The following is a 55,095-nucleotide window of genomic DNA, read 5'->3' on the forward strand; positions in this document are numbered from 1 at the left end:
AACATACCTAACCAGCATATGCTGTTTTTTTTCAACAGGGTATTACCTTTGACCTACACTTTCTTAGAAAACGAAATTCCATCCTTAAACATTTGAAAACATCTGAAGAAAGAGTGAAACAGATAAATCATATGAACACTTTAAAATTGTGTACAAACGATTTATGTAAGTATTTTTTCAGCTTTGAAATTAGCCCATGGAAGACAAAGGAGCCAGTTTATTTATTCCACCAATGCTTATAATGTCAGTTCCACCACAGAATAAATGGTGATTTCAGATGTGAAGCCTAGTAGAAATATTCAAGTCGGTTCTGAAAAAAATTACAGAATTTAAAAAAAAATTCTAAATAGTCTTCTGTAAAATAAGCACCAGACCTGTTGAGAAACACAATTTTGCTTCTTCATATAGGCCTACACACATGGTTAAATAACAAAAAAAAGCTTAAACTCAGTCCAAAAAAAGTCCACAGGGCTAAAATGCTCAAAGTTGAAGAAGCAACTATGAAGAATCTTTTTATATTATTTCAATAATCTCACTAGTTTAACAACCCTGCGAAAAAGGCATCAACAAGCCTAAGTACTAGACAGACATGCATGTAATGTTAAACAAATGACAGCAGTCATGTGTCTTACACATTACTCACAATAAGGTTAAAGCTGCAGTGTTATCTTGTTGTGTTAAATTGTATTTTTTCCCCCTGCTGACAGAATTTGAACAGTCCATACCATGGTTTTCTGTCTAATTTGCCAGAAGGATCATCAGAAGGATTGTTTTTGGAGTTATGTGAATGTGCCATATATTGGGTGGGTGATGGTCTGGTGATATAATTTTCATGATTCTCATTATCAACTTGTGCACTTAAAAGACTAAGACAATTATTGTTCTTTCTTTATAGGACCATCATGTGGAAATCAAGGAAACATCCACTTACAGGAAGTGCAAAGGCCAATAAGTACAATCTAGGCCACACAGATTGTAATTAATAACAGATAATTGTTTTTCAAATCATCAGCAACAGATTCTTTTTATTTCCTTTTATTTGACAACAATAAATACATTACATAAATTAAATCTCTCATATATATAAATAAATTCCTTCATATAAAAACTATAAATATATCCGTGTAAGAATAACTCTATACAGTATCACCTACCCAGTCTGAGCACATGATTTCACATTGGCATAAGCTGATATAATCACATGACACTTACATATTCATTCACACCATGCACTTAAAGCAGAATTAATCATCAAGCTATTCCTAAAGTCGTTGTATGAATATGATCATACATTTAAAACAACCAAAGCAGCCCTTCCTTTTAATTCACAGTGTAAAAGCAAGCAGTCAGACATAGAGTGCATTCATCAGATTCATGTTTTGATGTCCTTCATATTTCCACCACACAGTGACACACTGACGTCAGGCAGCATTAGAGTTCCAGCTCTGGCTGGAGGAGCTCATCTGAAGTAAAGCTGCTGTCTGGATAATAGAGGACATTAGTCTGACCATCGGCCTCTGGGTTTAAAGCATTGCATAATTTGCAGCAGAAATTGTGATTGGATTTAGATCTAGCTTTTTAACAGACCCTTTAGTTTACATAATCAGAAATTGAATCATCGTATTGTCATATCATATTTAAAGGTTATTTTGATAACAAACAGTGTTGGGGAAAGTTACTTTTAAAAGTAATGCATTACAATATTGCGTAACTTTGTAAAAAACTAACTAATTACGTTACTTAGTTACTTTTTATTGAAAGTAATGCGTTACGTTACTTTTTAAATCTGGGCAGGGCTTGCCTGCTTGCTTTTAATATAAAAAGTTCTATTTTTGGCAAACGTAAAAGCAAGCCCTTTCACACCAAAAGCCTCAGGCTGAAGGAAATATAAATTCACGTCTGTACAGTATACACAGAAGAAGAAAGTTCAACACCCTTCAGCAATAAAAAGAGAAGAAGACATGTTAGTTTATCTTGTGCAATTTTTGCTTATTAGTATGGTTGAATTGGATCACTGAAGGTTAGCAGCAAATTAGTTAATAAAATGGGATTAAATACATAAGGATATTTGTATTATTTAACATATTTAATTATTGCAGCTTTGAGTCATATTCTGAGTTGCTTTTAACTGTTTTAATTAATTTTGAGGAAAACTAAATCTGAATTTTTTTTTTGTGAGTGAGTGAGTGAGATGAATTAATGCATGTTCACATTGAACTACAGTAACATCTTCTGATTTCTCTCAACAAGGGGCCAGGAGAGCTTTCAATCAATAAATGGGAAAAAAAGTAACTGGCGTTACTGATTTGAAAAAGTAACTCAGATATTTTCTTGTAAATTAAAAAGTAATGCGTTACTTTACTAGTTACTTGAAAAAAGTAATCTGATTACGTAACTCGCGTTACTTGTACAACACTGATAACAAATAATGTTCAAATAGCTGAAATTGGTGCTAGATGATTCTAATGAATAAAACTGCAAAATAATGCTTACCATGCAACCAAGTTCAACACATTTCTTTGATGTCAGGACTAAGAGATTGGTCTGGTCCCTCCACTAAAGGCATGTGGTCCTTTGTAGATGTCTTTATTCTGATCTGACACACCATCAACAGGATGCCTTGTTGTTTTAAATCACACACACACACAAGATTATTAGATTCACAACTTCAGGCACATACGCTATCGTTCAAAAGTTTGAGGTCAGTAAGATGTCTCTTAATCTCACCAAGGATGCATTGATTTGATCAAATACATTACAGTAATACTAATACAGTTAAAACAGTAATGTTGTGAAATATTATTATTTAAAAGAACCGTTTTCCATGTGAATATAGTTTAAAATGTGATGTAATGCTGAATTTTCAGCATCATTACTCCAGTCTTCAGTGTCACATGATCCTTCAGAAATCATTCTAATATACTGATTTGATAATCAAAAAACATTTCTGATTTCTGTTGAAAACAGTTGTGCTGATTAATATTTTTGTTAAATACGTGTTGTTTTTTTCCAGGATATTTTAATGAACAAACAAACAGCATTTATTTGAAATATAAATCTTTTGTAACAAAATATGTTTGATTAATCCTTGCTGAATAAAAGTATTGATTTCTTAAAAATAATAATAATAATAATAATCGTACTGACCCAAACTTTTGGATAGTAGTGTGAACTGATTCATATACAATTTGCAGTTTATTTAATGTTCCTGATGTTAAAATCTCAGTTTAATATAATGCAGAATTTGAATATTTGGATGAACCAAACAAACATTTCTGCCGACTCCTCAAAGTGAATGTGAAACCCAGGATTGTGCTTGAGCTGAAGTCATTCTCTTACCCAGCAGCACCAGGATGCTGATAATTATGACAGCGATGGCAGTGACGTTCAGCTTTATTGCTGGGTTTCTGAGCACAGTGCAGTCTGCAGAAACATCACAGTCACACACATGAAGCGAGAGGGTCTGGGCTGAATGCTGGCCCCGGCTGTCAGAGATCTTAAGGGCGACTTCATGATCTCCTGCAGGTACAGCGCTCTCTTTGATCAGTCTCACAGATGTACCTGCGAGGAAAACGCAAATTACAGAGGAAACAGGTACATTTGGTTGCTATTACAATGTAAAACAAGATGATATTTTCTATTACCATAGTTAGACTGAAGCCTCCATTTCCCTTGGACGTCTCCAGTCAGTTCAAAGTGTAAAGGCGGGCTGTACAGGTCTGGATTGAAAGCTGTAACGTCAGCCGTCTCCTCGGACAGACACATGGCCAGTTTGTTGGTGTCCAGCATCGGTCCAGTCTCCTTTCTCTCCATTACACCCACTTGCTTCATCATCTTCTTGAATACTGAGGAGTTACCAGCATCTTTCTGAATAAACGGTGATTGGAAAGAACATTAATGTGGATCTGGACTTTCCTCAGTGGTAGTCTATTGTATATATAACCATCATCAAAAACAATTCAACCAGCATAACTCGACTGAAATAGCAACATCGGAAAGCTCTGAAGAGAGAAACAGGTTTACACTTTGTTTACTCACTGTTCTCTCAGTGAGATCTGGTGGATGGTTGTGTTTGCCGATGAGATTCAGTATCACTGTGCTTGTGCTGGAGAGCTGCATCTTCTCCCCATGATCCTTTGCTTCAACCAGAATAGTGTATTTTTGGGTCTCCTGCGTTGAAAAAGACGCAGCGAAGTTGAATACTATATCTGTGTCAGATGATCTTTGACCTTTTGATCTAAACAGCTAGCATGAATGCAAACTCCTAATACAATCGAATACAAAACGAGATAGGGATTTATTGTAAAATGTGGTAAATAGTTTTAACAGAATGAGATGAGTGCAAACGTTTGACTGGATAGTGTACCTGATTTACCAAAAATGTTTAAAAACAGTAAAAGACAAAATGTCAAATGGGGGGGGGGGGGTGTTTTGGAACGGCATTTATTATTTTCTGCATTCATTTTCAAGAAACATTTAAATTTAATAACTCTAATAATGTCATGTGGTATAACAATTACATTAAAAAAAGTTATAATATATTTACCTTGAATAAGTGTACACATCATCATTTTTAAAAGGGGCTTTTAATATATTTTAAGGTAAAATATTCATAAATATTACTTTTATTGACCTTAACACGCAATCACAATGGTCTGTAGAGGCCTTTTATTTTATTGTAGATCTTTTCTACAATAAAAATACATTTTTGATGATGTTTTTCAAATATCAATTACCAGTAAAGCAGTTTTGTTAAAAAAAAGAACAAACTACCTAATTTGTTTTTTTCCCCTTTTCAATAGTTTTATTTTTGTAATAGTTTAGTTTTTAGCCTTCTGCCCTAATTCATAGTTTCTAGTCTAGTCTAGTTTTGTCTTGCGATTACCTGCTACCTGATTATCTGCCTGTCTTAGAATTCTCTCGTCTTGTCGTTTGGACTATGTTTGCACCTTGCCTGGATTATTGCATATTTTGGATTACCCGTTTGCCTCGCCCTCTGGTTTACGTTTGCCGATCGAAGACCCACGCTTGCCCTAGGAATACTCTTTTGTCTTGCCTGTGTTGTACCAGTGTTGTTGTCTGACCCTTGCCTGTTTCATGACCATGCCTCTAAATAAAAGCCTTGCATATGGATCCGCAAACCTCACATCTCATTCGCCCCGTTACAATGCCCAAGATGTATTCTAATTATTGTGTGAATGTGTTTTTAATCCATTAATAGACCCACCCAGACAACACAAATGAACATCATGTCATTGCTCCATATTCAATACTGATAACACTATTCATTTGTCAATGGATGCATGAATGGATGTTGAAAATTGGCAGGAATTATAATGTTAAATAATACATTATATCTGCAGCATAACATTGACAAAATGACTTCAGGATGGAAAAACTGTGTATATGTTACCTCATAATCAAGGGATCCCTTTAAAGATATGGTTCCTGTCAGCTCTCCTTTTTTTTGCTGAATGAAGAACTGAGCTCTGGAGGTGGAGGGAGACACTGAGGCGACTCTCAAAGTAAACTGTGAGTTTGCTGTGCCAGGCTGGTCTCTGTCGGTTGCCAGCACTGTGACCAGAGGCTTACCTTTGGGTAAAACAATACAAAGAGGATCAGGTCAAATGTTGCTCATCACCTGGAAACCAACAGGTTTTGTATATTAGAGTCGGGACGGTACCTTGTGGTGTTAATTCATCTACTGTGATTTCATACAGGTCCGGATTAAAAACAGGAGCATGATCGTTAACATCCAGAATATCAATATCCACAGCAACTATTGTGTTTTCTTTAGAAAGTGTGATCTGCAAGTCAATAAAATAACAGTCAGTATTAACTAATAAAAATACTAATTTAACTTAGTCGCTGCTTATTGTAGGACTTACTCTCAGTCTCTTGTACTCCTCATAGTCAACTTTTCCATGAGCGTAAACTGATCCGTTGCTGTCAACAGAGAGAACCCCTTTGGGGTCCTTGTCGATGCCCTGTCCATGAATGGAGAATTCTTCGATAACTTTCTTTTCAATATTTAACTAAGAAAGGATGGAAACATTCAAAATGATTCATTTGATTCTGTGCTCATATAAAAAAATGATATTGCTTTCTTGTTTTCACGAACCTAAACTATCCATATTTTAAAAACTTCGGTTTTAGTTTAATCAGTTGATATTCTGCTATAAAGTGTCCGATTACTATAGAAAGGTTTCAGTATAACCTACATCTCCCAGTTTATATGGGAAAGGACCAGTGTGCTCCTCTTCCATGGACAGAGAATCCACAACCCAGGCTCGCTTTTTGCGTGTGTGTAATTTTGATGGGGTTGTACACTGAATACAGACACTCTGGAAAAGACAATATTAGACAAAGCATTGATCAGTTAAAAACTCAATAATAAATTTAGTTCATTTCAAGTTCTTACCTGTTAGCAATCATGTTCTGGAGGATACAATGCAACGGTAACACTTTATTTTAAGAACCCATTCTAACTATTAACTACTTGTTTATTAGCATGCATATGGTTGTTTATTAGTACTTATGAAGCACAAAAAATAATGCCTTATTCTGCATAACCATATTTTAGATCCCTTAATCCTACACTTAACAACTACCTTACTAACTATTAATAAGCAGGAAATTAGGAATTTATTGAGGCAAAAGTTGTGAGAATTGGTCCCCAAACTAAAAAGTGCAACCTATGCAGCTTGTTAGCAATAACAAGATTGTTTTTACAGTATTTTAATATGAATTATTTGCAAACATTTACTTTCCGAGAGGTACATTTTGCATTCCATTGTGCTTAATATAAATTCAACATTCATTGGATATCTGTCACTATTTGTCATTTCCAGTTTATAAAAATGATCTGCACACTTAATCTTGCCTGAATGTCATTACGTTTAATGAAAAAAATACTGTAAATATCCAATAATTCATGTGGAATATAGCACAAAAAACTCTGAACATTATAAAACTAGCCAGAATTAGTTATTTTAATAAACAATATTTGTTTTTACAAAATGAGTGAAATGTTTTTGTAACACTTTATTTGACAGTGTCCCCGTTACACGTTACTAGTACTTATTGCAGTATAAAAACAGTAAATTCTGCATTAATTACTTACAAGCAACTAACCCTAAACTGAACACTAACACTAAGAAAGTGCATGGTGTTGATTACTATCGCTCAGTTCTTGTAATTGTATAATTACACTGTAAAAAGGACACCTTAAAATAATGTGCAACACAAATTATGAAACTGATCAAAATAAATAAAATAATTTCTGCTACTTACTGCAACAAGGAAAACAATCACAACAGTCTTCATTTTAAGCAGCGAGAGGATCTTGGTTTTGTCTTGCTTTAGGTTTGCTTTGAAGCTCACGTGAAGCAAGCTGGCTCTTGCTTCTTTAAATAGCCAAAGGAGGATGATTTGACAACATTTCTCTGGAAACCCAATGAATCCGATTAATTTTTAACAGCTATTAGCACCCTATTGTCTGATGAGCTTTCTAAGGAAGGATGCATGAATGATTCTGGCAAGAGTCCAGACATTCTTAAACAGAACAGAAAACAAGTGGTATGACAGGCTTCTAAAACAGGTTCTGGTTTCAATTAAACTGAAAATAAAAAAAAATATGAATTATATGAATTACAACATATGCATGAACTTACATTGCACGTAGATTTAAAAAGACAGGCCTTCTGCTTGGTGTAGATAACAGTGTTTAATCGGTCGGGAGTGTGTTTTATGGAATGAGTTCAGCTTGTGTTTCCCTACAGCGTAACTTTTACAGGTCAGATATTTTATGAATCCATTTATATCCTTCCAAGCAAACAAACCCTACATATGCATGAACTTACATTGCACGTAGATTTAAAAAGACAGGCCTTCTGCTTGGTGTAGATAACAGTGTTTAATCGGTCGGGAGTGTGTTTTTTGTTGTATTCTATGGAATGAGTTCAACTTGTGTTTCCCTACAGCGTAACTTTTACAGGTCAGATATTTTATGAATCCATTTATATCCTTCCAAGCAAACAAACCCCACTTCCCATTACTGACTAAACACAACACACTACATCAAAGCTATACTCTCAGTAAAGGTTTGTAAAACAGACATACTGTAAATAAGCCATGAAAACATATGCATTAGGCCTCTCCATATTATGTAATGTGTTTAATGCAGCTCTATTGACTGCTGATTTTCATGTTTTAAGGTAAGCAGGTATCAGTATTTCCAAAGTTAGTTTTAAAATCATATTATCCTGTGATCTGCATCGAGGATTTCATTCGAATTGTGGCCAGCGGAAAACAAATTCAAATGTCTTTTTTTTCTCTGTTAAGTCGAACAACAGCATGCAACTAAGATAACACCAGCATTTGGCCATTTGTGATCAGCTATAGCTTTCTAAATATAGTGTAAGATCAGAGGCCTTTGGTGAAAGGAAAAGGGCATTTACAATAGTCAAAGGAGATGATCAGAAGATGTCTTTGACTTTGACTTTTCACCTATAGAGTACACTTTCAATGTTACAGAAGGGTTGGGTCTTAATTGTGCAAAATAAATATGCATAGGTCAATACCAAAAACATTTTGCTAGACCAAACCAACTTTGCTTTTTGGTTAACTAGATTATTTAAATAGGGAAGATGGGATTTATGGGATTTAATACCAGGTGTCGCAGTGTAATTCTATAACATTTTGCTCTCTAGTGAAAATCTGATTAGCTCAAGGCACTCAAAAAAAAAAAAAAATTTATCAATCAATCAACAAAGAAAGAAAGAAGAAATATGTCTCATGTGCAGGCAAGTAGCTTACATTCCGCTGTTGTTTTGACTTATTGAAAACAGTTGCTTTAAATAACATTACATACTGTAAGTTTGGCAATGACGATTGCTATTCATATCGTGTAAGATAAACTATTATAACTTGGCTGGGCTATTTATAGACAAACATACAAAGTAGTAATTAGTAAACATATACACTGGTAACATAAACAAAAAATGTTTTGTGAATCTAGTCAATGCACAAAAAATATATGAAAGCTTGTTTTTGCCACGGGATGAAAAACTGAAGTCACGCTTTATTTTAAGGACCAATTCTCACTATTAACTAGCATGCCTATTACTAGAATATGGGCTGTTTATTAGTAATTATGAAGCACATATTAATGCATTATTCTGCATGACCACATTTGAGATCCCTTAATCACTACCCCATACCTAAACTTAACAACTACCTTACTAACTATTAATAAGCAGCAAATTAGGAGTTTATTGAGGCAAAAATCATAGTTAATAGTTAGTTAATAGTGAGAATTGATGTGACCAAGAGTCAGAATTCTTATCTGTCTCTCAAAGAGATGGACTAGAATACTTTTGAGACCCTTCTGTTCCACAAAGTAACATTCACACAGCCCCCATTTCTAATCATTTTTTTTAAGAGGCCGGTGAAGCTACATAAGAAAATGACTGTTAGCAAAGTTATGCAGGGAATGACAGGCCAGAAACAGTCTATGACTCCAGTTGAGCAGAGGGACTTAAGTTTTACTGCGAAGTACTTTTTCTCTCACAATTCTGAGTTAATATCTCACAATTTCTGAATATTTTTTTTAAATCACAAATTAGAAAAACGTCAGAATTGCAAGATATAATCTTAGAATTGTGAGATATAAACTCTGAATTGTGAAATAAAATGTTTTTATTTTTTATTGTCTAGTGGAAACCAAAAAAAAAAAAAAAAGAAGGAAACTCAGAATTCTGAGAAAAAAGTCAGAATTATTATTATCATTTTATTCTGTAGCAGACACAAAAACAGAATGGCAAAATATAAACTCAGAATTGCGAGAAAAAAACAAAACAGAAAAGTGAGATATACACAATGGCAAGAAACAAGCTTCCATACGAATGTGATACTATGCAAACTAAAAGTTGTAGCCTGACCTGCTTTCCTGCATTTATGAAAATAACATAATCATGCACCGACTGATGACAGAAGTATGCAGTTTCCGGGGAAATGTATCTTCACATCACATGTCTAAAAGATAAATCATTAATATAGGCATAGTGACTCAGGGTGGGATAAAACAGGATAAGACACTTTTCAGAAGATGGATTTGTGATTTACTCGCTCATTATTTAAAGTTAGTTAATTTCTAACAATAAATAAATAAATAAATAATACTGTCTAGTAGTTACCATACATTTGATGAAGAACCTACATCACTTACTTAAAAAAATAAATAAAATAAAAATAAAATAAAGTATATATGGTCACACTTTAGTTTGGGGACCAATTCTCACGCGAGATTCAAACGCGAGTTTTGAGCAGTGTAGAGTAGCACTTGTTGTTTGTCATTTCTCCGATCACAAATGCAGACATGGTTTTATGTTTACGCGGCGCGATGCAACGCAATGCGTAAAAAGACAGTATAAGTCATTATAATCCGTAATTATGTCCCCACTGGATGCAACAAATGCCTCGTTTATAATGGGTTTTCATGTTTTTGAATCATCGCTCCGGCCGGGACACATCATCACAGTATGGTGAGGGGCGTAACATTTCCGTCTCACGCTTGAGGTATTCGGCCAATCACAACGCACTGGATAGCTGGCCAATCACAGCACACCTTGCTTTTCAGACCGATGAGCTTTGTAAAAATCTACGCGTTTCAGAAAGGCGGGGCATAGAGGAGAAACAATAATGTACAGTATGTGGAAAATAATGTGTTTTTTGAACCTTAAACCGCATAAACACATTTCATTACACCAAATACACCAAATAATGTTCTTTTTAGCAACATCATATGACCCCTTTAACGATTCGTTATCAATGCTATTTCAGAGCAATACTTGAAAATGACCACTAGGTGTCACCGTCTCGAATTGTTTCGAAGCCTCGGCACATTTGCTTCGACTGTTTTAGTGTTTCACGAAGCCTCGCTCTGCCCACCACTAATGTGAACCCAAGTGCAGTTTATTAAATCAAAAAGTGAGCAGAAAAACAATAAACAAAGGCTTGTCTTGGCTTGGCTTAACATAAACGTGAACATTAACATGAAATATGAAACTCACCATGGCAAACATGTGGGTTTAAATACTTAGACAAGGGGAACACATGACTATCACAACCAATGAACAACCATAACACATAACCACATGACAATGAACCAATGAGAACATGGCATAAGGCAACAAAGATGGCAAGGAACAAAATAACAAGATCACATGACAGCAGGGGTAACACATAACAGGAACCATGACTATGTTAAAAAAACAAACAAACAAACAAAATAAAAGACATGAAGACAATGAACATGAGACAAAACCCAATAAAAAAAAACCTTGATAATAAAAGGACTACTGCACTCCATTTCTATTGATATTTCCTATATGTACATATATTACATTTGCATATATGACATCGAGAACCCCTTCTCTGCCCCACTGATGTGGTCCAAAGGAATGCAGTGCACTACATTTGGCATCAGTTTAACTGTAATAGTTGCCGGCACCATCCCGCCTTTCAGGACTCCACTCTGGATTTTCATTCTGGGTTTACTATCATAAATGAAACTGGCCTCTGTGGACCAAGCATATCCGAGATCCACTGTTGCTTAGCATGGGGCAGCAAGGTGCCGTGTCTTTGTGGCACCTCCATGTAGAGGCACAACAGCAGTCTTGGTGCTGGAAAGGCTTTGTACTGTCAGGGGGAGGTTTACATACTTTGCTCCCCTTTTCGCCAAGGCTAGGCAGAAGCAGAAGCTGAATGCGAGAAGGTACTAAACAGGCTACACTACTGTAGACGCGTCATACCTCCCTGTGCAAAACACATAACCACACACATTTTTGCATTCCGCTATGTAAATATGAGCAAGACAGACTTGTTCGACCTTTTGCAGCATCTCACGCATGACATAAAAATGTGGCACTCAAATTCCATTCCACTGCTGGTGTCTTTTTTCAATGCAAAAATGCATTCTGTGCTCTGTGTCGTCAGACCATGTGAGAGACAGTTAAGAGTTCAACATGCTAAAGTCAAATTGTTTAAATCAGAATAATAAATATGATTAAGCAATAAACTACACTACAATCTTATTATTCCATACCTGGCATGGTTCAACTTACAGTAAATATGAATGTCAGACATTTACAAGTATATTGTCAATCAGTAATCAGTTGTTTTGTTGAGTCTTGGCAGTAAACAACTGATTTCCATTTCTTGTTAGACAGGCGGTGTCGTTCTTTAACACGAGCCACTCAGATTTCTGATCTATAAATGGTGAACGTCCTGATTTCGTCACATTCACAGGTGTCATGTCACCTGTTCAGCACAAGAGAGCAGAGTAGCCTGCTTTTTGACCACCTCATATCATGTATACCTATTTGTAATGTGTAATACAGTTGTTTTTGACCAAGTGTGTATTTTAAATAGCATGCATGTTTTAAATGTAACTTGAATATCATGAAAAGCACATCTTGATAGCAATCATGGAACATTCAACATTCAACAGCCAACAATACAACAATATAGCGGAGAAAATTGAGATGTAATACACACACACACACACACACACACACACACACACACATAAGTGCAAATATATTATATGGGCTACTGTTTTATATACAGCTATAAATACTATAACTTAACCCTAACCCTAACCCACATTATCCCTTGTGGAATATTGTATTTTTTTCAGTATTCTCCATTTCATTTTTTGTACATAATTTAATCAGAAACATGAATAGTAGATATTCCTCAGTTGCTCAACATCTCAAGTAATATTCCATGTTTTAGGATGCAAATGATTTATTCTTATCGCAGCTAATAGGCAACATACATAATTTAAATATAACTGACAATAGATGTTTGTCTCAATCTCTTCTTCTGGCCTAAAGTTCAACTTAAGTGCAAGTGACAAAACCCTGTAACACTTCCACACACAGTCATGTTGTTCTTCTGTTTACTCATTAAAGCTGTTCTTATTGAAACAGTACAACATAGGCTGAGTTTTTCCTTCTTTCATACTGTTACTATTTTCCCAAAATATTGCATCATACCCTGTGGTATTAAGGTAGAATGTAGCAATGGAACATTTCTCAACATCAATTCTTTAAATCAGTTTTGACTCATATTGTAGGAGACAGACCATCTGTAACCTTCTGTGAAAATGTGAGGGATCTGAAACAAAACACTCCCACTGATGGATTAGCGATTACAATTATCAGGTCTGAAACTGAAAGAGACTGAAACATGTTATGAGCAATTGGTGTGTCTAGACTTCATGTCATGGAAGTCTAAACTTCTGTGTTAGTCCACAAATGTATCTAAATAGATGGTTTAACTTTAATTCAGTAACAACTCAAAACATTTTTCGGTTGCACTTTAGAATACTGTTTCTTACTTACTGCGTAACAGTAAGCAATTACTGAAGAACTAATAGGTAATTCTTCATTAACACGTAAGTCACTACTGTTAACTACTAAGGAAGATGTGTTAACTAATCAGTATGTAATAGGATTTTATGATTGTGTTAAGTAACAGTTTGCTAATCAATAACTAATGAATTCTGTCATACCTCCTGAAGAACTAATATTAATTATCTACTAGTTAAGGTTCAAGAAAACTAACTAAGTAACTACTAATGAACAGTCATACACAATTACATTGAGTTGTGGTTCTGTCTTATAAACGTTATTAACAGTAGTAGTAGTATGAAAATGCAATATTAATAAATACAATACATTTTATAGAAATTTTTACCTGTGTGGTGAATAATTGTTTTGTGAGTGTGTTCTGTAAGAAATCAGCTTCAGAAAGGAACCCCACCCCCACTCTAGTGCCTTGCGATAGCCAACTTATTAGTTTTTATTTTTAGTTTATATTTCATATATGTATGTGTGCCTCCTCAACATATATCACATTACCATTAAGTAAATTCCTGTATGTAAGGCAACGACTGTGGGAAAGTGAAAATATGGTAACACTTCATTTTAGGGTCTCTTAACTAGTTGCTTATTAGCATGCATATTACTAGAATATTAGACATTTATTAGTACTAATTAAACACATATTAATGCCTTATTCTACATGACCTTATTCTACATCCCTAATGCTACCCAATACCTAAACTTAACAACTACCTTATTAACTATTAATAAGCAGCAAATTAGGAAGTTATTGAAGGAAAAGTCGTAGTTAATAGTGAATAAGTGTTCCCTATTTTAAAGTGCTGCCGAAAATACAGGGAACCCATTAGTAATTAATGTAGCGTCTGGACCAATCAGACACACCATTTTTCATTTGATTTAACAAATCAATTGTTCATTTAATAAAGAATTATTAGATACTTCTGCAAGAATTACTTAAAACCTGAAACAGTATTCTAAAGTGAAAATATAGGGAACCCATTAGCAATTAATAAGGAATTATTAGATAATTTAGCTGGAATTACTTAGAACCTGAACAGTATTCTAAAGTGAAGATTTAAGGAACCTATTAGTAATTAATACAGGATTAACACATAATTTTGACTCAAATCTTAAAAAGCTATTAAAGGAATCATCAACTTTGTAAAATACACAACACAAGGACTAGTTTACATGACATCTTCCTTTATTTCAGATGAGAGCATTTCTATATACAGCACTTTTTAAATTTGTTTTATTGGGGAAATATACAGTACAGATAAGCTTAACAGATTCAAATCAGAAGTTCCTCCAGATTTTCCTTATGCAAACAGAATTCTAACCAAGTTATACTTCTTTCTGCAATTATTAACTATATATACATATTTATACATACACCTGCATACACAAACATAACAATCCTATACTTGCGCATGCAGTCTAAGTATACACTGTACATGCAGATATATGCACATATTTTCTAACATAATATACAGAAAGTCCTAAAACAAAACAAGGCAATTCTCCACCTGCCCACCCGACCATTCACCTACCCACCCACCCAACTACCCTCACTCTGTCTGCCTGATACGCACCACATAGGGAGGAATACTGAAAAAAATAAATAAAACAAAACACCAGGGGTGGAATGGATCTTAGATCCAACTCAAATTAAGTCAACATCCGTCTCTTCCTAGTCTCCTCTGCCTTCATCCCCTAAATACCTTATAAAGGGATCCCAAGTTTTAGAAAACTATGTTCTCTTATTCTTTAGACAGAGCCGTATACACTCCAAATGTAGTGTATTTGTGAGTTCGTCAAGCCACAGCTGGAAAGGAGGTGGCAGTTTATTTTTCCAGAATGTTAAAATAAGCTTTCTGGCTGTTAAAAGTCCATAGGAAAGAAATCGTTGTTGAGAATTGGACAGGCAGAGCTCATGTCTTGAAACACCAAACACAATTAAAAACTCATCAGGTTCAATATGTTGTCTAGTAATTTCAGAAATTACATCGAAAATATTGCACCAAAAGCTTTGAAGACTGGGACATAATGCATAACTGTGAAGCAGGGTCGCCTCAGCCGTCCTGCATTTGTCACATTTTGGAGAGACACCTGAAAATATTCTAGATAATTTTGTCTTAGAGTAGTGTAGTCTATGCAAGATTTTGAACTGGATGAGGCAGCGTCTGGAGTTTATTGAACATCTATTAATCTCTTCCAGTCTATCCGCCCATTACTCATTGGAAATTTCTGGCCCTAATTCTTCCTCCCATAAACTTTTGATTGAAGATGTAGTAGGTAATTGGGAGGCCTGGAGAGTATTATAGATGCAGGAAATAATTTTCCCTTTACCAAAATATTCCTTAAGGCAGGTGTCAAGACATGAAGGGCTAATTGTTGCAAATCTGTTTAAGTAGGATTGTACATAGTTCCTGACTTGTTTAAATTTTTTAAATTAGCTGGAAAGGAGGTGGCAGTTTATTTTTCCAGAATGTTAAAATAAGCTTTCTGGCTGTTAAAAGTCCATAGGAAAGAAATCGTTGTTGAGAATTGGACAGGCAGAGCTCATGTCTTGAAACACCAAACACAATTAAAAACTCATCAGGTTCAATATGTTGTCTAGTAATTTCAGAAATTACATCGAAAATATTGCACCAAAAGCTTTGAAGACTGGGACATAATGCATAACTGTGAAGCAGGGTCGCCTCAGCCGTCCTGCATTTGTCACATTTTGGAGAGACACCTGAAAATATTCTAGATAATTTTGTCTTAGAGTAGTGTAGTCTATGCAAGATTTTGAACTGGATGAGGCAGCGTCTGGAGTTTATTGAACATCTATTAATCTCTTCCAGTCTATCCGCCCATTACTCATTGGAAATTTCTGGCCCTAATTCTTCCTCCCATAAACTTTTGATTGAAGATGTAGTAGGTAATTGGGAGGCCTGGAGAGTATTATAGATGCAGGAAATAATTTTCCCTTTACCAAAATATTCCTTAAGGCAGGTGTCAAGACATGAAGGGCTAATTGTTGCAAATCTGTTTAAGTAGGATTGTACATAGTTCCTGACTTGCAAGAACCTACAAAAATTACTTCTATGAAGTTTGTAGTTTTCCTGAATTTTTTCAAAGGAAATAAAGGTACCATCTTGAAACAGATCGCTTGCTGTGTGAATTCCTGCATCTCTCCATTGCTGAAAACCTTTATCTAGTATGGAAGGTATAAAAGAGGGGTTGTCAGCTATGGGAATTAGTAAAGGTTACGTCTTCACCCCAAAATGAGTTCTAATTTGTTTCCAAATACGAATAAAACTGTTAATGACAGGGCTGCTTCTGTAGATTTCTTTTTTACAGCTTGTTGGTGAAAGAATCACAGCCCCAAGATTGTACGGGGTACATTCATCTTGTACTAATCTGAGTCAAGTTGTCCGCTTTTATCGTTTAATATTATTGATATCATTCTGAGGTTAGCCGCCCAGTAATAGCAGCGGAAGTCTGGAAAGGCAAGACCTCCTACATTTCTAGATTTGGAGAGATGTAGTCGTTTAATTCTATGGTTTTTATAATTCCAAATAAAGGGTAAAATAATTGAATCTAGTTGCTTAAAAAAGGACTTGGAAAGAAATAGAGGGGTGTTTTGTAACAGATACAGTAGTTGCGGTAGAAAACCATCTTGATGGCATTTATTCTACCTATTAACGAAATAGGAAGAGTCCTCCAGAACTGAATATTTATTTTTAAATTTTTCTAAAAGGGGGGGGATAGTTGGCTACTCGTAGCAAGCTAAATTTCCTAGTTATAACAATCTTTAGCTATTTTAAACCGAACTGGGAAAATTTGAGAAAGATCTTTAAGCCCAACTGGCATGAGTTCGCTTTTGTTTAGATTAATTCTATAGCCTGAAATTGAGCCGTATTGTTCAATCACTTTTAAGATTACAGGGATACTAGACGCAGGTTTAGTCACATATAATAAGACATCGTCTGCATATAAAGAAATTTTATTTATAGTTGTTTTAGTACAGAGCCCATGAATTCTCTCGTCAGAGCGGATGGTTTCTGCTAGAGGCTCAATGGCCAGGGCAAAAAGAAGGGGAGAAAGTGGGCAACCTTGTCGAGTACCCCTAAATAAAGCAAAAGATGGTGATACAATTCTATTTGCGAGTATACGTGCCCTAGGGTTTTTATATAGAATTTTGAGCCAAGTGATGAATTTCTCTCCTACTTGGAATTTCTGTAGCAGAGTGAAGAGGTAAGGCCATTCTACTTGGTCAAAAGCCTTTTTGGCATCTAAGGACAAAATCACCAGATCGGATCGATTAGTCTGGGAAGAGTATAAAATATTAAACAAACGACGAAGATTATTAAAAGAACTACGACCTGAAACAAATCCGGTCTGATCAGGATTCACTAGTTTTCCTAAACGCGTATTGAGTCTAGTGGCTATGTCTTTGCTAAAAAGTTTTGGTCCACATTAATGAGAGATATTGGCCTATACCCCCCAACCTCCTCTGGATCTTTGCCCTTCTTAGGTAGGACTGTGATTACCGCTTCATTAAACGACTGAGGTAGTTGTCCCACCTCCAGAGCCTGGGAGAACATTCTAAGCATATAGGGTCCCAATAGATTGTTAAAAGCTGTATGTACCTCGCAAGGGATTCCGTCAGGGCCGGGTGATTTACCTCCTTTAAGTGACTTTATGGTGTTCTTTAATTCATCTAATGTTAAATCAGCTCCAAGAAATTCTCTATCCTCTTGGTCCAGCGTTGTTAGATTACAGCTGTTTAAAAAGGTCTCCATAGTGGAAGAATCATCAGTTATATTACTAGTGTACAATGATTCATAAAATTGTTTAAATCGATTGTTAATTTCTGTAGGAGATAATAAATAAGCCCTGAATTTTGATTTAATTCGATGGATTGTACGGTCACTTTCTAGCTTTCATAGCTGTCTAGATAATAGTTTGTGTGGCTTATTACCAAATTCGAAATATTGTTGTTTCATAAACGTTAAAGATCTTGAAAACTTTTCAGATATAATCTGATTGTATTGATATCTAAGATTTAATATTTTCTTGTGCAGTTCTAAAGAAGGTTTTGTAGCATTCTCTAATTTACTGAGCTGTCTTTCTAATGATTGTAAAGCCACTGTATTTTGTTTATTTTTTGCACCCTTAAAGGAGATAAAACAGCCCTGTAAATATGCTTTAAAGGTATCCCATTAAAGAGAAGGTGAAGTGTTCGGTTGATCATTAGTTCCAAAAAATAACTCTAGCTGTATACGCAAGTACTCACAGAATTTTGTGTCCTTTAATAAATAGGGGTCTGCCCGCCACAATGATTGAGTTGTTGCAATTTCTGGTAGTTTTAGAGCAAATGTAATTGGACTATGGTCTGAGATTAAAATATTATGATAGGTGGCGTTGAACTTAAAGGGAATTAACTTCATATCAACTAGAAAGTAGTCGATACGAGTATAAACGTTGTGGACCTGTGAATGAAAGGAGTAATCTCTCCCCGTTGGATTGGCTAGCCTCCATACATCACCAACATTAGAATTTTTTATATACATGTTAAGAAAGTCCCTTGATTTAGAGGGGGGAGCACGCTGAGCAGAGGATCTGTCTAAATATGGGTCCAGGACACAGTTAAAATCCCCCCCCTATAATTAAATTAGTAAGTGATATCTCAGGAATCCGGGAAAACACATTTTGAAAAAAGCGTGGATCATCAAAATTCGGTCCATAAATGTTAACTAATGTTATATGTGTTGAAAATATTTCTCCTGCAACTATGATGAATCGCCCCTCCTTATCTGCAATCGTAGCCCTATGTTTAAATGGGATCCTTTTTCTTATTAAAACAGCGGTACCCCGAGCCTTGGATGAGAACGAAGAGTGAAAAGATTGACCTATCCACCTGGCTCTTAGCTTGGAATGGGAGTCATTTTTAAAGTGTGTTTCTTGTAAGAATATTATATCAGTGTTCATAGATTTTAGATGAGACAACACTTTACTTCGTTTAACAGGATGGTTTAGACCTTTAACTTTCCAAGAAGAAAAAGTCAATGCTCCCACCCCGCTGTCAGGTGTCTTACTCTGAGCAGCAGCCATCCCAGTTATTGCGTTGGTTACCTCCCCCCACCGCGGAACGCACCCACAGACAGAACCCTATTAGACATCCCCTCCCACAATCCCTTATCACAAAAAAATTAAAATGAGAAAACAGAACAGAAACGTACCTGAGAACAAAATTAGAATTTTACCAAGAAACAGTAAACTTGACTGTAAAAAAACAGCCCACCTGGTGTTAGCTGACTAGCAGGAGCCCAATGGACAGTTCCTATTGATGTAATGGATGTCCATCTGTACACACAGGCAGCTCAGTCTTTACTAATTCGAGCCGCGAAGCATATAAACATTGAATATAATACAAATCACGTCGAGAAAAATAAATAAAAATTTAGCGCATAATTATAATTGTCCGATCAGCGTTCCAACCCAGTCTAGTAGACTTTATAAAGTTCCATAAGGTGATTATGATGTCGACACGTTCCCCTCACCAAAGTGCTGCTCTGCGAATGTGATCACCTTTAGCGGATCCGTGAAGTATATTTCTTCTCCGTTGTGTGTGACCCGTAACTTCGCTGGGTACAGAAATCCGAAGCAGACCCCTGGACGATCTCGAAGTAGGTCTTTAGCTCTGTTAAAACGGGCACGCTGTTTCAGTATGGCAGCTGGGAGATCAGGGAATATCAGGAGTTTCTCTCCGTTGTAAATGATGGGCTTGACCTGAGCCGCTTTTCGGATGATGTCCTGCCAATCGTGAAAGTAGTGCATCTTAACAATGAAGGCCCGGGGATATGACGTGTTGTCGGAGCGTTTTCTCAAAGATCTGTGAGCGTGGTCGATCAAAGGTAAAGTTTCCAAAGATAGCGCGTTCTTTAACAGGTGTGCAATAAAATCTGTGGTCTTGCGCCCAGTCTCCTCGCCCTCTTTAATATTTAGAATGCGCAGGTTTTGCCTTCTACTGCGACTTTCCTGGTCCGTACATTTCTCAGTGAGCTGTGAGACACTACTTGTTAGCTTTTCAACCTCCTTTTGTAGCTCGGAGACTGTATCTGAAGTAAAAGTTGCGCTACGTTCGAGCTCTGCCATAGTTTTAGCTTGGTCGTCCATCGTGCTTTTCATGGCCGATATAGTGACATCAGTCTCTTTTTTGAGAGCAGTTAATTCTGCTCTAATGGAGGTCGAAAACTGGTCTAGTTTCTTGTCGATAGCCTCAACTATCTCCGACTTGAATAACTGAAAATTTGATTGGAGAGCAGCTATCCCCTCTAGCACTGCCTTGTTAGCCACAGTGCTAGCCTCGCTGCCACAGTCATCTTGAATGTCTCTCGGGGTTTCAGTCGTTTGTTCTATGTTTTTTTGGGGTTTATTTGGCATCTTAAGTGTGTATTCTGAACTTAATGACGTGAAAATAAAATATACCTTAACTTCACATATCAATGGAAAAATTACGGAGCTGCCTTCGCACGTGTCTTGCTCTCACATGGCACCTCCCGGAAGTCTATACAGCACATTTTATTCAGTTTTAAAGGGTTAGTTCACCCAAAAATTTAAATTAGTCCAAAAATTACTCACCCTCAAGTCATCCTAGGTGTATATGACTTTCTTCTCTCAGACGAATCCAGTCGGAGTTATATTAAAAATTGTCTTTGATCTTTCAAGCTGTTTAATGGCACTCAGTGGGTGTTGCATGCATCAGTCCAAAAGCACTTAATTAAATGCGCCCATCCATAAAAAAAAAGTGTCTCACACGGCTCCGGGGGGTGAACAACGGCCTTCTGTAGCGAATCGATGTGTTTTTGTAAGAAAAATATCCATATTCAAAACTTAATAATCACTTTAATCTAGCTTGCGCTCCTTTCCTGGTCCGTACAAGAAGCGGATAATCTCGCTGTTTCTGCCCACCAATTGGCCTACAATTGTGCTTGGATCTGCTTGCTTTCTCCGAGGTAACTGGGAGGAGAGAAACATGAGAGCGCAGAGGCGGGCCACCTTGAATGAACAGGGGCAGACTGCTTTCGTGGTAAAAGCAGCCCGTCTCTGTGAGCGCAGCCATAGTGACACACACAGACAAATTCGAAGCTGCCAGTGGCAGCGTTCTGCTCCAATCTACTTAGGAGGATAGAGCCGCTCGATCTTCACGTGTAAGACACGGATTGAAGCGCAGCGGGGCGAGCGAGTATGCAGGCTCTGTGTCGGCGTGAGATCGCTCAGACCTGGTTGTTTGGTTCCCAGGCTTCGCTGTTTCTCTCTCCGAGGCTTGCTGAGAGAGGAGTAACGGGAGAGCGGGTCTGCCTTCAGTGAAGGCGGTCCGTGAGTGGAGAAGAGCGAGACTCATGCTCTGAGTGAGCGCTCACTGCCCTTCTGCGGTGGATCAGAGCGCAGCAGGGAGAGAGAGCACGCAGGTACAATGCCGGCATGAGATCGGTCAGACCCCGTTGTTTATTTCCCTGACTCCACTGTTTCCCTCTTCAAGGCTCGCTGAGAGAGGAGAAACGGGAGACCGGGGCTGCCTTCAATGAAGGTGGTCCACGAGAGGAGAAGAGCGAGACTCCGTCTCAGTAAGCTAGAAGTCTCTGCGTGGGGGCTGCCCAGACATGTGACGCACTCACTGCCCTTCTGCATCGTATAAGATTCCCTGCATGAGCCTCACACTTGCAACAACATCGCTAGAATTTGCTCTTTTAGGGCTTACCTGCTAGAAATAAGCTCTTTCAGAATCGCCGGCTGGTGGCAGAGGAACAGGACCGGAACTGCTGCGATGCTGAGGCGCGAAGAGAGCGGAACAGCCGAGCAGAGAGGTCTCAATCCAGCTGCGAGGCGTGTCAACGGTGAGCAGGCTTCGGGAGCAGCGTAGAGCGTAAAGTCATCACTGAAGGAAAAGAAATCTGAGAATCCTGTGGCGAACGCCTGCTTATTTAGCCAGATGCAGTAATTTGTTCAGTAATTTATTCTCTGTTCCTGAATACCATTCAACTCAATTCCCAATAATTGGATCCAAATAAACAATAAACATTGTAGGCTACACATCATTCAGTAAATGAACATCAGTGCTTTTACCATTTCTTTCTGGATATGGGCAGAATTTCCCCCTCCTATTTAATCAATACTGACTACAGATATAGTCTGGTCACATTATTAATATTAATAATATTATATTATGTTTTGAACCCAATTAAATATAAACCCAAATCAAGTGGAAGTGAAAGAGACGATCACTACTAAGCAGAAAATAAGTTAATTTCTAGTTAGTTGAAATTGAAATGAAGTGTTATGTTAGAGCAGTAATGCAATCAGTATAATTTAGAAGATACACACATCTGAGGTGCTTTGTTGAAACAAAAAATGTTCAAGTGTGTTTGCTTTTTGACTTTGAATACAAACTTCTTTGCTTTTACTTTTTTTTGTGATCAACATTTTATTAAACTTAACACAACATTGTACACATTTCTTTGTTACATAGCAAAAATATACATATCTGTGTGCACTCAAAAATACAAAACAAACAACATATTCAAACTATATACAATTGCCAAAGCCTTGAAACTAGAAAATAAAACTGATACATATAACAAAAGAAAATACAATATTATTTATAACGTTGTTGAGACCCATTTAGATTGTGTACTAAAACAGGTGGTTTCAAAAGTACAGCAATAACTTTATCCCAAACATCCAAAGTTGAACTTCGTGCTTTATGAATGATAGCCAATGATCTTTCTATAAGAACAATATCTCTAAAGTAATTGTACCATTCTTTTATTGATGACAAGAATGAATTATAGTTTTTTTTTGCAGCTGTTAAACCAGCAAAAATAATTTCCTTAGAAGCCAAATTAGTACTAATGTTAAATGAAGAGTCATCATTAAATAAAAATAAAGTAAGTAGTTTAGGGATTGGGAACTCCAAAATGTCCTCAAGAAATACTGCTACTTGAGACCAAAGATTAGAGACATCTGAGCAATCCCAGAAAATATGTAAATACGTGCCAACCGTGTTCAAGTTACATTTTGTACAGTTCGGGGTATCTGCAAGCTTCATTTTAAAACATCTGTATGGGGAAAGATAAAACTTCTGAACAAAATTAAAATGAATCAACTGGTGCGCAGGATTCTTTGATGAAAAGAACACATTGTTCCATACCTTCCCCCAATCCAATTCCATGTCCCTCTCCTTAAGGTCATGATTCCATCACTCCCAGAGCTTTATCACGTTTTGAAATTAACTGTGCATATATTCTAGATACCAGTCCAGTGCATGAAGATCCTGAATAAACCCACAAGCTCAACGGGTGAGCACAAAGAGGAGAATCCCAGGGAACTCCGTGAGCTTTGATTGCTGATCTCAGTTGTAGGTATAGAAACCAAGAGAATCCAGGAAGAGAGTAGCATGTCCAAGGTCCTGAAATTATTTTAAGCCATTTTCTCCATACAAATCCTGCAGAATGTAAATTCCAAAAGATTGTAATTATGCCATATGGGGGAGCGATCACAGAGTTTAGTATTGCAGCTCATTTGATTTTGAACATTTGACCAAACCTGCAAGGAGTTACCTATAATTGGCCCAAACCTCTTATGTGCAGTTTTAGGTTTAAGTCCAGCAAATAACAGATCTTCAATTCTGTGAGGTTTTACAATTTCTTGTTCTATCTGGCGCCAGAGAAGAACAGAGTCTTTATCACACCAATTTGTGAATGCCTTTACCTGGAAGGACCAATAATACAATTTAAAGTCAGGTAGTGCCAAACCACCAGATAATTTCATTCGCTGAAGAGTATTCAGACGAATACGTGTTTTTTACCATCCCAAATAAAATTAGTTATCTGAGATTGCAACTCCTCAAAATAATTTACAGTTGGGGGTAATGGAATTATAGAAAACAGAAAATTCAACCTACCAAGAACATTAATCTTTATTATTGAAATTCTGCCCTGTAATGGCATTTTAAGGTTAGACCACCTCTGCATATCAACAAAAATGTCAAGTTTAAGCTTGTCATAGTTTGTACGTGATATATTAGCAAAAGTTGTTATTTTTAGACCCAAATACGTAAATGTCGTGTCATGCTATTGAATATGAGGAATAGGTGGTAATATAAGACTTTTCGCCGGGGCATTTAAAGGAACTAGAAGGGATTTGTCCCAGTTTATTTTATAGCCAGAGAAGTGATTAAACTGGGTGAATACTTTTATTATTTGGGGTAAGGAAACATATACTGTATATTAGTGAAATATAATAGTATGTCGTCTGCGTAAAGAGAAATTTTATGCTGTGTTCCTTGTATAATTATGGGTGATATAAGAGAATCTAGTCTAATTGCTCTATCAGTAGAACTGTGCTAACAGTTCTACTGATAGAGCAAAAAGTAAGGGGGAAAGTGGGCAGCCCTGATGGGTTCCACGAAGCAGAGGAAATGGCTTTGACAAAATATTACCCGTTAATACAACTGCAAGAGGATTAGTATAAAGTGTTTTGACCATAAATATGAAAATTTTACCAAAGCCAAAATTCTCCAAAACTATCCAAAGATACTCGCAACTTACCCTATCAAAGGCCTTTTGCGCATCTAAAGTAAAGACAGCTGCAGGTAACGCATCCCTTTCAGATGCATGAAAAATATGTAAAAAACATCTGACATTATCGGATGCAAGTCTGCCTTTTAAAAACCCAGATTGATCGAAATTAATTAGTTTACTTACGGAAAATTCAAGCCTCTTGACTAAAAGCTTAGCAAAAAGCTTTAACTCTGTTGTAATTAAAGATATCTGCCTATAACTACCACAGTTCAGAGGAGACTTGCCTTTTTTAAGCAACACCGAAATAAGTGATGCGTTTTGATCACGATGAAATGAACCAATGCTAAGAGCATGATTGATAGAATTTAGGAGAAGTGGTCCAATACTGTCCCAAAGTTCCAGGAATAGCTCTGGAGGAAAACCATCCAATCCTGGAGATTTACCTCTTTTCACTGAATAAATGCATCTTTTAATTCGATAATAGTGGAAGGTGTATCAAGAAACTCTGTTTCTTCATTGGACAAAGAGAGTAAATTAAGCTTTGAAAGATACGATTTAAGAACAGTCAGGTCAAAAAAACGATTCGGCTTCATACAGATTGGAATACAAAAGTCTAAAAGTATCATTAATTTCCTCTGCATTGTAGGTAACAGGTCCTGATGGGGTTTTGATTGCATTAATAATAGAAAATGGCTCATTCTGCTTTATTTTCGCAGCTAAAAGTCTACTTGAGCTGTCGCTTTGACTATAGTAGGTCACTCTTGTACGGTGTATTGAGAATTCTGCTTTAGATTTCAGTAAGTTATTTCAAAGCTAGAAGGGATTCCTGTTTTTGCTCAGAAAATGGACGCTTTTGATCTGATTACTTGAATTTCCTTTTCTAGTTGTGAAATTCTGTAGTTTCTGGACGCCTTCATATAAGAAGCAAATGCGATAGCTTCGCCCCTAATAAAGCATTTGGTTGTTTCCCAGAGTATTTGGGGTGAAGATACTGATTCTCGATTAGCGCCACCTGTGTGCACGTTTAGCAGGATTCCGTGTAAGCTCAAAAGTATATAGCACAGGCGCATGATCTGAAATAATGATAGGAAGAATGTCTACCGATGTGATTAATTGATTTAATTGCGGTGAAACAAAAATGTAGTAAATTCTGGAAAATGTCTTATGCCTACAAGAGAAGAAGGTATAATTTTTCACTAGAGGATAGCGTAGACGCCAGGCATCAATAATATTCAGTTCAGTAATAAACGTGTTAATCCCGGAAGGTGCATCCAAACCAGAACTAATATTTGCTGATCTGTCCAAAGTTATATTACAGACTTGATTGAAGTCACCACCAACTACCTTTAAGTATTCTGGCATGTCTAAGAGAGTGGCAGAGGTTGCATTGAAAAAATTGGGATCAGGTATATTTGGACAATATATTGATCCAAAACAAATTTTCACATTATGAAAATCATAATGATCTGTTTGATCATTTCCTATCAAACAGAATAGCAACACCTTTAGATCTGTTTGATGCAGAAGAATATACTCTGAAATATATGGATATCACTCGTTTTTAAATGTGTTTCTTGGATCAGATCGATCGAGATATTTTTACGTTTAAGAAATTCTAAGCACTTTGTTCGTTTAATCGGCGAGTTCATTTGGTTGTTTCCCAGAGTATTTGGGGTGAAGATACTGATTCTCGATTAGCGCCACCTGTGTGCACGTTTAGCAGGATTCCGTGTAAGCTCAAAAGTATATAGCACAGGCGCATGATCTGAAATAATGATAGGAAGAATGTCTACCGATGTGATTAATTGATTTAATTGCGGTGAAACAAAAATGTAGTAAATTCTGGAAAATGTCTTATGCCTACAAGAGAAGAAGGTATAATTTTTCACTAGAGGATAGCGTAGACGCCAGGCATCAATAATATTCAGTTCAGTAATAAACGTGTTAATCCCGGAAGGTGCATCCAAACCAGAACTAATATTTGCTGATCTGTCCAAAGTTATATTACAGACTTGATTGAAGTCACCACCAACTACCTTTAAGTATTCTGGCATGTCTAAGAGAGTGGCAGAGGTTGCATTGAAAAAATTGGGATCAGGTATATTTGGACAATATATTGATCCAAAACAAATTTTCACATTATGAAAATCATAATGATCTGTTTGATCATTTCCTATCAAACAGAATAGCAACACCTTTAGATCTGTTTGATGCAGAAGAATATACTCTGAAATATATGGATATCACTCGTTTTTAAATGTGTTTCTTGGATCAGATCGATCGAGATATTTTTACGTTTAAGAAATTCTAAGCACTTTGTTCGTTTAATCGGCGAGTTTAGGCCGCGGACATTCCACGACATTACATTAAGAGGTATATTCATATATGGGTTTTAAAGATCAAACTTTTAAAGTATAGATGGGCCTCCACAGAATTAAAACATGAACACAAAAACAGTAAAATGATGTACAGTGGACATAACAAGCAAAAACCGCAAGGCTTTGGGGATAGAACATGTAACAAAAGAAAATAGAACGTTACTATCCATCTGCAAGAGACAAGACTTAGAATTCTCTCTCTTTGGGTAGAAAAAATTAAACAAAACTCAAAGTTCTACTGCCTGTGGCTGTCGAAAGCAACACGTCTCAAGTCCAAGTCCAAACGAACATCAGAAATATTAATATAACCCATCAGACCTATTTATACAAAGGCCGTTTTGCTTACCCAATTCAGTTGTATTGATTAACTAAATTGTGAAGTGATGTTATAAGGGTTTTCCTGGTCATCAAATGCGATTGGAAATGAAGACGCAGAAGTACTCGGCGCATCAATTGTTGAGAGTGAGGCATGATCCAATTCCAGCAGAAACTTCCCTGCATCATCGGCGTTCTTGAAGTGATGTAGGTTTCTGTTGAATTTCACTTTCAGGGTTGCTGGATATATCAGGAACGGACGCAGACCCTTGTCTGCAAACTGCCTTCTCACACTGTCAAACGATCTTCTCTTCAGAGCCGTTTCGTTGCTAAAATCTGGGAAAAATAACAGCTTGGATGAGCCATGTATTATTTCGGACCGGGGTGCTCTGGCTCCGTTAAGAATTCTCTCTCTATCCTGGTATCTGAGAAGCCGGAAGATAAGCGTTCGAGGACGGTTTGTCTTGTCTCGGCTGCCGTAGATACGGTGAACTGAACGGTGTTTTCACCCTCCCCTGCCTCAGGTAGGCCCACGAGTCGTATGTTACATCTTCACGATCGATCCTCCATTTCAACCATTTTGTCACGGAGATTCATTATGTCTTGCTGATGCATATTAACCTCCTGTTTAACAGCATTCATAGAGTCCAGCCGCCCTTGTAATGATTTACCGAATTCAGCTTGGCGGGTGATATCCTGTCACAATTCATCATCTGCTGAGTTCGAGGATTCAATCATGTTCTTTAAAGTTTGGATTTCTCCAGAGAGTACCTCCTCCATTACCTCTCTTACTGCCAATTTCACCTTTTTTGGCAAACCTCTCCTCTTAATCTTCAAGAGTTCAGTGAATCTTCAATCGGCCCATCTTTGCCTTTCTTTTTCGTTATCGTCTCATCTTGAGACGGCTTATTCTTAGCGGATTTTGGTCCAGACATTTCCAGGGATACTTCGGAGTAAACTATTCTGAATTAATTTTTGAATGTAAAGATATTAGCTCAAAATTTTGGACTTTTGAGACGGAGCTCAGTTCTAGGCGTGCATCACTCATGCCCAGCCACCGGAAGTCTCTTGGCTTTTACTTTTGTAGCTATTTTACTAGTCAACTCCCTATGCGATGCCATTCTTTGTATGGTACGCGCAAATTCAAAGCGCCGCGACTGGGCGCTCGTGCTCTTTTAAACTTGTAATAAAGCGGTGAATGATCTGTCCAGAAATGATGCTGATCGAAAGAACAGGTTTATACACTGAACAAAATTATAAACGCAACACTTTTGTTTTTGCCCCCATTTTTCATGAGCTGAACTCAAAGATCTAAGACTTTTTCTATGTACACAAAATACCTATTTCTCTCAAATATTGTTCACAAATCTGTCTAAATCTGTGTTAGTGAGCACTTCTCCTTTGCCGAGATAATCCATCCACCTCACAGGTGTGGCATATCAAGATGCTGATTAGACAGCATGATTATTGCACAGGTGTGCCTTAGGCTGGCCACAATAAAAGGCCACTCTAAAATGTGCGGTTTTATCACACAACACAATGCCACAGATGTCGGAAATTTTGGGGGAGCGTGCAATTGCATGCTGACTGCAGGAATGTCCACCAGAGCTGTTGCCCGTGAATTGAATGTTAATTTCTCTACCATAAGCCATCTCCAAAGGCATTTCAGAGAATTTGGCAGTACATCCAACCAGCCTCACAACCGCAGACCACGTGTAACCACACCAGCCCAGAACCTCCACATCCAGCATCTTCACCTCCAAGATCATCTGAGACCAGCCACCCGGACAGCTGCTGCAACAATCAGTTTGCATAACCAAAGAAGAAAAAGTCTTAGATCTTTGAGTTCAGCTTATGAAAAATGGGGGCAAAAACAAAAGTGTTGCGTTTATAATTTTGTTCAGTGTACTTAGAATACATTGCAATCATTCCAGAATAGAAGACGACAACTCACACACCTGCATTAGGAGCTGGACTTCGCAGTTTGTTATGCAAACATTCAGAAGATGGGAATGTTTTTTGCTTTTGGCTTTCACCAAACGTGGCACTGTGCATTATGTCCAAACATCTCCACTTTGGTCTCGTCTGTCCAAAGGACATTGTTCTAGAAGTCTTATGGTTTGTTCAGATGCAGCTTTGCAAACCTAAGCTATCCTGCCATGTTCTTTTTAGAGAGAAGAGGCTTTCTTCTGGCAATCCCTCCAAACATCCCATACTTGTCTGGTCCCTTTCTAGTTGTACTGTCCAAAACTTTATAATTTAACATGTTAACTGATGCCTGTAGAGTCTGAGGTGTAGTTCTTGGGTTGTCTGCAATTGCTCAGAGTATTGTTTGGTCTGACCATGGGGTGAATTTGCTGGGACGTCCACTCCTGGGAAGATCAGTGTCTGTCTTGAATGTCTTCTACTTGTGAATAATCTTCCTCACTCTGGAATGATGGACTTCAAATTGTTTGGAAATGGCCGTATTACCCTTCCCAGATTGATGGCAGCAACAATTGCTTCTGTAAGATCCTTGCTGATGTCTTTCCTCTTTGGTATTGTGTTAACACACACCTGAGGACTCCAGACCAGCAAACTGACAAAACTTCTGCTTTTATAGAGCTGCTCACACTTGCTGATGATCAGTTAATCAAAGGTATTTGATTAGCAGTGCCTGACCGTTATTTACCCTTTTAATTCCCATGTTAACACAGGGATTAAAGTTCTCAGTCGCTACGACGGATTTCCATTAATTGCAGCGAGTCTGTGACTGATTTCCATCAATTGGAAAAAATGTGGAAAATGTGTGTTCTTTTGGAAAAGAAACATGCAGCGCATTGTTGTTGTTGTTCTGCACCAGCACACCAAAAATCATCCCCGCCACGGCTGCAGCTTCTCAGTGACAACATAGTGATGCTGCTCGCATCATTTACAGTTGGGATATTAGCAGAGAACACAGAGCATAACTTGAATTTCAGCGCGGGATTGCGGCTATTAATAACAATTCTACTCATTCCCGCAGGTTCCGTGCTTATAACACGATGACGTAACGTATCATTTGCAAGTGCTTTTGAGTCTTGAGAACTCGCTCGCGCGCTCTCATTTTCTCATTTTCTCATTTCCACAGATCGCGATAAGGAGAGTGACAACTTTTAATAGTTATTAAGGGAGTTTGCAAATGTGATATTGATTTAATACAACAGTTCAATAGTTCAAGTTCAAGTACTGCCTTATTTTGCTCTATTTCTTCAACGAAAATAGTTCCAAATATAGTAACAGCTCAACCGCTGCCTTATCTAAAAGCAAACACAGCTGTGTTTAATTCATTCAATGAAAGTATGTATTTGAAAAAAATCTAGTGAGTCAGTGATTCATGATTACCCATTCATAAAGACAGTCACTTCATTCGCTTCATTCCTGAATGAATGAGCCATTAGAACGAATCAATTGAATGAATGATTCAGTGATAAAATTAGTGACTTGCCGCCACCTGCTGGCGGGTTTAGTTTCCTTTTTAGCGTATAATTTCAGTTATTTAAATCATTTAATATTTCTGTATTCAAAATTGTATATTTAAAACATTAATCTCCACATGAATGTATGAATTTAATTGCACTCATGCCACCTCTGAGCCTCATTAAACGTCTGAAAATGTACCTACAAGCCACTTTTGTGTTCTTCTGTGCCACCTCTGTAGTACAAATACATTTTATATTAATACTAATTTCATATGATTGGTAACTTATTTGTCTTATTCTACTTCTTATTATATTGTTTTATAAACATACATTTTTGAATTTGACAGATGAAAATGATGAACATACCCCTGTAAGTCATTTGAGTCAAATGTCACCTCATATTAGGAAGGATAATTTTTGATCAGAATTTTTGATTATTAATCAGAAGGTGCTCCTAAATTTTTTTAATTAGGAGGACAAGAGCTCCTAAAAAGAAAAGTAAGCATAGAGCCATGTGTAATAGTATATTACATCGGCGCATGAGGTCTAAAAGAGACAGCAGCCTAAATAAACCTCCTGCTGCCTTTCAGTATACAGTGAAGACTAACCAGTGTTATTTTACAGTTGCATAGATTATAGTTAGACCTAACTGGAAAAAATTTAAGTACTGTTAATTTAATTTGTATCTTGTTATTGTTTTTGTTTGTGCTATTGATTGTCATTAATTTATTTGTTCTTATTTTATTATTTACTATTTACTTGTCTTTTTTAGTTAAAATAACTGGGGAGGGGGCGTGGTCCATGGGAAATAGTCCTGCCATCACAGCTGGAAAAAATCCTAGGAAACACTGCATGCATTTAATAAAATTAGAAAAATGCCATTACAAAGGCAAAAAGAAAATGCCCTTGTAAATCACTTTGAGTCAAATGTCACCTCATATTAGGAAGGGTAATTTTTGATCAGAATGTTTTATTATTGATCAGAAGGTGCTCCTAAATTTTTTTAATTAGAAGGACAAGTGCTCCTAATGACAAGAAACAACTGCTCTTAAACTGGGCGTGTGACAGGTATGGCTGTGGAATGGGGTTTGGCTGAGGAAAAAATTTCAGTCAAAATATTTTTTTTTTTGCTTTAACCCCTGTATTAACAGTAAGGGTGTCCTTAGTTTGTCACACATGGATTTTCCATTTTGGCCTAGTTTTTGTTAAATAAATAATGACAGAATGTGATATGTCATGTGTTGTTATTCATCTGAGGTTTTATTTCCAAATTTTAAGCCCTGCCAAGGACCAGATGATTTTATATTATGTCCCGATACGGAAAACCATGGGATGACCTTCTTTTTCACATGACTGTATAATAATAAATTATAAATAAATAAATACAATTTTGAAAGATATGATGCAATGATACAAAATATTTGATGTGAAGCAAAGCTTTGATATATTAGCATGCTAATGCAAATTATGACAAGATAAAAATGGAAATGTTCCTTGTTTAATTTAGTTTTAACATCTGAAATTAAAGCCAAACTACATTGTCAGGTTGCATTCTTCTATTACTTGTGCAGAATAAGAGTAGCCTACTGAATTCTTTTAGTGAGTAGTCATGTTTTAAGATATTACAGTATGTGCAGTCTGTGGGTGGCACCAGAGAAACACAACAGTGTCATTGTATTGGGCTTTTACATCTGTATGTAAAGGTAATATATCATGATGTCAGATTTATAGCATACATCTGGAGGAAGTAATCAAGGACTGATCAGTTACTGGATCACTACAGAAATGAAGCCAAGCCAGATGAACCCACATCACAGACGGGACCTCGGGTTTCATCCTGAAAGTATGTGTGCCTCCTCTTTCTCATCCATTCATGTTTGTCCTCTGATAAGAACATTTCCCACTGAATTTCTATTGAACCATATACTCTATGGTTTGAGTGTATCATATCCTAAAGAAGACAGGTTTGGCACAATAAAGTCCTTTATGTTTTTTAAAAGTAGATGACATTACAGTGCACATCATTTTATGGAAAGAGGAACAATAGATATAGCTGGTAAATAAACATCTAAAAAAAAAAAATCCAGAAAGGTTTTCTCAAAGCCGAGTATCTTTTCTTTTCCAAGCAGTGACTCATTTTGTTAGCATCCTCATCAAAACTACAGGTAAACAGAGTAAAAATTATTTACTGAATATGTAAATAGAGTAAAAAGATACGAGATTCTTAGGAAAACTTGTTGTTCTTAACATTTTTTAAATCACAATTTACCCCCAAAATACATCTAATAAATAGACACTGTATAAAGCTGAAATACTCCTTTACAAACATTTTACATTGTATCTGTGTAATTACAAATAATTACATACTGCATAGCAAATTATGTGCAAAGTTTGGTTTAATGAAAGTTGTGATTTCTCGGATCATTTAAAAAGCCTCAAAATCTTAAAAAAGATGAAATGCTAGTGCATTTACATTAAATGCACATGTATATACGTAAATACAAATATTAATGTATTTAGTAACATAACCACAGGTTGCAACATTTTAATGTAATTAGTGTTAAAAAAAATACCAGGGAAGAAAAGCATCCTGAAACACTATACTTTATTTAGGTTAATTTAACAAGAGCTGCATGTTGAATTAAAAAAAACAAAAACTGGTTGAACAGGTCGAGAGGCCTGTCAAAATAAAACCTAACACACAGAAAAACAATGTTATGCTTCACTAGATTAAATTCTGAGTTTTATTAAACAATCATCGATTCCCACGCGCCAGTGTACAAATAATACAAAAAAACAGTCACAGTTTCACATTTTACAGCAAAGGATTAAAAGCACCTGAAACAACAGAGCAGTTTCCTCGCTGACAACATTTCACCACCTTGGAATTATAAGGTTCTATCATCTTCATTCTGAGCGGTTATGAGAAAGTGAGCTTCAAAGTTTTTGCATTCCATATAGAAAAAGTGATATGGGGAACAAGTCTCTTTAAAACATGAACATGACAGAGACCCTAAACGCATTCTGAATGTACAATATCAAAATCCTCTCTGATTTGTAAATGGGGATTTTTGGAACAGGTCAAATGCAGATAGAACCTTCTAATTCTAAAAAAAGTCATTTTCCACTTTGAATTATAAGGTTCAATCTTGCAAAACCATCACTGAGGAAACAGCTTCAAGAAATACAAACAGTTTACTTATAAATTGTTTTAAAACATAAAATTAGGGTTGTAAGAATGTGCCGACATGTATGAGAAATGTACATTTCTTTCTAGAGATCAGTATGGCTGAGATAACATGCTAACGTTTCTTGTTATTAAGACCCGATCGATTGTATTTTTGACTATTTGACCTTTAAGGATTAATATTGTAAAATGTAAGACATTTTAAGACATTACACTGCAAGAAAACAGACAATGCTTTAGCAAAGTTATTTCACAAAGTTTAACCCTTTTATGCATGAATGTTTTGCTAATCTAACACGGATCTCGCTAAAACTCTCCTGATATTTTATTAACAGTTACAAAAGAATAAAATAAAGCATATTTTGGTTTTTTGGAAGGGTTCGGTTTGAGCAGATGATTTTACAGTCACTGTCATTGTCAGAGTGCACTAGCTTCCACAGCACACTCAGCATCTGGCTCATATTCACCATCTCAGACATTTTCTCAATCAATTTCAATTACTTCAATATCAATATTTTGATTGCTATTCCCCACATCCACCATCAAATAACAGTGACACTTATATTTCATTGCGTACAGTAATTGCTGTGCAGTAAAGCCATTCAAGCCAGTTCAATTTTTGCAGATGATATTATTTGTTTTATGCCTGCAGTAATTATGGGTGAAAAAAACACGTCATCATTGTCTATCAAACAGTGCCACTTTGAGGAATAAAGGTGAATTGCAGTTATTGAGTCATCAGACATTTAATTATTGTTGTGCAGGAAAAATATAGCGACCCTAGCGAGCCACACACACACACACAAGAAATAAATAAATAAATATATTGTTTATAATGAATAGATTGAGGAATATTAAGAAGGTTGATGTCTGACTTTAAGAAATGAATGGGGAGGAGGATAGTCACGGGCTGCTGAAGTCTTTTAAGGCCGCGTTTAAGGGATAATAAACACTGAAAAATGTTTCACTGACTATATATAAATAAAAATATTTTACAGTTAAAACATTTCACATTTAATATTTGCTGCTGTCACGGAGCAGTCCAGTGACATGACAAAGAAAGTTTCTTACAAACACATGTTGTCACAGAATAAGTATGTGTGAATAACTCAGTTTTGAATAAAATGTCAGATAGAACCTTGTGATTCCAAGGTGATGAACACACACAAGAAATAAATAAATAAATATATTGTTTATAATGAATAGATTGAGGAATATTAAGAAGGTTGATGTCTGACTTTAAGAAATGAATGGGGAGGAGGATAGTCACGGGCTGCTGAAGTCTTTTAAGGCCGCGTTTAAGGGATAATAAACACTGAAAAATGTTTCACTGACTATATATAAATACAAATATTTTACAGTTAAAACATTTCACATTTAATATTTGCTGCTGTCACGGAGCAGTCCAGTGACATGACAAAGAAAGTTGATCCTGATTGGTTGTTTCTTACAAACACATGTTGTCACAGAATAAGTATGTGTGAATAACTCAGTTTTGAATAAAATGTCAGATAGAACCTTGTGATTCCAAGGTGATGAAATGTCACACCCAGGGGAACAACAGACCAGGATATGCCACATGATTCCGCATGACACATTCAAAATAGACATTCTCGTTTATCAGCTCCTAAAAACTCTATTATCACCATCCACCCAAGTACTACTCTTGAAGGAGGTTTTTTCAAATTATTACACCACCATATTTTTTGCATTGAATGTTTTCAAATGATTCCACATGAACAGAGAACAAAAGCCAAAAAACCTGAGCTCACCTAAAACATTAACACTATTCCTTTGTTGCTTTGCAAACACTGGTGACTTTTTGCATTCAGGAAATGCAAATGCATATTTATCATCGTTCATTCTGTAGAACTTTGTTGCATTTTGTCCTATATATATTTAGATATAAAATGGCTACACGTCCTGAGATAATTGTCACCTTCTCATCAGGTCAGGTCTGGAAATTGTTGCTAGCTGATTGAACCTGCTGTCCAGATTTCTGAGCATCTCTGGTTGAAAGTCATCCTCTTGAATGGATATTGCATCCAATTCATCATTGTCCATAGGTTGTCCTTCATCTGCGTAAGAGTGCGGTTTGTAAATACCATGTTCCTCATCACGGGTATGGAGAGAAAGTAGTTTCTGAAGCAAAGAAAGAAAAAACAAAAGCACCATGAAAATTATTCACCGTCCTGTCAAACATTTAGACACACTTGACCAAATGTATTTATCATGATCAAAAAACACATTGAGCGAAAGATTAAAAGGGAAGGTTTTATATCTGAAACAGTATTAACATTTTATTTTGAAAATCCACTTTTGATGTTCTACTACCTATAAGTAACTTTACAACTCAACTAGCAGTCATTAGAGTATTAGACTGTCTGCTGAATATCTGCTAACACTTTATTTTGATGCTCCAACAACAGACATTTTACTAACTATAAGTAACTTCACAAGTACATGTCAACTTAAAGGGTTAGTTCACCCAAAAATGCAAATTCTGTCATTAATTACTCACCCTCGTGTCGTTTCAGACCCGTAAGACCTCCGTTCATCTTCGGAACACACATTAAGATATGTTTGATGGAATCTGAGAGCTCTCTGACCCTCCCATAGACAGCAATGCAACTGAAATGTTCCCAAGTCCAGAAACGTAGCAAGGAGATCTGTAAAATAATCCATGTGACATCAGGGGTTCAACCGCAATTATACGAAGCTACGAGAATAATTTTTGTGCGCAGAAGAAAAAAAAAAAAACGACTTTATTCAACAATTCGTCTCCTTCGCATTACCCTGTAGCGCCATTTTGGAGAATATCCGCTGGTCGTAAACAGCGTATGCAGTTCTGTGTTCAGTTTTGTTTCTTTTGCGCACAAAAAGTATTCTCGTAGCTTCGTAATATTGCGGTTGAACCCCTGATGTCACATGGATTATTTTACAGATCTCCTTGCTACGTTTCTGGACTTGGGAACATTTCAGTTGCATTGCTGTCTATGGGAGGGTCAGAGAGCTCTCAGATTCCATCAAAAATATCTTAATTTGTGTTCCGAAGGTCTTACGGGTTTGAAACGACATGAGGGTGAGTAATTAATGACAGAATTTGCATTTTTGGGTGAACTAACCCTTTAATCTACTAATCCTAACCCTCATCTAACAGTCGATTAATATTCGAATCAGAGTTAGTTATGTAGTTGCAAAGTTACTTAGTAGAATGACTGTTAGTAGAACGTCTGTGGACTATCGAAATAAAGTGGATCCAAAACATTTCATTTGGACATTCATCTAATACTTTTTAAATGTTACTACTTTTTTCAAAATGCTTAGAGAACACACAGAAGTAACTTCCCCATAATGTTAAAATGGAATTTTCCCTTAATGTTCAACTAACTAACTAAGTAACGAAATACATTTTTAACGTGTTTATAAATTGGATATTCAAAATGAATGTTTTTATAAATTGATGGGAACATTAACGCAATGTTATTTAAACCTTTTTTTTTTTTTTAGCTGGAATTACTTTTTATCACAAAATTCACAAATTATAGTTGTGAAATGAAGACATTTTTTTAATATTAATAAGGAATGAGTAAACAGTAGAATAGTAATGCACAGCATTAAATCACCTGGTTGATGAGAACGGCTAGGTTTTCACCCAAGTAAGATGCATTGGGTTTGTAGGAATGCATGCTTCTAAAACTTGATCTGATACTCGATCGCTGGTTGAATAAATCATAGATGGTGATGTGAGAAAAGTTGGGTTGTGCTGGAGTTAGCATATCATGTGAATTATTACCGTCACTTTATTCTTACCTCAACATTTCCTCTGTACGTACGCCTTGTGGAATTCTGTAAAACATACATTTCAGAAAGAGTCCATCACAAAAAAAGAAAAAAAGAAAATGACCAACACTTTGAAAACTTGCTGTGGCTGTTAATACTCACCCTGTATATGGAGCGGTTGAACGGCTGGTCGCTGCAGACTGACGGTGGAGCCTGTGAAACTGCCTGCAGTCCATTATGCATCACCTGGATATTATGAAGCATAATGATCATTTTAAGAAAAGTTCTCCTGTATATGGTAGCAAACAGGATGCAGATCCAGAATTTATAGTAAATACTATAGTGTTTTTGAACCATACTATAGTAAAGTGTATTATCCTGTATATATTACGGTATATGAATGCTACAGCATACTGTAGTATTAACTATAGTGAACTGATAAACTGTAATAAATACGGTAGTATACTTCAGGTTTTACTACAGTAAACTGTAATGTATTGTAGTATACTATAATTGTAGAAAACTTAGTACAGTATTGGGTAAAGTATTTTGTTTATGTTTCTATAGTTGTTATATTACCACATTAACTATAGAATTACCACAACAAATTAATTCAAGTACTTTACTATAGTATGGTTCAAAAACACTATAGTATTTACTATAAATTACTATAGTATTTTTTCATGTGGGAAGTAATAAAGTATAACTGCTTTTATCACTTTCAAATAAAACATAAAATTTTTTCCATGTTTGAATCATTTATTATATTTACACAATATACAGGCCATTTCCAGAAACATTATAGATTATATTAATAATAAATGTTTGAACTTGGTTTGACAGCAAAATAGTATTTCCCAGAATGTTCTAATTTACCCCAACGGTCAAAGAACGTGAAGAGTTTTAATGTTACTCACAGTTTGTGATGTGACCTTCTGGCTTGAGTTTATATTTGTAGTCGCATTTATACCGTTTACGTTGGAAGAGCCAGTTTTGTGAAAGGAAGGCACCTTTAGGAAGACATCATGATTTAGATTAAAAGTTATTCAGGCAACAAATGTTTAATGTTTGATATAAATATGAGTTGAACTTATCAATACTTTGCTAGTTAATGAAGGTACCATTTACTTACCATGCACAAAAATGTTTACAGCATTTTTTAATCTACAAACGTAATGTAATGTTATGCATGCTATTTTACAGTATTTGTTATATTACAATAATTAGTTATAGCACTAATAACAAGAAGCTTGGCAAAAAATATATAAAATACATGTCCTTTTATAATATGACACACAAACACAGTGTGTGTGTGTGTGTGTGTGTGTGTGTGTGTGTGTGTGTGTGTGTGTGTGTGTGTGTGTGTGTGTGTGTGTGTGCGTGCGTGCATGTGTGCACCTGGTATTCCATAAGTGATGGGGACCAAACTATCTATGTCTCCACGAGGATAGTAATACTAGTAAATTTTGACCTTGTGGGGACATTTTTGGTCCCCACGACTCGAGGAAACAAGCTTACAGCATGAATCATACATAATGAAATGTTTTGAATCTAAAAATCCCTGTAGTTTTATGTGAGGGGTTGGTTTAGGAGTAGGGTAAGGAAATAGAAAATACAGTCTATACAGGATAAAAACCATTATGCCTAAATGACCCCATAAAACATGGAAACCTGTGTGTTTGTGTGTGTGTCAACTTATACAAGGAGATGTACTTGATATGTCATTTTTAACATTAACATTAAATTAACAAATGCTGTGTGCATTGTTCTTTTATGTTATTATATAAACTAATGTTAATTACTTGAGCTAATGTTGACATAAAACCTTGTTGTAGTGTTACCTAAAACGGAATAAAATGCACAAATACAAACATTACTGAAAAACAGTTACTGTAGGTTGTATGATGAAATTACCATGCAGTCTGTTCCTGGATTTTCCGTATTTGTTGTCATGAGATGACCGAGGCCCTCATTCATTGCAATCATTGAAGTCTTGCAAGAGATTAGTAGACTCATTAAGCACATTGCTGAAATATAAAAAGAGAGTATTTCTTTTAAACTTGGATACTTTCACATTTTGACAAAGTTATTAGCTCCAAGTGTTTATCCGAATAGTTTACATAAAAATGAAAATTTGCTGAAAATTTACTCAGGCCATCTGAGTAGATGTAGATGAGTTTGTTTCTTCATCAGATTTGGAGAAATGTAGCATTGCATCACTTGCTCAGCAGTGGATGCTCTGCAGTGGATGGGTGCCGTCAGAATGAGAGTCCAAACAGCTGATAAAAACATCACAATAATCCACACCACTCCAGCCCAATAATGAATGTCTTGTGAAGTGAAAAACTGAATGTTTGTAAAAAAACAAATCCAACATTAAGATGTTTTAACTTTAAAATGTTGCTTTCAGCTAAAATATAAGTCCATAATCGATAATAACACTTCCTCCAGTTAAAAGTCCATCCCCTTTTGTCTTCTCACATCAAAATGCACCCACATGTTTGTTTTGGACTGTTTTCAACAGTGCTTGATCTGTGCATATTTCTCTCCTGATTCAGATAAGACTTTTTTTTTTAACTGGCGGAAGCAATTTTATGGATTGAGGACTCATCTTTTAAGCCAAAGCGATGGTTTGAAGTCAAAAACATCTTTATGATGGATTTGTTTCTTACAAACACGCAGCTTTTCACTTTACATTCCAACGGCACCCATTCACTGCAGAGGATCCATTGGTGAGTAAGTGATATAATGCTAAATTTCTCCTAATCTGTTCAGATTTGTTCAGAACAAACAAACTCTACATCTACATCTACATCTAGGATGGCCTGAGGGTGAGTAAATTGTCAGCAAATCGTTCAATTATCTTTAAATCAGCTGAATAAATTTTTCCCCAAATGCAGAAAAACAAACATTCCAAGTGCTTTTTAGCTAAACAAAACTACAGTATTTACAGAGGATAAATTAAATAACATTTCAAAACTGTACTGAAAGCATGTGCCATTCAAAAAAACAGGTTTCTAAAGGTTTCCATTGCAAGTCTTTTATTGTTTAACCACACCTTTAATGGTTGGAATGACAGAAGGATGGGTTTTTTGGTATTGTGAAACAGTTTGCAAAATTCTTATCTCTTAATATCATCCGAACATTGGAAATCACTCACCTGTGAGAATCAGAACTGCAAGAGCAACTATCCAGGCAGCAACAGGCCCCATCCGAGCCTGCGAGACCATCCTGACATGGCAGCTGGGAGTGATAGAGCAGTCGCACACCGTGACCGACAGGTTCTGCATGGAGTAAAATCCCTGCTGGTCTGATATTTTGATCTGGAGGAGGTGATAACCTGAAAACACATTGTTTTCTTTTACAAGACTCACTGTTGTGCCTTTAGGAGAAAAAGAAAGATCATAACATGAGAGTTAGTATTACTGTAAAATATACTAAAAGTTTGGAATAATTAAGAGTTTTAAGTGTTTTTTTAAATAAGACTCTTACGCTCACCAAGGCTGCATTTATTTGATCAATAATATAGGAATATTGTGAAATATTATTATATTTTAAAATTTAAAATTCTATTTTTTTTATTTTAAAATATTGTAAAATGTAATTTATTCCTGTGATCAAAACTTCAATTTTCATTTGTGTGTGTGAAAATTCAGCATCATTGCTCCAGTCTTCAGTGTCACATGATCCTTCAGAAGTCATTCTAATATGCTGATTTGCTGCTCAAGAAACATTTCTTACTATGTTGAAAATAGTTGTGCTGCTTAATTTTTTCTTTTAAAAACATTTACAAAATCTGAATTATTCTAAACTTTTGGCTCTTAATGTAGATACAGAAACACAATTATAAGGAGGTCATGGATGAATGCTCTGGACATAAAGTCAACACAAAACAATGCTCATATTCCCATTTTACTTCCGTGATGTGTTTTCCAAGTGAAATATGATAGTGAGAGAGATTGTAGGGTGGTCTGGACCGAGTGAAGTAGACGGTGGCATTACCATGAGCTGGTTCAACCCTCCATTTGTCCTTAACATCTCCTAAAAGCTCATAGTAGAAAGGTGATCCATATGGAGGAAAGTCCAGGTCTACGGCTGTGATGTTGACCATTGTGGGCTCTTTATCTACACAAATGCTGACTTTGTTCACCTCCAGTATTGGTACGTTATCATTTTGATCATTCAGGTGAATGACTAGAGTTCCGGTGCCTGTCAGCGGAGGAACACCTGCCGATCAGAGACAAGGAGGAAACAAATTCAGAGTATAAAACCTGATCATGAACCATGAGGTTGCCAGGTTGTGAAAGATATTGAGAGTTTTGTTTGATGCAATTAAACTAGATATCAGTTAAACAAGATATAAGCTCTAAAGAATCACAGGTCATTCCATAAAGCATGGCACTAGCAGCGTAAAATGTGCATGCATCTCAAATGAAATTGATTTGAAAATAAAAGGAAAGTAATTGTCTGTCCAGGGATACTTGGTATAACATAAGAATATTGAGCCCGGTCTCATGAAAATGCATATAAATAGTACGCCAAATAAAAATGAAAACTCGTGGTATTGAAATGCAAAAAATGGACTTTGGAGTGCATATGATACGAAATTTGTTGGCGTGCATATGATACGCAGTTTTCGCGTGCATATGATACGAAATTTGTTGGCGTGCATATGATACGCAGTTTTCGCGTACATATGATATGCATCTACCCCACAACCCTAAACCTACCCATCACATAGCATAAAGTCAATTTTTGCGTATCAATACCATGAGTTTTCGTTTTTATTTGGCGTACTATTTATATGCACTTTCATGAGATCGGGTTGGAATATTTCATGTCTTACCATCATCCACAGCATACAGGGTTGCTATATAGGTGCCGTCTATAACAAATGGCGACTCTCTATCCAGAATTTTAGCCGTGGATACTTGTCCAGTCTTTGCATCAACAGTTATCCAGCCATCAATATCTTCACCTTTAACAAATCTATGATTCGAAGAAACAGTTGTTTATATGTGATCCTGTTCATCCAATAAACCACAGTGAAATTTAAACAGTAATATTAGCTTCTCTTACATAAATGTGTTTACATGGCTTCCATCCATGTCTTTAGCAGTGAAGTTTGTAAGACTTGTTCCTACATCTATGTTCTCCATAACCATAACATGTTTAACAGGGGGTATAAACACCGGAGGGTCGTTGACATCTTCAACATAAATGGTCACTGGAATGCTGTTATAGAGGTGTGCAACACTCGTGTCAGGGTTTGGGGGTATTTTGTCGAGCTCCCACATGGCATTCGGTACTTGCTTTTTAATCTTACAGGAAAAGTAAGGAATTTCGTTCTGCACACTGATGGACAGATTGTGATATGTTTGCTCCTCGTAGTCCATTTGCTGGAATGAGCCCAAAATAAAGAGAGTGTAGAGAAAAATCACCACAAATGTATACAGAGATATTTTTGTATCTTTTTAATGTTGAAACAGCTCCGATCAAACTGAAATTGCAGAGGCAACTATATAAGACATTTCTGTATAAACACTGATTCTAGAGCATCATAACCAGCAACACGGACACATTAACTGCATCTGCCTACCTTAACAACCGTTAAAATCCCTTCATTCGTAACAGGGTCTGTTTCTATTTTGAATATCTCTTTTTTATCTCCGTGAATTGTGTATTTGGCTTTCCAAGCTTTTGAACCATGGACATCTTTGTCTGTTACTTGCAGTCGCAGAACTTCAATCCCAGTTTCTTTCTCCTTGACCTTCCCAGGTCCCTGAAACATAAGTCAAATATTTCATTTGGTTTCTCTGGAAAGTCTGTCTAATTTGCCATTAAAAGCAATAACCAAGAATTTCACAAGCATAAAAACTAGTACTCTTACAGTCCACTGTGAAACTTACTGTTTTGCCAGAGAACTCTGGAAGATTGTTGTTATTATCTGAAATATTGATTATCAGTGTACTTGTACTTGAGAACTGTATCTTTTCCCCTTTGTCCTTTGCTTCAACAAGGACTGTATATTTCTGAGCTTTCTGGAAAAGATTAATTTAGAAGAACATCTCTTTGGTAGCAATGGAGAAATATTTATGAAGCATGAAAAGCAATATGTGCTGTCTATTCCCAATGAAAGAAATTAAGCTCATACCTCAAAGTCCAAACAACCCTTAAAATAAATTGTCCCGGGTCCTGTTTGCTGCTGAATATAAAATTCAACATTATCTGTTTTTGGTGTGACAGACTTTATTGTGAAACTGAATGTTCCATTGTTTGTTTTGGAATCATCGTCATCAGTTGCCAGTACAGTCAGTACGTGTTGGTCTATAAAAATATTCAGAAAAATAAGTGTTAATACTTCACCCAATTATTACAATGTCCATAATGTTTCGAACCTGTATGCTGTTACTTTTCTTGTGGAAAATTATACATTATATATGTTTACGAAATATTATGGAGCCCTTGCTGTTCAACAACAGCTCATAGTAACCAGAGGCTGTCAAGCTCAAAAACATACAATCCCTTTAACAGTAATTGCAGTTTAGCAAAAACCTGTGTAGTGTGTAATAATTACAATAATTAAAAATGTTTACTTTCGTGTTATGAGGAAAAAATAACAACACTGTGGATTGCAATGGCATGAGGGTGAGTGAACAATGTCAGAATGTTCTGTTTTGTGTGTTTTGTTTCATAAATGAAATGGTGAAGTGCAAACTATAATGGATTACCTTGAGCATGTGACTCGTCCACAGTCACTTCATAGACTGACTTTTGAAATTTTGGTGCGTGGTCATTTATGTCCAATATTTTGATCTCAAGCCCAAGCCTTGTATCCACTTCATTATTGGATTTATTTATTGCTTCAAATTTCAACTGCAATCGAGTACAGTGAATATCAATATACAGGCCTTCCTTGCAGTCTGTTTAAATGAATTTCAATGCTGTTTTGCAAAGGATCCTTTGTTCATTAAGCAGTACTTACAAGGAGCACTTTAGGGTCCTTTTCATAGTCCACCTTTCCATGTACTATAATTTCACCTGTGTCTTTAATGCTGAGAATATTCTTTGGATCTTCATTCACACCATGACCATGTAGCACGAAATTGACTAAATAAGACCTATCAAGTGCAATCTGAAATGCAAACAACATACACACTGAAATGTTCACATGATCATTATTATCCAGCGATTTGACACATGTAACGTGAAAAACTTTATTAAAATAAAACTGAACTGAATGAGCTCTAGCTGAAAGCTGTTATGATGCCCCTCACCTTGCCTAGTTTGTATGGAAATGGACCAGGGTGTTCTTCCTCAATACTAAATGAATCAATGATCCATGCACGCTTCTGTCGTATCCTCCCGCTGTCAGCCCATACACACACGCTCCAGACAGACTGGGTTGAAAAGAAGTCATTACAAGTTATGTTACAAAAGTTAAGTCAATGTGTGAATCTGGCCATAACATAAGAAGCTTATGAGGAATAGCACTTAAGAGTTTAATGTGAACTGCAGAAAAAAAAGAAAATCATTACCGTAAAAAAAAAGTTCAATCCCATTACAGCACTCATAATTGTTGAAAATGAAGACAATATAAAACAATATTAAAGGATTTTGAAGAATGTTGGTTGGTGGTAGCCTGTTACGGGGCTGACGAGACGTGAGACGTGCGGATCCATGTGCAAACTTTATTGTGGAGAAGACAGAGACGTGGTCAAAACAGGCATGGGTCAGATAGAGGCAGACAGGTATATGGTGGGCAAAACACAAGAATAGTCCTAGGGCTAGCGCAGGTCGACGATCGGCAGACAGAATCAAAAAAGTGTAAACAGGTGTGTGCAATTCGTGCTGAGTGCAATCAGTGCAGTGCATGATGGGAAATGTAGTCCGGGGTGATGTGCAACAGTGTGTAGTGCGAGAGTCAATGAATAGGAAAGTTCGTGGACCGGATTCGTGACATAGCCATTGATTACATGATTTTTTTCATACTATGGAAGTAAATGGCTACCACCAACCATTTGGTTACCAGCATTCTTCAAAATATCTTCTTTTGTGCTCAACAGAAGAAAGAAACTCATAGAGAACAACTTGAGGGTGAATAAATTACGACTTTTTTTTTTTACAGTGAAGATGGTTTTACATTTGAAATGTAGACCCTTAAATTACTTTGAAGATTTATTTTAAATATAAACACTCGAGAAGATTTTGATGAGTAAATTATCATTTATTATTACACATGGAATACTTGATTCTGATTGGTCAGTCGCGACATTCCGAGGTCTGTTATCCCTCGATAACAACCGGTAGAAGCTGATAACACAGGCTCATCCGGGTAACTGAAGTCGGCGCTATACTCTTGCTAGGAACAGTTTTTTTCTTGGTGGAAGCTTTGAGTTTGGTTAGCTAATAAAATATTAAAACTAAATTAAATGTTAGCTTCGCTTCGCGTCGGGGTCCTGATCACACTGTCGGGTGTTATTCTGAGATAACAACCGGCTGGATGTACATTATCCCTTACGTATCATAGTCAGGTTAACTAAATACAACATTCACTTCATAGATGTACATCAAATATAAGTTTATACTTGATTTTATCACCAAGTCCCTTCATTTAGTCTGGCAGGCATATATTTATAATTTTAATTTAATTGACTTAATTTAATAAAAAAAAATTCCACAGTCTAATTTGGTATAACTATTAATTAAATCTAATTTAATTGTGATTATGGAATGATAGCACAGAGGTTATAGTCCACATTGACAGGCCACAGTTTGCAGTCCATCTGCTGAAAATAAGCATCCTATAGAAGTTTAATAGTTGTCAGTATCTGCTAATGAGGACAAAAGCTAATTAGTTACTGCTGATGACAAAACTTCTAAAGTTTAGAACCACTGCCAAATGAATATCTAGGCGTTTTCCCGAAAACATGTACAGTAAATCAAGCTTTCTGTGATGTTTATGTTTCTAAGAATGCTTGAGGACATATATGTTCGTAAACCACATCACAAATTCCCTTATTCACATGTCAATCCTTGAAAAATGAAGCTCACAACTGTGCAGATTGTAAAGAATACTATATATAATAACTAAATATTGACAGTACACTTTTGATTGTATTCACATCATTAATAATTACTTTTACTAATACGCATATTTTAGACTATACAGGTACTTTAAGGCATGAGCTTACAATGCAAACAATTCTTAAAGTTCATACTAATGTTCCTGTGTGATGCTCAGTGTTGGGAAAAGTTACTTTTAAAAGTAATGCATTACAATATTGCGTTACTCCATAAAAAAGTAACTAATCGCGTTATTTAGTTACTTTTTATGGAAAGCATTACGTTACTTTTGCGCTACTTTTTAAATCTGGACAGGGCTTGCTTGCTTGTTTTTAAAATAAAAAAGTTATATTTTTGGCAAATATAAAAGCCTTTTCACACCAAAAGTGAAATGAATAAGCCTCAGGCTGAAGGGAAAGTACAGTTACGTCCGTACAGTAGAATGCAGAAGAAGACATTTCAACACACTTCAGCAATAAACAAAGACACACAAATGTTTGTCTGGAGTAATTTGTGTTTATTAGTACGGCTGAACTGAATCATCGAAGCTCAGAAGCAAAGACATTGCTTAATAGAATGGGATTAAATACATAAAGGATATTTGTGTTGTTTAACATTTAATTATTGCAGGTTTGCGTCATATTCTGAGTTGCATTATTTTTATTCATTTTGAGGAATACTGAAGCTGTTTTTTTTTGTGAGTGATGAATTAATGCATATTCATATTTATTTTAGAACTACAGTAACATCTTCTGATTTCTCTCAGCATGGGGACAGGAGAGCTGTTAATCAATACATTGGGGGGAAAAAATAACTGGCGTTACTTATCTGAAAAAGTAACTCAGATATTCTCTTGTAAATTAAAAAGTAACTAGTACTTTACTAGTTACTTGAAAAAAGTAATCTGATTACGTAACTCGCGTTACTTGTAATGCGTTACCCCCAACACTGGTCATGATCTGAAAGATTTACAGGAATGAAAGTCCCTTTCATCCACACCCCCAAAGACAATAACACAAATACAATTCAACAGAACTAATTCAAGCATGCCCTATCTTTACAGCTCTTACTATCTGACACATGGCAAACAATCAAATCAGCTAATCATTCGATGGAAAGCAAACCTTCTGTAGCCCATTGTTCATTAACCTTGCTTTATACTGTGTGACAGACTTAGTTCCTGCAACATAAATGGCTGTTGTCTAGAAATATGAGCAGAGAAACATGAGGCGGTGCGAGTGGCTCTAGTGTATCACATCACACAGCGCTTTAACTCACCAGCACAAGGAGAAAGCTGACTGGAAGGGTCCTCATGTTGAAGCAGATCATCACGCAGTCCTGCTCGACTGAGACTGAGCTTTCCTCTGTCTCTTACAGTAATCCACACTGCTCATATGACACATGAGAGAGAGAGAGAGAGAGAGAGAGAGAGGAGGGCATATTCAAATGACGGGGCAGGAACTGGGGCCAGTGTTACTTCATCACTGTTAAAACAAATGTGTTAAAAAAAACACAATGTGTTATTTTCAATACATAGTGAGTGTGTTCAGGGATAACACATATCGAGTTAAATTCAACACTAAATATGTGTAAAAAATATAACACACAAATTGTGTCACTTTAGTAAACATTAATGTGATATTTTTGGTACGTGTCTTACACAACTGTGTGCTACGGAGCAATCATTTTAAAGTTTTAAAATAAAAGATAATAGTCTGTCAAGAATTTAGATACTCGTATTATGAAATCACACAAAGAGCCACTGAAGTACATACTGTTTGTCAACATGGAAATAACTATAATACTCATTTAGTTCATTTAACCGTTTTATTACAGCATGCTAAATATAAAACTGTTAAACAAAAATATTAAAACATTTAAACAAGCACTTCAATATATTCCTCTTATAAAAACATTTATCAAATACCATAAAACCCATAAAATATATCCGTTAAACACTGTCAAATAGGACGTTGTCTGCATGTTCACAACATGTAAATTACCAACAAGTTCTCAAATTGTTCTCATGTACTCCAACATGTTCTTACAAACAGAAATATACTTATAACAAACATGAAAATATGTGCAAAACATTAAAAATAGCCATCACACACATATTGTTCATGCATTGATCTAATGCATTCTGCTCACCTTAAGACAATTCATCCAATCAAAAACCTTGTCAAAAGACAGACAGACAAAATCTCAATGATAGTTGATACAGATCGAGACGAAGGGCACAATTACGTACTGGGCTCCATGTCCAAGTGAACCAATGGGAACCAGCTGAGCTGACTTCAGGGACCCTTTCATGGACTCACTCAGTAAGGAGGTCACGTACCAGCCTACAAAATGAAAAGTATCAGAAAATGTTTCTGCTTGAGCAAGCACTTTATTTATTAACACATTAACAATGTTGGATTAAATTCTAGTTGAAGTATTCTCCTGCGTCTCCTCGTTCCTCCCAGTGAATCGTGACAATATCTAGTTAATATTTATAATAATATTCAGCTGAAATGTTGTAAGAAAATGTAATGTGACAGGTTGTCAGGTGTGCTGTGGAAAATTATGTATTCAACAACAAAAACTGAGCGCCCATACAGCTACAATAAACTTTGTGACCTGTAAGTTCATGAAAACATAATGCGATGCCCTTTGGCTACTGCCTCAGATGCGGCCGTTAGTGACAGACAAAACACATATTGCCGTCATTCGCTGGTCAAAAAGCTCATAACTTCATTTTAGCTTGATTTTCATAAAATGTTAATAATATAATGGCACATGCAAGTGTCTGATCATATATAAAGCCACAATACCAACTCTGACAACGTGGTGTTTAATTATTCAAAAAAAATATATATATTAATAATAATAATAAATACAACTTTTTTTTGTTTTTTGTTTTTACATTTCCTGAAAGTGGTAGTGGTTTTGAACATAAAAGGTTTCCGCCCAACAGCAATGATATATGTAAATTTGTTTTATCATCACCAACAACATAAAGCTACCTTTGACCTTCTGTTCCTACCTTACTTAAGCTCAAGTTTCACATCAAATGAGAGTACTACTTTTAATATAATATCCAGTTTTAATATGCCATTTGAAGCAATGTATGTTTGTGCAATTTTGCTATACTTCAGTGCTTATCGGTGTGCCGTGGCATTTTTTACTGATCAAAACTGTGCCGTGGCTAAAAAAAAGATTGGGAGACACTGCTATAAACACATGTAATGTCCGTTTCATTCATACTGGATGCCAGAGAGCGCCCTCGCGCAGAAGATCCATTTATGCATCACAGAAGTAATAGAACTGATGATGCTCCAGGAAATCCCTCATATGGACAAAGGCATGCAGATCATAGTGACAGAATAAAAAGATAGAAACGTTTTGAATGATGAAACATTAAGACAATAAACACTCAACTGTGTTCTTCAAGTCATCTCGGGTATTTTCATAATAATTCATAAGTAGAAGCCATTGCTAATCAACATAGCCTTTTTTATAGTGTAGAACATATTTTCTGCCTCATTCTATGATAAGAATTCACATCAGATCGGAAAAGAAAGTTATTTCAAACATTCGACTGATGTAGTGGAGTTAAAACAAGTTATAGTGTTCTCTTTTGTTGGACAGCAGATTTAGAAACGCTTCTCATTACAAAGGCAGATGTTTGGCTTGTGTTGCTTTTTCAAATGCACGTTGTAAGCGGGGAGGAGCCTCCTCATCTCAGTGCGTGAACTCACGGGCACACAAACAGAGCCAGTTCGGAGAGGAAAAAAACACGCAGGAATTATTTAAATGCAAAACCGACAAAAAACAGTAGGTTTTGACTGTTTTAACAAACTCAACCCATTCTTCATACACTTCAAAGTATTAATACAATGATTTAGCAATTCATTCACTGCGTTTACTCCAATCATACAGCCTTAATCAAGCTCAGATCGCTCAGATCAGCTACACATCTTCTTTCTCTCTTCTTCTCCCTCTCAAGCACTCACATTTTTCCATTTCCCAGGGACGGAGGGTCTTAAGACATACAAACCAATGAAAATAAAGACCAACAATGCACCTAAGTTATGGAACTCATACCTGCACCAATGCTGGTTTGTTGGATTGTTTTAATAAACTTCTTAAGACACATCTTTTTAGTAATGTTTTTAACTTTTAATTAATTTATTGCTGCATTTTGATATTAAGTATTTTTGTTTTAATTGGTTATTTTTTTGTATATGCTGAAGCGCTTTGAGTCTGAGAAAGGCGCATTATAAATAAAATGTATTATTATTATTAGTATTATTATATAGACTAACATGAGGCATATTCACTAAACTATAAATGGAATAGTTACACCTTTTTAGCACACTTCCATTTTTAAAGTTCATGTAAGTGTTTATGTGTTTAGTTCTATATATTATAGCATTCTACAGTGTTAATGAATTTAATTAAGTAAAACATACAGTTGTTGCCTACAGGAGATGTGTACTAAGCAATTAGGTAATTATGAGACATTAATTATATTCTTTGGCACCAGTGTTGAACAGTAAATGATGAGAAATATTCTGACTCAAGACACATATCATCTCCAATAATGATAGCCTGTGTTATCAGAGTGCTTGTCTGCTAGCTTTACACATTACTGCATGCTTCATGAGCACAGAACAGGCTGGGCAAGTTAGCACACGCAAAGGGAGCCTACTTTTAGACCATTATTTATATATTTTACCTTAGCAGTCCTTATTTGATCCCCACCAGTGGACATATATGGGACATTAGGAAAAGTACACTGTAAAAAATGTGTGGATTTATATTATGTTACTGGCAATTACAGTAGCTAATGTATTCCTCATTTGTTTACTACTGAATGACAACATTATCTGTGTTTTCATTGCAGTAATGAACTGTGATAGAGTGATGTAGTACTATGCGCTTACGTTCCCAACATTCAATGTGGCATGAATTAATTATGCTGCAGCATTTTCCCCTATTTGCTGGTTTAGTTGCTGTATCACCTGTTTTTGTTATCACTTATAGTTACTTTTCTTGTAATTTTCAGATATTTTTATATCTATATTTTTAATATAACAAATGAAAATTTGATGATTGAGTTGATACGCTTTCTGTAATTTAACATCCATTAACTTAAAAATTATAGCCTATAGAAGTGAAAAAAAATTCAGTTTCAAAGCAGTTTTTTAATCGTTTCTTTATTCAAGCTGCCATAAATATTCTATGTATTTACTAGCAAGACGTTTTATTATGTAAATCCACTTTTTTGAGTCATTCACACCCATTTTTCCACAGAAGGTAAGTAATTTCACAGACAGTATCATGTGATCACGCACAGAAAGTTAACATTTCAGACTATGCATGACTAATGTGGAGAACCCAACAGCACCTGAATGTGTTGAAATAAATGATGCAGTATCGTTGTGGGGAGGAGATGTGCTGTGGTAAAAGGAAGGGTTTCTTCAGAGGAAACCTTTTGTAGTTTTAGGATTTCAGGAAATACAAGTACTGAAATAGTTACTAACCAAAGAACAATGACTCTTATAATAAAGAAGCAGAAATAGATGTTTGGACCCTAAAATAAGAGTGTGTTAAAAATGTAAAAGATTGGATGACCAATAATTTTCTCCTATTAAATTCGGATAAGACAGAGATATTACTTATTGGACCAAAAGACAGTACACAGAATCTCGTGGATTACAATTTGCAACTAGACGGCTATTTGATTCATATAATAGAATTGATAGTGTCATCCTTATACACTGAAACATTGTTTTCATTCATCCCATTAAAAAAAATTAGGGTAATGATTCACATCTATATTTTTGAACTTGAGACAACGAAAAATAAATAACATGACATTATTTATAATAATAACAAACATTTTTTTTCAGTGTATGTAGTGTCTCTAATGATGAATTTAATTCAATAATAGTGGTGGTTACTGAATTTAAAATATATCATCAATCCTTACTTAAAAAACAGTGGGTGAAACAAACACAAACTATTTACAATACAATGAGAAATATGAAAGAAATAGTTGAACACAACATTGTGTGTAATGTAAATGTAATGTGATAAAAATGAATTCCAGCCACTCTTCGTAAAACTTCTCTACAGTGAAAAAAAACCCAGGTGAAGTAAGGCCTTTTGAGTAAAAATGGAAGAGGGATGTAATGATGATCAATGGTGCATTACTGCCACCTGCCAGACTCTCGGATACTTACATTTCATGCTCAGAAGGGAAAGTTCACTCAAAAATGAATATTCAGTCATTATTTACTCACCCTCATGTTATTCAGAAATTGCATGATGTTGTATGATGTCCCTTTCTTCTATGGAATATCCAGTCCAGTCAATGGGTTGTTGGAAGTCAATGGGTTCCAGGGCCTGGTGTCCCAACGTCCTCCAAAGCATTTGTGTGTGTGTGTGTGTGTGTGTAAGTAAAAAACGAGAACAGTGGCTTGTCAGTGCGTCAATGAGAGAAGAAGCTCACTGGTCACTGTGAAGACCACTAGTCCACGCCACCAACTGCCTCTGATCCTTTCAGACAAGCTGGTGGGATGCAGGCACGAGCTTTCATTTTAAACACCCAACATGCTTCCTTACACATCAATCGTGAGCACAAATGCACAGTGTATCCCACAGTTTCTTGAGGGCAGGCAGTCTTGATGTAATGTAAGATGTAAAGTTCACAGCTTTTATCCATAATAATTCTGCGCCTGTACAGGTTTAATGCTGCTTAAATTCCAGCCATGTCTTTGAGCAACAATGGCCTAGAGCACTGTCTCCAAAAAAAACAAATCACAGCACAAAAAAATAAAAATAAAAAAATCCCCGTAACCCCTTTGCAGCAACAAGCATTAATGAAATGTGGAACGATATAAAGCCTCAAATCATCATCCATTTTCACAGCCGGACATTCCTGCGCTCCAGTGACTGTTGACAGATCCCACCCAGAGTGTTGAACTTGGGCCCGAGGTTCTGCAGGAAGTCCAGGTTATCACCGAGGTTGCTAACAGTCAGCTGATCCAGTGACTGGCAGTCACTACCCCTCCCCTCATATTCATACTGATACGAAGAATAAGCTGGAAAGTCCCTCTGCTCTTCCGAAAGCCCACTGATTTTCTATGGAATAACATAATGGAAAGAGAAATATCATAGTCTTAATGCTTATGCTGATACAGTGTGAATGTTTTTTCCTAGCAGCACTATCTGATGATTCCACCTTGTGGTGTCTGCATGGTCTGCAGATCTTTGTACATTAATATTATGTTATGCTATGAGGGATCTGACAGATAGGTGGCGCCAGTGCATTGAATTTTCAACTAAGAACAAACTAAAGCAAGGTCGCCTTTCCACCAATAGTGCCAAAGCAAGTTTTTGTTTTCATATTAAACAAAGCTTTGTTTATTGACATTAACCTTTAAAAGCATATTTAAAGAAAAAGAAAAACTAAGAAGAAAAAAATAAATAAATAAGAAAAAATAAGAAAAAGTTTATAATATAAAATAAGTATATTTTGAAAAACTTTACTTGCAGATAATGTAATATTAATCTAATAAAAGGCTGCTTAGGTGAGAAAGACACTTCCGTGACCACACTTAAGTACACTTTTAAGTTTAAAGTTTAAAAAAGTTTAAAGTACATTTTAAACCATTGTTTCAATAATCTTTTGTCATACTTTAAATAAGTATATACTGTATAAATACATGTTAAATACACTAAAAACATTATTTAATATACATAATATGTATATTTAATATTTAAAAAAAAATCTTAAATTGACATTAACTGCACTTTTGTACAGTATGTTCATGCATATATTTATATAAGTATAAATTATACCTGAAAATTATTATTATTATAATCTCTCTCTCTCTCTCTCTCTCTCTCTTTCTCTCTTTTTTTTTTTCTCTCTTTTTTTTTTCC

At 36.0% G+C, this 55,095-nt stretch overlaps 3 protein-coding genes across 3 annotated transcripts in view; all 3 read right to left on the bottom strand.

Annotated features, from left to right (window-relative positions):
• Nucleotides 1-1,927: 1,927 nt before the first annotated feature.
• LOC107565961 (protocadherin Fat 2-like) lies at nt 1,928-20,243 on the bottom strand. Its single transcript, XM_016251308.1, has 10 exons — nt 20,076-20,243; nt 17,912-17,995; nt 6,222-6,344; nt 5,889-6,035; nt 5,684-5,807; nt 5,414-5,592; nt 4,039-4,170; nt 3,645-3,867; nt 3,340-3,561; nt 1,928-1,935 (listed from the first exon to the last, which is right to left on the bottom strand). The coding sequence occupies exons 1-10, from the start codon at nt 20,241-20,243 to the stop codon at nt 1,928-1,930; spliced, it is 1,410 nt and encodes a 469-aa protein (XP_016106794.1).
• A 16,000-nt stretch (nt 20,244-36,243) lies between these two features.
• On the bottom strand, nt 36,244-48,471 carry LOC107565962 (B-cadherin-like). Its single transcript, XM_016251309.1, has 17 exons — nt 48,436-48,471; nt 45,369-45,491; nt 45,077-45,226; nt 44,823-44,967; nt 44,246-44,418; nt 44,001-44,132; nt 43,691-43,873; nt 43,171-43,490; nt 42,938-43,080; nt 42,094-42,318; nt 41,252-41,473; nt 40,006-40,118; nt 38,985-39,101; nt 38,254-38,316; nt 38,122-38,157; nt 37,935-38,027; nt 36,244-36,450 (listed from the first exon to the last, which is right to left on the bottom strand). The coding sequence occupies exons 1-17, from the start codon at nt 48,469-48,471 to the stop codon at nt 36,244-36,246; spliced, it is 2,481 nt and encodes an 826-aa protein (XP_016106795.1).
• Nucleotides 48,472-53,432: 4,961 nt separating this feature from the next.
• LOC107565965 (cadherin-like protein 26) overlaps nt 53,433-55,095 on the bottom strand; it is a 23,232-nt gene continuing 21,569 nt past the window's right edge. Inside the window, exon 19 of the mRNA XM_016251312.1 lies at nt 53,433-54,291. Coding sequence (XP_016106798.1) covers nt 54,073-54,291 — 219 coding nt within the window. The 3' untranslated portion in view covers nt 53,433-54,072. The remainder of the gene's footprint in view (nt 54,292-55,095) is intronic.

This window comes from Sinocyclocheilus grahami, unplaced genomic scaffold (genome assembly GCF_001515645.1).
Source record: "Sinocyclocheilus grahami isolate Dianchi unplaced genomic scaffold, SAMN03320097.WGS_v1.1 scaffold1037.1, whole genome shotgun sequence".
NCBI lineage: Eukaryota > Metazoa > Chordata > Actinopteri > Cypriniformes > Cyprinidae > Sinocyclocheilus > Sinocyclocheilus grahami.

Coding starts and splice junctions, on each gene's coding strand:
- LOC107565961 (XM_016251308.1), bottom strand. CDS start 20,243: ATGCACTACTTTCACGATTGGCAGGACATCATCCGAAAAGCGGCTCAG. Junction 6,036..6,221: donor TCCCATATAAACTGGGAGAT/GTAGGTTATACT, acceptor ATCCTTTCTTAG/TTAAATATTGAAAAGAAAGT. Junction 4,171..5,413: donor AGGGATCCCTTGATTATGAG/GTAACATATACA, acceptor TTTTCAACGCAG/GAGACCCAAAAATACACTAT.
- LOC107565962 (XM_016251309.1), bottom strand. CDS start 48,471: ATGAGGACCCTTCCAGTCAGCTTTCTCCTTGTGCTG. Junction 44,419..44,822: donor GGACGAGTCACATGCTCAAG/GTAATCCATTAT, acceptor ATATTTTTATAG/ACCAACACGTACTGACTGTA. Junction 43,081..43,170: donor AGCCATGTAAACACATTTAT/GTAAGAGAAGCT, acceptor TTCGAATCATAG/ATTTGTTAAAGGTGAAGATA.